General features: G+C 45.3%; 2 pseudogenes; one reads left to right on the top strand and one right to left on the bottom strand.

The window, feature by feature from the left end:
• The first annotated feature begins 23,372 nt into the window (after positions 1–23,372).
• On the top strand, positions 23,373–30,466 carry LOC125092715 (uncharacterized; annotated as a pseudogene).
• A 6,218-nt stretch (positions 30,467–36,684) lies between these two features.
• LOC125092714 (uncharacterized) lies at positions 36,685–38,520 on the bottom strand (annotated as a pseudogene).
• Positions 38,521–72,089: the final 33,569 nt, after the last annotated feature.

The raw sequence follows: 72,089 nt of genomic DNA, 5'->3' as shown, positions 1-72,089 counted from the left end.
GGAGGCCTCCCGGTCTCCGGCCCGGAGGAGCTGAGAGCCCGGGGCCCCACTCCTCAGTGCGCCCTCAGAGAACAGCGCCCAATGACTCCCGTCACCCTGGCCTCCGGCCACGCTCCGAGCTGACCCAGCCTGCGACCGGTTCAAGGCAACCCCGAGCTGAGAGTCACTCCTCGGCTCTGTCTCTGTAGCCAGCTTCCCCGTTCTAATACCAGTAAGCTCTGCGACACTCAGACACCCCCGATCCTTCTGCGACCCTGCGGGACCTGAGGCCGCCCTGACCCTGCCTGGGCTTCCAGTTAAGCCTCTGGAGCAATGTCCCTCAGCGTAACAGACTTTTAAAAGTCCTGATTTTCCTCCATTGCTCCGCCGCTCGCCGGGAGCCGGCCCCTCCCCCCGCAGTCTATCTTCCCATCGCTTTGGATTCACTTCTCCGCCAGTCCTACCTTTCAGATAGTGGTTGATTTTCTGTTTCTAGAATTGCTGTTCTTCTTCTCTTCAATCTCCCGTTGGATTTGTAGTTGTTTGCAATCTTTAGATAAGCTATTTAGCTGATCTCCCGCTACCCGAAGTAGTCTCAGCCTGCTACTTCTCCGCCATCTTGACTCCTCTCGCTTTTCCCTATTCTTAAAGAGAAATTTTTCAGCGGTGGGTGGAAAGCACATAACAAGACCTGTGAAGAACTTTCTGTATAGAAGTCTTAAATTTTAAAGTCAGTCTTCATCTTCTTGAGTCTGTTAAAAAGAAAGCCACAGAAATGCCTGGGTGTCTCCATTGGTCAAGTGTCTGCCTTATGCTCAGGTCATGATCTGAGTGTTCTGGGATCAAGTCCCACTTAAGGATCCCTGATCTTCTCCCTCTGCCTGCTGCTCCCCTTGTTTGTGTTTTTTTTTTTCTCTCTCTCTCTATCTCTCTCTGACAAAAATAAATAAATAAATAAAATCTTAAAGGAAAAACAAAAAACCTACAGACCCCAAATGGCAAGCTTTAACTTAAGTCCAGGTCACTAAACCAAAACTTATTACTTAAACCAAGTACAATTTCAACCCCCAGAAGAGACCTTTAAGCAGTGAACATCAGAGTTTACTGTTCAGTGCCAGGAAGATTTCTGATTGATCCCTCCCATTCCTTTTAGGAGGGAAATACTACCTAATAAAATGGATTTTTAAAAAAGATTTTACCCATTTATTTGATAGCAGAGTCCACGAGCAGGCAGAGAGACAGACGTCAGAGGGGAATAGTCTCACTGCTGAGCATTGAGCCCAATGTGGGGCTCCATTCCAGGACCCTGAGATCATGACCAGTGCCAACGGCAGAGGCTTAACCCACTGAGCCACGCAGACATCCCACAATGGACTTTTTGTTAATGATTTCTCTTTTTTTCTCCTTTTCCTTTGCCGTAATCCTTTGGAGCTCACCTATACTCGCAAGGTGGGATGATGCCTCACTCGTGAATTGATTGATTAATACAGCCTTTGTATCTTTAACATTTATTAGGTTGAATTTTTGTTATTTAATCAATTTGGTGGCAGCAACGGGATCAGAATTGGACTTCCACAGACATTCAGACACAAGGAGAAACATGTGTGGGAGCCCTGAGTCCTTTGTGTTCCCTGTCTTCCCTGCTATTTTCAAGGCCTATGGGTGAGTTCCTCTTGGTTCTGAGCTCCCCTATTCTTCTATTCAGGCTCCTGATCTAATTGGCTTTCAGGTCAACATGGGCTGGCCAAGGGTTATGCCCAGATCGCAGCTGAGCTGACGTGTTTGTCTAGAGCTCTATTGAGCTTGCATATTTTCCCAGAGTCCAATTGAACTGGCAGAAACGTCTGCCCTGTGCCAAGGTCCTAAGCTTTCAGATCCCAGTTGCCTGGGTATAATCCAAGCATGGTTCCAGGGAGAATTGTTGATGCACACAGAGTCTTCCTTGTCCAGAACTCAGTAGTATCTTTACTGACCATACACCAAGGTGTACGTTATTGTTTGTCCTGTTTTGTTTGTAGATAAACACTACTCCTAACAGGGATCTCAGAGGCAGAATAATCTGCAAAAATTGGATGGCATTGCTCAAGCTTTCAAAAGCTATTAGAGACCTTTCCACCCCAAGAACACCCCCTTGGTAATATAAGTTGGTCAGGGAGCGGGTAGGCAGGACAATTGTTCAGCCATTATCCTCAAGAAATCTCGTGTACTAGAGCTAACACTGTAACACACACACAATCCCCAATGCCAGGACACATTCCTGCAAGATGTTAGCTCTGCTCAGTGAAGTCTTAGCTCCTAGGATCCTTAAATTATGATGAGTCAAGCTCACCACCTTCTACTACACCTGCTTATTGTACAACTAACCACTATCGTCTCAAATATTACAGATATCTAGCAAAAATGGCAAGATCCTACGAAGCTTGTTTTGTGTCCCAAGGAACTGGCTTGGTAACTGTCAGGTTGGAGATCCAAAAATAAGGCCTGACAGAAGTGTGAACTACAACTTATTTGTTGATGTATAGCTGGGCAGAAAGGTATGTAAATTCCATTAGTGGCTAGTTTTCATTCTGCTGCCAGCCCTCAGGACACTTAGAACCTAAAAATACAATGTCCAAAATGGGGAAATTCCCAATTAGATAGCAGCACTTAAGAAATGCATTTAGAAGCAAGCATCCTCCAGTTAAGCAGACTAAGACACCTCTGTTAATTGGCAAGCGAAGTCTATAAAATGTTTCAAAATTCCAAAGTTATTCAAACATTCATTGTAAAAGTTTAAAGAAAAATTAAATGTTGGAGAAGTACCTAAAACAGAAAAACCTATTGAAGACTTATAGAACTCCTCATGCTCCCATTTTTGCTTCTTTGAGCATGCATTCTAGTCTGAATTGTTTTTCCACTGTGCTGACTACACAGCCATTAACAGATGTCTGCCACAGTCATGGCCTTCGACACACCCCAGTATCTAACTTCATGAGAGGGCCCCTAAATGAGCTCCTCCCAGAGCTGATGAAACTGGATGATTTCTGGAAAGCTACTATATAGGTATAGTACTATACCCTCAAACAGCCAAGTGGAAATTCTAGTCAAGTCCGAGGCCTGCAGAAGGGGTCCTGCAAAAACTGGCACTGTAGAGGGATGGTTACAAATCATTAGCCGAATTAGCTCCTTCCAAATCTCTCTGTCTGCAGTGCTTGATCCAGAGAGGATAATAAAATTTCACGTTTTCTCCTTCTTTTAAGTGCAGACCCATCCCTATGGATCCCTTCTCTCACAGAGATAGGCTATTGCCTTCTTGCTGGTGGCATCCTGCATAACTGTTCTTAGCTTCCTGCCTGCTGGGGACCTGCCGCTGGTTGGATCCTTCCTTTGGCTCTCACTGTGAGTGACTCTGGATCTTGGGAGAGAGTATCTTTGCACCCCCTTTGGGAACCCATCTTATACCCAAGTGGGGTCATTCCATACTGCCAAAAATCCTTATAATTCAAATTATGCACCCAGAGAGAAGGAAGCAGGTTGAAACTCTTATGCTGGATAGGTTGGATCAACATAGGATGTCATTTCATGTAAATACAAGTCTGTGAGTCATTGAGAGCAACTGTCCTCACAAATCTGAACAGAACTGTAAATGCAACTCTTTCAGCCATTCAAAGTTCCCCTATTCCTTTTCCCAATCTCCCTACTTCTCCTGCTTATCAAAGGGTGCTTATAAAAGATTGGCATTTTTCTCCTTAAAGTTATACAACTTATCGTATCTTTGAAATATAAAACCAACCTACAGATGCCCGAGACTGAGGGGAAAAAAAGGAAAGATGCCTTTTGAAAAAAGAAACTGCTAATAATACATAAATATAAAATACAAACTACTAAAGGGCTCCTGTGCCTAAATTCTAGCATAGTCTCCTTAATATTCCAGGGACACATATTGATCTTAACGTTTTCTCCACATATGTTAGTGACTCTAGGCTCCATGCAGTGGTCTTTGTGTCTACAAATATATGTTGTCAATGTGAGATATTTTTCTCACTGGATGGATATTGCCCAAATTAGTTTGTAGAGTGCCTTATCTCCTTGGATGGGGTACAAGTACTTGTAAGGATTTGGCATTCTAAAAGTGTAGAAAGATAAAAACTAACCTAAATAGGTTTCAAATTCATATGATCTGGGCAAATAGACTTGGCTTTAGTTATCAGCACTAAAAATAAAACTGCCACGTGCCTTGGTTTAATAAAATAAGTAGATGTGATCTCTATTCAAAATGTTAAAAAAATAGCTTGGAAGAATAACAAGCTTTTATGTTTCCTAATTGTTTTTAAGTTTTTATTTTAATTAAATTTTATTTTATATTTTAATTTTATTTTAATTCCAGCGACTGAACACGCCATGTTATATTAGTTCCATGTGCACAGTATAGTGATTCAACACTTCCATCCATCACCTGTGCACATCAGGACAAGCACAACCTGCAATCCTCATCTCCTACTTCACTGATCCCACCCCATGCCTCGCACAATTTTTATGGGTAATCTCATTGAAACTGTTAGGAACGAGTTACATTGAATAGATGTAAATAAAATTAGAAATTTCAGATAAAGTCTTAGTCTTCCAAATATTTTTGGTAAACTAAAACTTTAATGTTTTGGTGAGTTAGGTCAATGGTTAAATGAAATTACTTTCATTAAATATGTAGATCATTACTAGTAAGATAATACTAAGTTATTAGTAAATGAATATGAGTTTATCTCCTTTTGGTTGCCTTATTGAAACGAAACTGGGCTTGTTTTTAAATGCATTCTGTGCTTTCCTGAAAGATTGTTTAATGAAGAAGAACATATTTCAGCAAATTATGAAATGCATTCATAAATATCCCAACCTAAAGAATACTTGTTCACAGTTCACAACTGATTTCTTTAAAAATGAAAGTTTCCAAGAGTTAAGAATTTTAAGTAATGTAATGAAGGCTACTGAAAATAATATGAAAAAACAACTCAGAATGCAAAGAAGGTAAGATGTGTGTTCTTCATAAGTAAAGAAATGAGAGATGGAAATCTCCGTGCCCCTCCCCCCTGCAAGGGGAAAAAGCGAAAGGAATTTTGTTTTACAGCAAAGCTGGTTACCTAAAGAGGGTAATGTTAGGACAGGAATCTGAATGTAAAAGAAAAAGTTGTAAAGCCTTCTGAAAAAGGAATGTTTGGAAAGGAATGATATGAGTGGTCAGGACGTCTAAGATTGGAATGAAGAATTTTCCAATCAAAAGTAAGCTGGTAAAACATCAGAATTTGGGCGGCCTGGAGGCTCAGTGGGTTAAGCCTCTAACTTCGGCTTGGGTCGTGACTTCAGGGTCCTGGGATTGAGTCCCACATCGGGCTCCCTGCTGGATGGGGAGCCTGCTTCCTCCTCCATCTTTCTCTCTCCCTCCCTCTCTGCCTACTTGTGATCTCTCTCTGTCAAATAAATAAAATCTTTAAAAAATCAGTATTTGGTTTAGCTTCATGAAGAGAATGAAGAATTTTGTGTTTTGTTTTGTTTTGTTTTGTTTTTAATTTTCTTTGGAGTATTAGCCCTCTTAAGTCTCTTTCACCTGGAACCTCCCAAAGGATTTGCTAAATTAATTTAGCTTATTTAATATGTTAAATTACGTGGGAACCATTGTCAAATAAAACTTCCTACTTAGTTTTTTTTTTTTCTATCATAGTTGTAAGATTGTTGTACATGTAAATAAGTTCCATTCTAGTTCAACAAATCCTGTCTCCTCATTGCCAGAGGCAGGCCATCCTGATGTGCTTTTAACATGGCACCTGTTTCCTTCTGAATCAGAGAGAAGAAGGTGGGTAAATAATGGGAGTGTTTTAAAGAAAGAGTCAGGCTAAGGGAAAACCAAGACAACCACTTGGTTCTTCCCAGATCCCTGGCAAGCCCCATTTTTCTTCTTCTTCCTTTTGCTTCATTTCTTCACCCACCATTGGGCACTTAAGATGATTCAAATGATAAATGGACATCAGTGGGAAGCCTTCTAAAGGAGTGAAAAAAAAAAAAAAACCTATAAAAAAAAAAAAAAAAAAAAACCTGTTTACCAGTGGTGTCTAACTTGTCAGGTCCATAATCCTGAACAACTTTTTGTCTCCAGAGGTTTCAGGCCTCATTCCTGTGGACTGTTTGAACACCTGCAGCTGGGTTCATTCCACTGCCACTTATAGGGTTTTTCATATACCCTTGATGCTGTTTCTGTATTTTCTGCATCAGTTAAAGCCTTTCTCTGCCAAGAGGCTGATGATTGCACTATGGCAAAGACCCTGATAAAAATGGGTTTCTCGCTTGGGGCACACTTTCTGTGATCTCCAGCAACCAGGGCACATATTTCATTGGGCAAATCACAGGAGCCATTAGGAAATCCCTGCAGACTTTGTTGAATTGTTTCAGTGTACAAACTTTTACTGATCCAATTTGTGGCATGCTGGTCTATCCAACTACTGTAAGTCTGCAATGTCCAGTGTTCAAGCCTGTCATCAAGAGGTTATGGAAGACTTCCTAGATAACAGTTAAAAAGATCCTCTCCATCACAATTTACAGCCTGGTGATTAAGTATTTGAGACACATCATTAGAGGAAGACAGCCCTTGAAAGCCAGTAAAAGAGGGACTTTACTAAATCTCCTTCTCTAAAACTCAAAGCTATTGAGCCTCCGGTGCACATCCCACAGCTACAGCAGTCTCCACCTAACACCGGGTCCTACACGGACACTTGATATTTCTGAATCTACTTGGAAGAAAGTGAAATAGCTGACATCTAGGTAGACCATGCTCACCCAAGACAATGGATCAAGACTCCAAACTTTGACCAAACATGTGATCCTTTATCTCCTTTCTCTTTCCCTTTATTCTGGCAATGGCCTGGAAAGGTAACACCCTCATCTGTATTGTCCAATTTATTACAACAGCAGTATCCTCTGGAATTTAGAGCAACCTTTTATTTCAGGCTACCAGAAAATTCAACCCTGGTCTGAAAATTACTCAAGCTAAATAAGACATCTCATTGGTTAACTTCCCTACATTCATGTTCTGAGTTAGGAGGGAACTACCAGGAAAAATTGTGTTCCAAGATTCATGCCTTTGGCTGGCCTAACTTCCCAGGTTAAGGAGAAATGTAGAGGGAGTATGATCAAGACCTTTCGTTCATTCTTGAAATTTTTGCAGAACCAAAAGCAATGTATGCCCAACAAGAATCCTTACAGTCTGTCCAAAGGAGTTCTTGAAAAAAAAGATAGCCCTTATTTATCTCTTAGCTAAGCAAGGCTGGGTCTGTGCTGTAGACAACAGCATGTGCTAAACCCCAATGAACAGTTCTGGGGTAAGCTGAAGCCCAATAACATCAGGTTACTGAGGAAGCCACGTGGCTTAAAAGAGTGACTCCTTCAGCAGGGTCTTTCTTACTCATTTGTTTTTAATTGCTTTGAGTCTTGGAGTACATAGCCTCAAATTGCACTCCAAACATTGGAAATTATCTTGTTTATTGTAATCAACAAAATCTGTATGGTGCATTATGTTTTATCAAAAGCTCTATTTTTTTAATTTTTTTTATTTTTTTTCAGCATAACAGTATTCATTATTTTTGCACCACACCCAGTGCTCCATGCAATCCGTGCCCTCTACAATACCCACCACCTGGTGCTCCCAACCTCCCACCACCCACCCCTTCAAAATTCTCAGATCGTTTTTCAGAGTCCATAGTCTCTCATGGTTCACCTCCCCTTCCAATTTCCCTCAACTCCCTTCTCCTCTCCATCTCCCCTTGTCCTCCATGCTATTTGTTATGCTCCACAAATAAGTGAAACCATATGATAATTGACTCTCTCTGCTTGACTTATTTCACTCAGCATAATCTCTTCCAGTCCCGTCCATGTTGCTACAAAACTTGGGGATTCATCCTTTCTTTCTTTTTTTTTTTTTTACAGCTTTATAAACATATATTTTTATCCCCAGGGGTACAGGTCTGCGAATCGCCAGGTTTACACACTTCACAACACTCACCATAGCACATACCCTCCCCGATATCCATAACCCCACCCCCTCTCCCAACCCCCTCCCCCCATCAACCCTCAGTTTGTTTTGTGAGATTAAGAGTCAATTATGGTTTGTTTCCCTCCCAATCCCATCTTGTTTCATTTACTCTTCTCCTACCCCCTCGACCCCCCATGTTGCATCTCCTCTCCCTCATATCAGGGAGATCATATGATAGTTGTCTTTCTCCGATTGATTTATTTCGCTAAGCATGATACCCTCTAGTTCCATCCACGTCGTCGCAAATGGCAAGATTTCATTTCTTTTGATGGCTGCATAGTATTCCATTGTGTATATATACCACATCTTCTTTATCCATTCGTCTGTAGATGGACATCTGGGTTCTTTCCATAGTTTGGCTATTGTAGACATTGCTGCTATAAACATTCGGGTGCATGTGCCCCTTCGGATCACCATGTTTGTATCCTTAGAGTAAATACCCAGCAGTGCAATTGCTGGCTCGTAGGGTAGTTCTATTTTCAACATTTTGAGGAACCTCCATACTGTTTTCCAGAGTGGTTGCACCAGCTTGCATTCCCACCAACAGTGTAGGAGGGTTCCCCTTTCTCCGCATCCTCGCCAGCATCTGTCATTTCCTGACTTGTTCATTTGAGCCATTCTGACTGGTGTGAGGTGATATCTCATGGTGGTTTTGATTTGTATTTCCCTGATGCCGAGTGATATGGAGCACTTTTTCATGTGCCTGTTGGCCATCTGGATGTCTTCTTTGCAGAAATGTCTGTTCATGTCCTCTGCCCATTTCTTGATTGGATTATTTGTTCTTTGGGTGTTGAGTTTGCTAAGTTCTTTATAGCTTTTGGACACTAGCCCTTTATCTGATATGTCATTTGCAAATATCTTCTCCCATTCTGTCAGTTGTCTTTTGGTTTTGTTCACTGTTTTCTTTGCTGTGCAAAAGCTTTTGATCTTGATAAAATCCCAAAAGTTCATTTTTGCCCTTGCTTCCCTTGCCTTTGGTGATGTTCCTAGGAAGATGTTGCTGCGGCTGAGGTCGAAGAGGTTGCTGCCTGTGTTCTCCTCGAGGATTTTGATGGATTCCTTTCTCACATGGAGATCCTCCATCCATTTTGAGTCTATTTTCGTGTGTGGTGTAAGGAAATGATCCAATTTCATTTTTCTGCATGTGGCTGTCCAATTTTCCCAACACCATTTATTGAAGAGGCTGTCTTTGTTCCATTGGACATTCTTTCCTGCTTTGTCGAAGATGAGTTGACCATCGAGTTGAGGGTCCATTTCTGGGCTCTCTATTCTGTTCCATTGATCTATGTGTCTGTTTTTGTGCAGTACCATGCTGTCTTGAGGATGACAGCTTTGTAATAGAGCTGGAAATCCGGAATTGTGATGCGACCAACTTTGGCTTTCTTTTTCAATATTCCTTTAGCTATTCGAGGTCTTTTCTGGTTCCATATAAATTTTAGGATTATTTGTTCCATTTCTTTGAAAAAAATGGATGGTACTTTGATAGGAATTGCATTAAATGTGTAGATTGCTTTAGGTAGCATAGACATTTTCACCATATTTATTCTTCCAATCCAGGAGCATGGAACATTTTTCCATTTCTTTGTGTCTTCCTCAATTTCTTTCATGAGTACTTTATAGTTTTCTGAGTATAGATTCTTAGTCTCTTTGGTTAGGTTTATTCCTAGGTATCTTATAGTTTTGGGTGCAATTGTAAATGGGATGGACTCCTTAATTTCTCTTTCTTCTGTCTTCTTGTTGGTGTAGAGAAATGCAACTGATTTCTGTGCATTGATTTTATATCCTGACACTTTACTGAATTCCTGTACAAGTTCTAGCAGTTTTGGAGTGGAGTCTTTTGGGTTTTCCACATAGAGTATCATATCATCTGCAAAGAGTGATAGTTTGACTTCTTCTTTGCCGATTTGGATGCCTTTAATTTCCTTTTATTGTCTGATTGCTGAGGCTAGGACTTCTAGTACTATGTTGAATAGCAGTGGTGATAACGGACATCCCTGCCGTGTTCCTGACCTTAGCGGAAAAGCTTTCAGTTTTTCTCCATTGAGAATGATATTTGCGGTGGGTTTTTCATAGATGGCTTTGATAATATTGAGGTATGTGCCGTCTATCCCTACACTTTGAAGAGTTTTGATCAGGAAGGGATGCTGTACTTTGTCAAATGCTTTTTCAGCATCTATGGAGAGTATCATATGGTTCTTGTTCTTTCTTTTATTAATGTGTTGTATCACATTGATTGATTTGCGGATGTTGAACCAGCCTTGCAGCCCTGGAATAAATCCCACTTGGTCGTGGTGAATAATCCTTTTAATGTACTGTTGAATCCTATTGGCTAGTATTTTGGCGAGAATTTTTGCATCTGTGTTCATCAAGGATATTGGTCTGTAGTTCTCTTTTTTGTTGGGATCCTTGTCTGGTTTTGGGATCAAGGTGATGCTGGCCTCATAAAATGAGTTTGGAAGTTTTCCTTCTATTGCTATTTTTTGGAACAGTTTCAGGAGAATAGGAATTAGTTCTTCTTTAAATGTTTGGTAGAATTCACCCGGGAAGCCGTCTGGCCCTGGGCTTTTGTTTGTTTGGAGATTTTTGATGACTGTTTCAATCTCCTTACTGGTTATGGGTCTGTTCAGGCTTTCTATTTCTTCCTGGTTCAGTTGTGGTAGTTTATATGTCTCTAGGAATGCATCCATTTCTTCCAGATTGTCATATCAAAAGCTCTAAATACAAATACAGAGACACTAACATGCACACTAATGATCTTTCTAAGACTGGAACATCAGAAAAACAAACAAACAAAAAGAAGATCATGACCATCTCAAAAATTGTAAGACTGCAGTGGTGACCTGTGAACATCACAAAGATTAATCAGAAAGGTCAATAACTCTGAATACTACACTGAAGAACAACAAGTACTGTGAGCACTTCAGAGCAGTTGCTGAGAGTGGTGTTAAAGCCTTAAATTTAGAGCCCATGTCTCAGTTAAATTGAGAGTCTGAACAAAAGGTGGGGTTGTTCAAAAGGAAAACCACAGGCACAAAATGCCCTCAAATGGCTTAAGGCCCAAGTTGGTTAGCCAAGACTTAATAAGCACCCAATTGCGGTTGCAACATCCAGAACTGTATAACCTTTAGCCAGCCCAGCTGGGAATTTCCTGGTCAGAGCTAGGAAGTCTACTGATTGGGCCCCTATGTTTCCCTTAGGAGGGTGATTTTGCTTAAAACATTGGATTCTAGGCTGATTATGTTTTGTTTTCTCCCTTGATGTCTTATTTTTAAGATTTATTTATTTGTGGGGTGGGGGTCAGAGGGAGAGCGAGAGCAAAACACAAACAGTCTCTGTGCTCAGCACAGATCCCTGTGAAGAGATGGATCCCAAGGCTCTGAGATCAAAACCTGAGCCAAAGCCAAGTGTGTGACACTTAACTCACTGCACCACCCATGTACTCCATCTCACAGGCTATCTTGGAAGTCTTTTCTTTCTTGTGGCCCTTTGGAGCGCCCCTCTATCGCCTGGATAGGATACTATCCAAGTCATTACTAGATCAATTAATACTGCCTATTAGCTCTTAAAACATACTGGGCTGCATTTGTCTCATTTCACAGATTCTTATTTTGTGCATTTACCTTTGCTTACATTTTATATACCATAAACATTTACCTTTACTTTCACCTGGACTGTGATGAAGATCCCATGAAATTATGTCAGTGAAAATGCTTGCTGTGGAAAACATAATGAGGATGAATTTATTCATATACTTAAATTAATGTACATCTTATCCTAAAAGTAACACATGTATGATCACAGAGTCAGCCCCAGGATTTCAGTTCTACCACTAACAGAGAGCAAAGCATAAATTTAATACAACCACTGGGCTATGTGTGCTGTTAAGTTTTGATTTTTCTGGTGATCAGAGAAAAATAAATGGAGTGTTAAGTTCCCCAGTGAGGATTATGGTAAGGAGAAGTTCTTGTTTATAATGTATTTCACTTGAAACTTATTTCACTAATGAGTATCTCCCAAGGTCTTCTCATACAACAAAGCTTATGAAGGCATTTCTGTTCGTGCAATTTTACATTGGAAATCCAGTGCTCGTTCTTGGGAGCCTTTTTTTTTTTCTTTTAGTTTTTGAGAAAAGCTTGTTCATATGTATGTACACTATACATGAAAGCCCAGAGCAGTGAGTGATTCTGAGGAGAAATAAAACACATCTTTTCCATGATTTTGACCAGCCTTTGTTGAGAAAGAGCACCTAGACACATATACACATTTTATTATGCAAACTGTTCCCTTACTGTCTGCATATCAATCGATGCATGATGTTAAAAGATTTTTATCTTTTTTTTTTTACAGTTTTAATTTTCATTCCAGTTAGTTAATTTAAGATTATATTATTTTCAGGTGCACAATATGATGAATAACGTCACTGTATGGAAAAGAAGGAGACATTAAATCACTTTAAATTAAGCTCTTTAGGCTATTTTAACACTTACCATAATTATGCTAACATTTTCCTTCTTGGGATTTATACCCATGCCTATACCCCCAACCCACTTCCAGAAGACACATGCCGCCAGTCCCTATGCAGAAATTCTCTTAGGGCAGGTCTCTCACTGATGATTTCCAGGGCACACCAGTGACCTCGGAATAGGCAGGGAGCCCCTGGGCAGCAATAGGTTGGTATGGAGGGCCTGCATGGGTGACGCAACAGTGGTGGGGTGGGAATCCGCAGTGGGCAGGGGAGGCAGATACCAGAGTTGCACAGTGAGGCATCAGGGGCAATGGGGGGAGCAGCGGGGAAGCAATGTCACTGGGTCATAGTCACAGCGGCATTGGGGTGGTGCAGTGGGGTGGCAGTGGTGTTGGCAGAGCACAGTGGGTCAGCAGCAGAGTGGGGGGGTGAAGCAAGACAGTACTGGAGTGGGGGTTAATGGTGGGGGGTGGGCAGGACCAGCAGGGCGGCGGTCTCATGGTAGTGGGGCAAGGCAGCAGCAGCAGGGCAACCAAGGAAGGGCCAGTGGCCTTGTAATCACTGGCAGCAGCACTAGGCCAGTGGTTGGTGGGGTGGGGGGGGGCGGGGTCAGGGTGGCAAGAAGGGGCGATATGGAGAGTAGCTGGGGAGACCTGCAGTGGCAATGGGGGGATGTGCAGCAGGACAGCAAGACCCTAGTGTGCAGTAGCTGAGGGTGGCGGGGTGTGGCAGCAGGAATTAAGGGCAACTCAGTGAGGCAATGGGGCCATCATGGCATGTGGTAGTAGGTGGGCCCGTGGGGCTACCCAAGCAGTAGGAGGTGGCAGCCAGGTGATGACCCAATTGTAGGGGGGCGGGACCCATGGGGGAGGAGCAGGGGTCACCAGAGGCAGCTGAGGGTACAGCCAGGTGGTAGTGGCACAGGGAGCAGGGGAGGGCCCTTGGTGGGGGAGCTGTGTGACAACCAAGTGGGGCAGCCCTGCAGCGACTGTGAGGGGTGGGTGGAATCTAGGCAGCAGCAACCGGGAGTGGGGGTGGGACCAGCCTGGAGGCAGCGGCTCTGCAGCAGTAGCAGCCGGGCGACGTGGTGGTCGGGCCCAGAGTGCACGTGACTGGGGCAGGGCAGCAGCAGTTAGGAGGGTGTAGTGGGCGGGCCCACAGCGCACATCAAAGGGGTGGGACAGCACTGGTTAATAGGTCGTGGTGGGCGGGCACAATTTGCATGTCATGGGGGCGGGCAGCAACAGTTAGGCGAGCGTGGTGGCAGGCCCATTGTGCACGTCAAGGAGGCCGGGTGCTAAAGCAGGGCAGAGGCCAGGGGCATAGGGCAGCAGCAGAGTGCAGCAGCTGAGGTAGGGCGGGCTGTGTGAGGGGCACAGCAGGGTGGCAGGGGTGCATGTGGCGGTAGCAATGTGAGCTCTGTGGGGAGGGGGCAGATATTCAGGGTGGAAGTAGTGTGGTAATGCACCTGGCAGCCGGGAGGCAATGGAGCAGGGGGAGGGGGAAGCCGTTAGGCATTCGTGGCATGTGGGGGGAGGTGGGATCAGCCGGGCGTCATCGTCATGGCACGGTGGGCAGGGCTGCATGGGCCTGAGGAGTTGGCAGCCAGGAGATAACACTGAGGAAGGAGGATGGGATCACAGGGGAGGGAGGAGGGGTCATCAAAGGCAGGGATTTGGGGCAGGCAGTAGTGGCACTGGGAGGAGTGTGAGCTGTGTGGCACCTGTGGAGGATGGGTGGAATCTCCGCGGCAGCAGAGGTGGTGAGAGGGTCAGAGCAGCCCCAGGCAGCAGTGCAGCAATAGTTAGGATTGTGTAGTGGGTGGGCCCATCTTGCACAACAAGGGGGCAGGGCGGCAACAGTTAGGAGTGCATGGTGGGCGGGCCCGTCATGCACATCAAGGGGGCGGGGAATCAAAGTTAGAAGGAGGTGGTGGGCGGGCCCATCGTGCAGGTCATGGGGACAGGGCAGCAACAGTTAGGAGCCCGTGGTGGGCGCGCCCATCATGCATGTCAATTGGTCAGGGTAGCAGTAGTTCGGAGGGTGGGGTGTGTGGGTCCATCATACATATCAAGGGAACGCGCAGCATCAGTGGGGCAGGTGTGGAGGGCGGACAACTAGTGCATGTCATGGGGGCAGGGTAGCATCAGTGGTGTGTGCATGGAGGGCGGGCCCTTTGTGCACGTCAAGGGGGCAGGCACCAAAGCACAGTAGAGGCTGGGACACAGGGCTACAATGGAGCGGCGGCAGCAGTGGTAAAGGAGGTTGTGTGGGGGGGTATAGCAGGGTGGTAAGGGTTCATGTGGGGGGCAGCAAGATGGTGGCAGCGTGAGGGGTACAGGGGGGCGGGCGTGCAAAGCAGTAATCTGCGTGGCCACGGTGAGGCAATGAAGCAGGGGGAGGTTGAAGCAGCTACTCAGTCATGGCGGGTGGATGGGAAGGACCAGCCTGGCATGAGTGGGGCGTCAGTGTCATGGTGTGGCTGGCAATGCTGCCAAGCTCCATGGGGGCGAGGAGGTGGCAGAGAGGTTAGAACACTCAGGGGGCGGGGCCAGCGCACGAAAGAGTGGGGGTGTCACCAGGCAGCACTGGTACAGGTATGGGAGCTTCCTGTGGTAAGGGGAAGTTACGTGACACCTGAGTGGGGCAGCCGTGTGGCATCTGTGGGGGGGTGGAATATAGGCGGCAGGGCAGCGTAGTGAGTGTGGGACCAGCCCTGAGGCAGCAGCACAGAACCAGCTTGGCTGGCTTACTGGACCTGCTCATAGTGCATGCCAACAAGGTTGGGCAGCAATGACAGCAGAGGCCGTGGGCACAGGACAGAGGTGGCACAGCAGTAAGGGGGTCTGGGGGGGCACAGCAGTAAGGGGGCAGTGTGGCAGGGTTGCATTTTCTGGGGGCAGTAAGCTGGGAGCAGCACAGAGTGTGGTGGACGTGCTGGGCAGTCACATGCTTGGCAGACAGGAGGCATCAGAGTGGGGGGAGGGGAGTAAATAGGCGGTAGTGGTAGTGTCGCTTGGGCCTGGGCAGGACTAGCTGGGTATAAGCGGGATGTCAATGTCATGGCATGGTGGGTCAGGCAGCGAAGCAAGGGCCTGGCTTTGCTGGGCTTGGTGCATGTCTACAGGGCGGGACCACTGATAGCAGAAGCAGCAGGGACCCAGGGTAGCAGCGGAGAGGCAATTGTGCTTGTAAGTGGGGGTGCTGTGGACGGGGGTGCAGCGTGGTGGGAGCGGCTCATGTTGTGGGGGCAGCCTGGTGGTACCAGTGCGGGGAATGTGGAGTAGGACTCATGGGGTGGCAGCAGCACGGCAACAGGGGTAGGGAATCAGGAAGGCTCCAGAGTGGGGACAGGGGTAGCACTAGGTGGTAACTGCGGGTGGGGCCTGGAAAAGCACGGGGGCAGCATGGAAGGTGGGGCAGGCATGCAAGTCAACAGGGCAGAGCTGCATAGGGCTGGGCTATGAAGACCAGTAGCAATGGGACACAGGGCAGCAGCATGACATAGGGCAAGAGTGGGACACAGGGCAGCAGCAGATCAGAAGCAGCGTATCAGTAAGGGGGCAATGACAATGAGGGCAGGGGATTGGTAGTGGTGGTGTGGGGCATGTGGCAGGCTAGAGGTGCAGGGAGAGCACAGAGGGATGGTAGCAGTAATGCGGTGGGGCAGCAGGACAGTAATGAGCATGGTGGTGGGCGGGGTGGTACAGCATGGCTGCACAGGTGCATGTGGGGTGGCAGGCGGGTGATGGAGTAGGGAGAAGGGGGGACAGAACCAATTGGGAGGCAGCGGCACAGCACTTGCACAGGAAGGGCATGAAGGGCGGGGTAGGGCCTTAATGCATGTCAGTGGGGCCTGGACAGTGAAGGTCGGCTGTGGCCTGGGGCACAGGGCTGAAGCTTAGCTACAGCAGTGGTGGTAAGGTGGACAGTATGAGGGGTGTGCTGTGGACGGCAGGGTCACGAGGCAGGGGCACCCAGGAAGTAGCAGCATTGGGAGAAGGCTGGGATGAGTGGGGCAGCAGCAGCAGGTCAACAGGTAGGGAATCTGGAGGCACTGGAGCAGGGATGGGGGAAGACAGGTGGTAGCATTTCGGGGGTGTTTGGTGGGACCAGCAGGGCAAGAGCATCAGGTTAATAGCTGTGTGGGCAGGGCAGGGACTCTGCACAGCTGTGGTAGCAAGGGGACAGTATGCCGTGAAGAAATGGCAGTGGAGGGCAGTGAGACATTAGTGACTTGAGGAAGGCAGTGACTTAAGGAAGTGCAGTTAGATGGCAGCAGACGTGGAGGCAAAGCGGGGAGAGATTGGCCTGGATGTGGTTGGGAGGGACCAGCGGGGCAGCAGCTGTCTGGCAATGGCATGGCATGGCTTGGGGGCAGGGCGGGGCGGTGGAGATGGGCAGGAGCAGCAGGATGACCATGGTAGCAGTGGTGGTGCTCTTTCAAAACACAGGCACCAGGCCAGTTGAAGCACTGGAGAGTGGCGAAACAGGGTGGCAGAGTTCTGGGGGTGCACAAGGGAGTGTTAGGGGCACTGAGGGTGAAAGAGCAGGGCATCAGTTGCTACATGCAGGGCAGCAGGACAGCTATGGGGAGGGTTAGCTGTTGTGGGACAAAGGGGCACTGCTGTGGAGTAGCAGGGTGGAGGGTGTCAGCGCTGGTGGCAGTGGCCTGTCAGCAATGGGGGGGTGGAAGGGGCAGTGGCGGGTGTGTGGGACGCAGCAGGGTAGCAGTGGTGGGATGGCACAGGGGGTGGCCATGGTATGGGGTGTGGGGTCCAGCAGGCAGCAAAAGCACATGTGGGGGGGGCAGTGATTTGGTAGCAGCGCTATCAAATGCTTTTTCTGCATATGTTGAGTTGGTTCTATGAGGCTGATCCTTCGTTTTGTGAATGCAGCACATTAGTTTGATTTGTGTGACGATTTTTATGTCTATGTTCATCACAGATACTAGTCTGTCATTTTATTGGGTCACATTGGGAGGTTTCAATAAGGGCCATGCTGGCCTCACAAAATGAGGTGGGGAGCATTCCTTCCTCTTGTTTTTTCTGGCAGTTTGAGAAGGATTGGTATTCATTTTTTTTTCTGTGGATGATTCATAGAATTCCCCAGTGAAACCATGGGGTCCTGGACTTTTGCTTGTTGGAAGTTTTTGATTTCTTATTTAATCTCCCTACTGGTCATTGTTCTGTTCAGAATTTCTGTTTCTTCAGGATTCAGTCTTGGCAGGTTGTATGTTTCTGGGAATGTATCCTTTTCTTTTGGATTATCCAGCTTCTTGGGGTGTAATTGTTCATAGTACTTTCTTATGAGGCTTTGGATATCTATGGTATCGGGGAACATCTCTTTCATTTCTGATGATGAGTTCTCTTACTTTTTTGTTAGCTTGAGTCTGGCTGAGACTCTGTCAGCTTTATTCTTTTCAAAGAAACAGCACTTTGTTGATCTGTTGTTGTTCTTGTTTTTTTATGTTTTTTTTTTTAACTTTCTGTTGTCTTTTTAGTCTGTATTTCACTTATTTAAGTTCTGATGTGTTTCTTCCTTTGTTCTACTAACTTTGGACTTCATTTGTTTTTTTTTGTTTGTTTGTTTGTTTGTTTTGTTTTGTTTTTGTTTTTTATGTCTCCTTGAGGTATCAAGTTGGGTTGTTTATTTGAGATGTTTCTTGTTTCTTGAGTTAGGCCTGTATCACTATAAACATCTTTCTTAAAAACACTTTTTTTTTTTTTAAGTTAGCTCTAAGGGGTGACTGTGTGACTCATTCTGTTAGGCATTGGACTTTGGCTCATGTCATGAATTTAGGGTCCTGGAATTGAGTGCTGCGTCAGCTCTCTGGTTAGCACAGGGAACCACTTTTTCCCTCTTCTACTGCCTGCTGCTCCTTCCACTTTGCTCAGTCTCTTTCTTTCTCTCCCTCTGTGTCAAATAAATAAATGACATCTTCAAAAAATTAACGTGATTTCTATGCCCAGCGTGGGGTTGAAACTCAAAACCGCAAGATCAAGAGTCACAACGCTCCACTGACTAATCAGGTGCCCCATTTTAGAACCCATTTTACTGCATTCCATAACTTTTGTTTGATTGTATTATTTTTTCATTTGCCTCAATGTATTTCTGTATTCCTATTTCTGTTTGCCCATGAACCCAATTGGTTGTTCAGTAGCATGTTGTTTAGTCTCTGTGTCTATGAATTTCCAGTTTTCTTCTTGTAATTGATTTCTAGTTCTATACCAATATGGTTGAAAAGATGGTCGATTTGATTTCACTCATCATTTGGGGAAATTCTAGGCTTTTGGAGTTTTTGACTTGTCTTGTGGCCTCACATATGACCTATGGTGGAGAATATTCTAGGTGCACTTGAGAGGAATGTATTCCTTGTGCTGCTTTTGGATGGAGGGTTCTGTGTGTATCTGTCAAGTCCATCTAAGTAAGGTCTTCTCTGATGCTGATGTTTCCTTTGTGATCTTCTGTCTGGATGGTGTGTCATTGAGAGAAGTGTGAGGTAATAATGTTCCCTATGGTATTGGTGCTGATTGTTTCTCTTAGGTTTGTGCATATATGCTCTACATATTTAGTTCCTCCACTGTTGTGTGGGTAAATATTTATAAATGTTGCATTGTCTTACTTCATTGATTCCATTATCAGTCTTTAGTGCCCTTCATTGGCTTTTGTTATGTATTTTTTGGACTGGATTTGGAATTTTTCTTTTTTTCCTCCATTGGTCTGAAAATCAGAATATCGTCTGTTAGCTCTGGTTTTCTTCTTTTTCCCCTCTATAAATAAACACAATAAGTTCTTCTCCCAGGACCATATCCTGACTGCAATAAGAGAATGTGTATAAAAGTGCTTTGTAACCTAGGAGATACTGCCCAATTATGAAAATGGTTATGCAACCACCAAATGTCCAGGATAAGATTTTTAAGACATATTTATTAATTGTAGAGACTGAAAGTGAGTGCATGCACAAGCATATGCTAGAGAGGGGAGGGTCAGAAGGAGGGAGGGAATCCTCCAGCAGTGTCTCCACTGAGTGTGGAGTCTGGTGTGGGGCTCTCTCCCAGGAACTTGAGATCTTGATTTGAGCCAAAGTCAAGAGCCAGGTGCTTAACTGACTGTGCCACCCAGGAACCCCAGAATAAGATTTTTTAAAAACATTTTTTGAGAGCTTACACTCATAGGTATTATTCTAAGTGACCTCTCTTTCATTCAATTCTAAAAACTACTCTTAAATTAAATATAGAAGCTATTCTAAAAGCAAATGCTCATAATATCCTCAGAGGTGGGGAGAAAGGCAGAAAAGAGGTTAAATAGGGGTACCAGGGTGGTTCCGTCATTGAAGCATCTGCCTTTGGCTCAGGACATAATCCCAGGTTCCTGGGATCGAACCCCAGGCCAGGCTCCTTGCTTAGTGGGGAGTCTTCTTCTCTCTCTCTCTATGTCCTTCCCGCTGCTTATGTACCCCCTTTCTCTGTCTCTCAAATAAATAATTAAATTAAAAAGGTAAGTTACTTGCTCAGTGTCATAATATATATTAGAACTAGATACAGTCTTGTGTGTGTGACCCTGAAGAATGTGTTCTTTCATTTTTACATTTACCAAAAAACACATGGACCTCAAAATACCATAGATTAAATTAGTTTCGCCTTTCTCCATACATTGTGTATAGGAAGATGCTACAATTCCAGGACCCTGGCTGCCTTGGTCAGTGGAGTGTGTGACCCTTGATCTCCGGGTTATGAGTTTGAGCCGTGTTGGGGGTACAGATTACTTAATTGGGGAAAAAAAAAAAGATGTTATAGTTATGCTTGTTTTCTTTTTTCCTTTTGACCCCTTCACCCATTTCTCCCACCTCCAACCCCAAACTTCTGCCACCCACCATCTGTTCTGTCTGTGAGCTCATTTTTTTTTTCATTTTCTTTGTTTTAAGGTACTACATGTAAGTGATTTCTAGTATTTTTCTTTCTGTCTGACCTGTTTTACTTAGCATAATGCCTTCAAGGGCCACCATGGTGTAAGTCGAAAGATTTCATCCTTTATTATGACTGGGTAGGATTCCACTGTGTTTATGGACCACAATTTTTTAATTCATTCATCCACTGATGGCATTTAGGTTTTTTTGTTTTGTTTTGTTTTGTTTTGTTTTGTTTTGTTTTTAATTTTCAATGCTGTAAATAGTCCTGCAGTTTACACAGGTGAATATATCTTTGTGAGTTAGTGTTTTCATTCCCTTCAGCTAAATACTCACAAAGGGAATTGCTGGCTCTTTTGGTTGCTCTATTTCTCCTTTTTTTGAGGATCTTCTGCACTGTTTTTCATAGTGGCTGCACGCATTTACACTCCCAGTAATGGTGCACTAGAGTTTTCCTCTACTCCACATCTTCACAAAAATTTGCTATTACTTGTGTTTTTGATAATGACCCTTCTGAAAGTTGTGAATTGGTGCCTCATGCTGGTTTGATTTGGATTTCCCTGATGATTAGTGATGTTGAGCATCTTTTCATGTTCGTGTAGACCATCTGTATATCTTCTTTAGGAAAATGTCTATTTGGATCTGCTCCTGTTACATTAGATTACTTGTGGAGTTTTTGTTGGTTTTGGTGCTTTTATGAGTTTTGTTTTGCTTTGGTTTGGTTTGCTGTTGAGTTGCATGAGTTCTTTGTATTTTGAATATTAACCCCTTACTGGATATATAATTTACAAATATTTTACTTTAGGTTACCATTTTATTTTGTTGCTGGTTTCCCTTGTTGTTTGGACATTTTATAGTTTGATGCAGGTTCACACTTTGCTTCTTTGTTTTTACTTTGTTATCAGCTTAAAAGCACCACTACCAAGACCTATGTCAAAGACCTTTCCAAACCCTGTGTTTTCTGCTACAAGTTTTATAGTTCCAGGACTTATATTCAATTTTTTGACCCATTTTGAGTTAATTTTTGTGTATGGTGTAAGAGAATGGTGCAGTTTTGTTCTTTAGCATGTGGCTCTCCAGTGTTCCCAGCACCACTGATGAAAAAGACTGTTTTTCCCCCTTCTATATTCTTGGCTTCTTTGTCATAAGGTCCCGGACCATAGATATGTGTGTTTACTTCTGGACTCTCTCCTGTTTTCTGGTGATGTGTGTGTCTGTTGTTATGACAATGCTAGATTGTTTTGATTACTCTAGCTTTGTCATTAGTCTGAAATGAGCAAGCACGATGCCTTTAGTGTGGTTCTTCTTTCTCTAGATTGCTCTGGTATTCAGAGTCTTTTGTGACATCATACAAATTTTTAGATCCTTTGTTCTCTTTCTGTGAAAAATGTCCTTAGAATTTTTGTAGGAATTGCAATGAAATGGTACATGGGGGCGCCTGGGTGGCTCAGTGGGTTAACCGCTGCCTTCGGCTCAGGTCATGATCCCAGGTCCTGGGTTTGAGCCCCACATCGGGCTTTCTGCTCAGCAGGGAGCCTGCTTCCTCCTCTCTCTCTGCCTGCCTCTCTGCCTACTTGTGATTTCTCTCTGTCAAATAAATAAATAAAATCTTAAAAAAAAAAGAAACTGTACATGGGTTAGGGAAGTATGGACATTTTACCACTATTAATTCTTCTCACCCAAGAATATACAGTGTCTTTCAGTTTCTGTGTGTTGCCTCAAGTTTATTTCCTTTCCATCTTGTAGTTTTCATTATACAAGATTTTACCTCTTGGTGAAGTTTATTCCTGGGTATTTTATTCTTTTTGATGCAACTTCAGGTGGGATGATCTTCCTAATTTTATCCTGATGATTCATTATTAGCGTATAGAAATGCACAGGTTTTGGGGTAGTGATATTGTATCCTGTCCCTTTTCTGAATTTAGTCACACTTTGAGCAATTTTTCACTGGCTTTTATGAGGTTTTCCTTATATTCGATATCATCTGCAAATAGTGACCGTTTTACTTCTTTCTTTCCAGTTTTGATGCCTTCTGATTATCTTCTTGCGTAATTGTTCTTCCTTAGATTTTCAATATTGTGTTCAGCAAAAGTGGCAAGGAAAGATCGGCAATGTTCCTAACCTATGCGATCTTAGGGGAAATAGTAACAGCTAAAACTTCACTATGGGATGTGAAGTAATCTGTGTGGTTGTCATATCCTTTTTTTCTTAAGACGTTTTAAATGTATTTTACAGAGAGAGAGATCACAAGTAGGCAGAGAGAGGGGGAAGCAGGCTCCCTTCTGAGCAGAGAGCCTGATGCGAGGCTCGATCCCAGGACCCTGGAATAATGAACTGAGCTTAAGGCAGAGGCTTTAACCCACTGAGCCACCCAGGTGCCCCATATATGGCCTTCTTGGTGTTGATGTATGTTCCTGGTCTATGCACTCTGTTGAGAATTTTGATTGCAAACTGATATTAAAGTTTGTCAAATGCTTCCATGCATCTCAAGATGATCACATCATTTGTATTCTTTATTTTGATAATGTGCTGTATCACTTTGATCGATATGTGCCTGTAAGCCATCATTGCATTCCTGCAAGATCCCACTTGATCATAGTATATGATCCTCTCAGCATATTGGAGAACTTGGGTTGCTAGTATTTTGTTAAACTTTTTTGCATCTATGGTCATCAGGAATGTTGGACTATAAGATTCTTTCTTGGGGTGTCCTCCTTTATTCTTGTATTAGTGTAATTTTGGCCTCAGCAAATTAGTTTAGAAGCTTTCTCTTCTGTTTTTTGGAAACTGGGCAAATGACTATTATGAATCCTTCTCTGAATGGTAGAAAGTACCACAAAAGGCATCTTGTTCTGGAACTTGGTTTTTTGGGAGGTTTTAATTGCTGATATGATGAGTACTGGTGTTTTATGTAAGTATTGAATCACTAAAGATGAAACTGTTTCCATGTCTTGGTGGTGGGATGGATGAAGGGGAATTAGAGTTATGGGGGCCCAGCACTCAGAGGCTCCATCTGCCACTGGGGCTGTGCCATTCCTCTCAGATGCTGGCAGAGGATGAAGGACGTGGTGGAAACAGGGCAGAGTGGTGGTGGTGGGGTGGCGGGAATGTAGGGTCCGAGTGGGATGATGAGACTGATGCGTGGGCCTCCTGTCCCACCCACAGGGTATCAGATCGCCTACTGCCTGGCCAACAGCAACTCCAGCACGTTCACCACAGTGGAGATGGGTGCCATGGTGAGGCAATTCACGGCCACTGAGCTGGCCCCAGAGTCAGCATACATCTTCAGGCTGATGAGCAAGAGGAGGCAGGGCTGGAGGAGCCCCTAGAGGCCACTGTCATCACCACTGAGAAGTGAGGTAAGGGCAGAGACCCAGGGACACTGTCCTGGTGACACGGGGAGGACAGCTGGGCCCAACTGGGAGCCACAAACTTGCTGGTTCACAGCTTCCTGGGGCAGGGCTTGCAAGATAGTGTGTCTACACAGCCCTATATTTACCAGACAGGCAGGAATGTCCCTTGAGAGGAGGTTGTGTAACTGGATCAGGGTGTCTCTGAGTCACCACATTGGAGGGAGGCTCCCTGAAGACAGGTGCTTTTTTTCTATTATTCAAAACCACATGACCAGCTGAGCCAAAACACGTTTCCTACCAAGCAGTCCTAGGGAGATGTGTCTTCACGGATGCCGCTTCTGTTCCAAGCACTGGTGAGGTGCTTATTGTTCATTGTCTTGGTTTCTCCTCACCAAATCCTTGGGGACAAAGTGCTGTGAGGCCCCGTTCTACAGAAGACATGGGGCACGGACAGATTCACTCATTTTCCAGGGAAACAGCTGTTGAGGCAGTGATGTGTTCACCCTCCACAGACACTGGGCTCCCTGTTTCCACAGCAATCTGCCTGGGTTCCCATCTCAATGAGCCCCATATGCCCTCCAGCCTCCTCCTCGGATCTGCCTCAGTGGGCTGCCTTCCCAGGGCCACCCCAACTCCTCTAGGCCATTTTTATGCCACCCGACCTTGGAGGGACCACAGGGGTTCCAGCTTAGGTCTGAGTCAGGACAGAACAGGGGCGATCTGAAAAGCAGAACAGCCACTGAACCCCCACTCTGAGGCTTCCAGGAACCTGGGTGGCTTTCAGTGCTGCATGGTGTTTGCCAGTTTCTGTGCTAGAACCAGCCCACATGCATAGTTCCCTTAGAGTTCTGGCTTCAGAATATGTGGCTCAGGCACTGCATCCCTGTTCTATCCACATCCATGGAGCAGGCTGTGCTTTGGCCCTGCTGAGGTCACAGGGTAGCACATGGGTAGTAGCTTGACGTGGCCTATCCCAGAAGTGGTGTTGAGGGGAACATATGGCTCATTTACCTCCTGTGTTCTTGAACAGAGCCCCATCCATGCCCCAGAGGTATTTCCCTGGACTTTGGCACAAAATCAAAACAACAAAATAAAAGGATCCAGCATACATTGGGCCCATTTACCTGCAGAGTTACTCTTGGTCTGTGGCTTGCTTATCAATGTCAGAACAGGGATCTTTCTGGAGAACAGGTAGGCTGACAACCAGACCTGCTGCCAGGTATCTGGAAATGATGCCACCTTGGGAGAAACACATTTAATCACTACTTAAGTGTTATTTGTGTTGTTGTGCTGATTCCTCCTCTGACCCACCTGTGTACCATGAGAGGCTGAGGGAAATGCAATGCCTGGAGTGTAGATTGTGTTGGCCTCTCTATACATCTATCCCTAGGGGTTCTTCAGCCAGTGGGGAGGGGTTTGGGGGACAGGCATTTGGGGCTGACGTGCCTTGCTTCAGAGGTGCCCCTTGAGGTTGAGCAGGAAGGCGGGGGCTACAGTCCTATCTGGCACCTGGGCCCACATTGGTCACCGTGGTGTTTGGGTTGAGGGGAGTACAGGGCCAGCCAGCTGGAGTCTGTGGCTCCCCAACTACCTGTTGATGGCCTGCACCCAGGGCCCAGGGCTCCGGAGCAGATCTAGAGTCACAAGGCCCAGTCAGATGCTCATAGGAAAGTATTGGAGAAGGAAGGGAGGTAGGCAGGCCCAGGCAACTGAATCAGCCAGCCAGGTCGCCAGGGGGCTGATGCCTGGTTCTGTGCTCTGTGTCGCATTGGAGGGTTGGCATGTCTGAGGGCAAAAAGCACACAGCGTGAAGTCTGCCATCACCACAACCCTGAAGTAGATGGTGGTGTGGTGTGGAGCACACTCTGGAACCTGGGTGTGGTGGGCGTGTCTCCTCATCCAGTCTCCTTTCAAATGCCTAGGTCAGCACCTGGGTGTTGGACAGAGGGCAGCTATTTAGGGTGCGGGAGTTCTTTCTGAGGAGGCTGGCAGTTGGAATGCTGCCCCGTGGCTAGGGTGGACAGTGCGGGTAGAGACCAAAATAGCCTGCTAAGCACTAAGTTTCAGGCTCTGTGCAGGGGGTTTCTTGGAAGCGCCACAGAAGAAGGATCCCATCTGCATGTCCCTGCAGCTGTGCTCCCCCTGCACAAACCTTGGATGGATGCAAGGAGGGAGATAGGGTGGGAAGGAGTATATTTGCTCCTTCCACCCTTTTGCGGGTTACCTTCTTCCAAAGAAATCCATCTAGAACATGGCACACAGAGGCCGAGCGGCCTGTTGGACACCAGGAGAGGGTGTGCTGTGCAACCGAGGGAGAAAGGGCTAGACCTGCATGACCATGGTGGATGCAAAGGGGGCACTGAACAGGTTTGTGGGCCTTGGGCAAGGTGGTGAGCTGTGGGGCTTCGCCATCATCCAGGAAGCCTCTATAAACACTGTTGCAAGTCCTTTACAAGACCTCTGCTTTTCTCCTTGGGAGAAAATTCTAGAAGCAGAAACCTTAGCTCAGAATACATGAGCGTCTTTGGCTTGGAGATACGGAAACTCATGGACCCGCCATGCCCTAGGGACCAGGATGCAGGTCTTGTGGACTCTCTGCTTCCATGTTGACATTTTGCCTTCTATATTTGGTGAAAATATATCTCATTAAGCATGTGTCTACAGGCCTTTCATCCCTACTCTGCCATTAAATACCTGTGACTGTACATGGTGATATGTCTCATGGGGTCTTAGTGTCCAATCATGAAAATCCTCAAACTCAACTGGGTATGGATTTGCAGAACTCATGGAAAAGTTGCATTGATACCAAACAAGAATTAATAAGTGGGGACTGAGTTGAGGAACATGAGTCTACCTTTGTGACTCTTGTTTGAATCATTGCTGGTTCTTTAATGTTTCTTCTTCCAGATTGAGGGAAACTCTATCTGAAAATATCCATGATCTACAGAAATGTGATGAAATATTTCTGTGTGAACAAATGGGAGCATTTAACTTCTCTCCCTCCCTGAACCCCCCATCACTCAGAAACTCTCAGGGAGAATTCGTTCTTCCAAGGTACTTAGGATTATTCGTGTAAGTTCAGCACAAGTGCCTTTTTCTTGTAACAGGGCACAGTTGGGAACCCAGGGGTTGAGTGAAATGCCGAATTTGAGAGTAACGTGTATAGACTCAGATAATGACCAGACAATTTTCAGGAATTAAGGGCGATATTGTGGAGCCCCTTGGCCATAGCGTCTTGACACCTTGATGACACAGTGCCCTGGAGCCTTGCCAGATGAGTAGGGAATGTTATTTGTTGGCAGGTATATGAAACTCAGGTTCTTTGGGGGAACTCGAGAAGAGGAATCCACCCAAATTGACAGGTATTGCTGTCAAGTCTGATCTAGTACTGCGCTTGGCTTTGGCCTGGGCACACTACTGAAAGTTCACTCTAGAGATTCCTCATGAAAGGTTCCAGCACAGCAGGGTTTCAAAATCTGTATGGAATGGTCTGTCACAATGCCTGCCAGGCTTAGTTAGAATAGATGCTAAGAAACCAAGTGAGATTGCGGCTGCCTTCTTGTATGTAAGAAACCATCCCAAATCCGTTGAACTGAAATCCATCACCCATGTGGACTGGCACCTGCTGCCACCACCACCAAGCGTTTCTGTACCTCACAATGGGTCCCGTGAAGTTCTGAATCTATTTAGTTCGCAATCAGGTTTGGGGACCTCACTTTGGAGGCTGGCAGTGTTTCCTGATTGGGAAAATCCTATAAGAACTATACCCCAAATCATCCCAGAATCCTCTAGAAGCTCGTTTTTGGAGCGCTTACCCTTTGGGTCAGTAGCATAGTCTCCAGTTAGGAATGAAACAACTTCAGTCTCCAAGGTATAGGTTATATTCGTATTGGTGGTGATTAGTTGTTGGTTTTTTTATTTCTTTTTTTGAGTTCCAGGATCCATGAGAGGCATGTCTTAGAAAGGAAAGACCGGATGCTCATTTCAGCCAAATAGAGCTGTGAAAAAAGAAAGGAAACAAGACTAACAGAGTCAATCACGTAGAGTAGAAAAGACATTGAGGAGGTAGAGTATATGCACATCTCCTATGGGAGTTCCGTGTCATTGAAGTTATGGGGTAGATGAATGAGAACCATGTCAAAGGTGAAAGATGATTCAAGGAGAATTAAGCATTCCTAGGATGGTCATGCAAAATGCAGTTAAAATAGGGTTTCTGCAGATTTTCTGTTTTGATTCTAGGATGAGCAGGAACTTTATTTAGACTCTCGTCACTAGTTGCAAATGGCGATTGACCTAAGGGCCACCTCGTGGCCCACATCCTCCTGGTTAGGTATGGCATAGATGACATGGAACTCCTGGTAGCCAATTGACCATGTATGTATTATTTGAAGGTCTGCCAGCAGCAATGATAAGTCTTTCACAAATTTTGGGATCCAGTGGTTTTTGCTTCTTTGAGCTCATGCTCTCTCCTGGAAGGGAGGAGCATGCTTTCAGTTTCGTGTGACATTGTGTCTTCCCAAGTTTGGGTCCTGAGACCTCAACGAAATGCTCTCCCTGTTTTTACAGGTGGTGCTTCGAGGCTCAGGTGACTTGGCCTCATTGGCAGCAACCAACAAGTCTGGCCTCTGTCTCGTCAGTGCAGATTCAAGCTCAAGACCTACAAGAGTATGACCCCTGTCATCTCCCTGCTGCTTGTGCATCACAGTAATAAGTAGTCTTGGTTCTGAACCTTCTGCCTGGGTTGAGGTTCAGGCCTTGACTTGGGTGTCTTATGTGCTGGCTTCGGTCTTCCTTCCAGAGGAAAAGATACCCTCTTCTTGTTGATCAAATTCGAGATGAACCCTTAACCTGAAAATCTAGAGTTTGTTGCTTGGGGAAAATTACTTAGTGGCATATATGGAGACGGTTCTGCAAGTCCCTGCCCCACACAAAACTTCTGAATTACAGGTTGCCTCTGGTAGCAGAATCCTGAGTATTTCAGGTTTACCTTATAAATAGACCTTCTCTCTATGATCGACTTTCTGTCCACACTTGCTTTATTAGTCCATTCATCTAGAGCAAAGAATATTGGGCATCTTTACAAATGGATGACTGAGTGGACTTCCATGCACGTTTTTTTTTCTCTCTCTCTCTCCTTTCTTTTGGGGGGGGCAAGTTGGAGTTGCAGAGGGTAAGAGAGACCCTTAAGCAGGCTCCACATGCCTTGCATAGCATGACACGTGGCTCAGTCCCATAACCCTGACATCATAACCTGAACCAAAACAAGAATTGGTCCCTTAACTGAAAGAACCATGCAGACATTCCTGGACATGCTTTGTCTTCAGACAAGGGAGAGTAAATACCCCATACTGTTCTAATATCTTCCATATCGGGGAGTATTTCCGTGTCTGCAGTGGTCTTACACCATCTCAGTCCCAGAGCTACATAGCTGTTCTTGGTGGTGGAGAAAACCACTTGGTTCCCAAATTCTCATAGATGGGGAGAAAGCCCTCACTGCCTGATGATGAACTGTAGAAGTTTTCCCGCCCTGGTACTGACATTTCTTCCAGAAGAGTACCTTTGTAAAAGATGAAATTAATTTGCCAGCCCCCGGGTGGCGCAGTTGGGTAAGCATCTGCCCTTGGCTGAGGCCAGGATCCCTGGATCCTTGGGGATCAAGCCCTGCATTGGATACCCTTCTCAATGTGAAGCCTGCTTCCTCTCCCTCTTCCCTGATGCCCAACCGACTGTTCTTGCTCCCTCTCTAGCTCTCTTGCTCTCAAAAAAGTAAAGAAAATAGATATATTTCTAAGCATCTAATTAATTTGTAAATCCTTTCCAAATTATGAGGACAATATTAGTAAAATGAAGGACGCATGAGAGGTAGATCACAAACCATGTGTTTGTTGAGTCTTGTTGCCATTCATCCTTGCAATCTACATTCATCAATAGATTAATGTTTTCGTGAACATATGTCAATCACATTGTGTTCTAAGATTCTGAGTTAACCCTCCAATTGATATTCTCATGGATCTCAGGCAGTGTATTTATATGTCAAACTTCCTACCAAGAGACAGTACCTGTGTCAATTGTGAGAGCTAATAAAGGGAAGTCCCCTGTTCTTAACTTGGCACAGTGTGCACGGTTGTGAGACACCGCCTGTTCCGTGATACTGGCCTTTATGCAAGTACTGATGGATGGGAGCATATTTGCTTTATTTCTAGCTATTGGTTACTGAAATACTGAATTCAGCATCCCTCAGAAAATGATGCAATTTTATGTGCTTGCAGTGAAAAATTGTCAGTGTCTGAGTTTGTATCTCAATTTCACCTTAAGAAATTCCTTGGGAAGTATTTGTCCAGTGATCCTCTGTTGTAAGTATCAGGGGAAGAAGTTCACCCCACTGTGGTGAGGATCAGTGTTTCCTCACTGTGAGGGTGTCGTTGCTAGCTATAGAAGAAGAGATAACTGAGCACATTCATTTCCTCATCACACTGGGAGGATTTTCTTCTGTGGGAATCCTCCCAGGTTCTTCACATGTTGGCTCCATGAGTAATGGGATTCCCACATGGATTTCATTGGCATTCAGCAGCAGTGATGATGCAGGGGGTCCCAGGAGGTCCCTGCACCTTCGCTCTGAGGTGAGGGATGATGCACACTCTGAGGTGGTAGTGGGAGGTCAGCCCAGAGCCCCAGCTGAAGCTTCTCCCACCAATATACAGCACTAGTGGTTCTCCCCGTGTGAGTTCTCTGGTGTTGAGAAAGGGACCACTTCCGGCAGAAGGCTCTGCCTCAGTGATTGGAGACACAGGGTTTGTGATCACTGTGCGATTTCTGTGGTGGTGAGAAAGGTGGGCGCTGTGAGTAAAGGCGGGGCCCCAGTGATGACAGACACTGGTTTCTCTGCTCTGAGTTGTCTGGTATCTCCAAATATGAGAGCTGTTTCTAACGGCTCTTCCACATTGACTGCATTTGTTGGAGTTCCTTCCGGTGGGGATCCTCGGATGTTGGCTAATGGTGTGACTCTAGTAAATGCTTTCCCTTGAAGATGGCATCCGACCACTTTCTGTCTGTGGGAACGTGCCCATGGCTTCAAGAAGATGCATGTTGCTGCGAGCTTTTGCACAGCAATCCCACCACATGGCCTCTACCCGGTGTGAGGTCCTGGGAGTGAATAAGAGCAGAACCCTCTGGATGAAGGGTCTTCGACCTTTCTTCCATCCCTACGGTGCCACTCCAGTGGTTTTCTGTCTACAGAGGAGAGCAATGCCCTAGAATCGTTTCCCCCATGCTTATCATGTCTACTTTCCTCAGAAGGGTGAGTTCTGTCATGTCTCCTGAGGTTAGAGCCCTGACCAAAGGGTCTCCCACACTGGGCAGATGTGTGTGGTGCAATCCAGGATGAATGAGCTCTGATGTCACTTGCAGCAGGGACACATGGCTGAAGGTTCTTCCACATTGTCTGTAAATACAAAGTTCCTCTTTCCAGGACATAACACACATGGAGTGAGGTGAGGTATATGAGAAATCTTCCTCCTGTGCCTCAGCATTGGCCGGGTTGCTGTGCAGTGTGAACTCTCTGATAATGGCCGGAACAGGAGTGGCTGTGGAAGGATTGCTCACTCATGTTCCTCCCTTCTTGACGCAACCTACGAATTCCAGCCCCTACCTTCAGGAATCATTTCTGTGTCAACCTCTTCATGCCACTTGTAGTTGGGTGCAGTGTTACTTTCTGGAATTCAGATGATCTTTTTACATGGTAGCCTGACAGCCACATCACCTGCTGATTAAATTTTAGATGTTTAATTTTCAAAGACTATACTGGTGAGTCGTGTTGAAGCCAGTGACTTTTACAGACACTCAAGCCATGGCTTGACTTGAGGCAGCTTTCAGCTGATAAATGAAACTATTCAGATTTCTGTGGGAACAGCCCGTATGCTCAATGTCTTGGAAGACAGGAGTTTGTGGTGAATGCTTAGCGTATTCCATGTCCAGCTGTAGTGTGGAAGGCCAGGGTCCATTACCATGAAGCTTCCCCTTGACTTGCAGAATAACAGACCTTTGAGATGCACCCGTATGGGTATCACTTCATCCTTTATAATAGGAAATGTATTGCCTTGAGCTCTTGGGGGTTCTACACAGAGAATGAGACATGAAACAGTATATGAAAAAGTACTGAAGTATTGTATGGGGACTAACATAACATAACCAAAGAAAGAAAGAGGGGGAGGGATGAAGGAATACAAAGAACAAAAAGGTAATGAAGGGAAGGAAGGAAGGAAGCAAGGGAGGGAGGGTTTGAAAAAAGGGAGAAGAGAAACTGGTAGAGCAGCATTAGGGGAAAGAAAATTTTTGAAAGATGTGAGACAAACATCTGAGAGTTAAGATTTGAGCTTGATGGGACGCCTGGGTGGCTCAGTTGGTTAAGCGGCTGCCTTCGGCTCAGGTCATGATCCCAGCGTCCTGGGATCGAGTCCCACATCGGGCTCCTTGCTGGGCAGGGAACCTGCTTCTCCCTCTGCCTCTGCCTGCCTCTCTGTCTACCTGTGCTCGCTCGCTCTCTCTCCCTCTGTCCCTGACAAATAAATAAATAAAATCTTAAAAAAAAAAGATTTGAGCTTGATGACAAAGGAAAGAAATGGAGTCATCTACTAAGGAGCAGAAACCTGTTATAGATATTGGTGATTCGAACCTATTGACCAGATAAACAGGTGAGGAAAAGAAAGTGAGGATGGACTGCTGGGCAAACTCAACAAAGTTGAGGAGAGAAAGAGGTATCACGTGATAGTTTCAGTCCAAGAATCACAGAAGTGTCCTGTCCTCTGAGGACACAGAATGTGCAGTGGGTTAGGTGGATGGAGACAGAAGAGCTGACAGAAATGGGACCATGTTGCAGGTTTATTTCCAAAGGAGCCTTACAAGAGACAGGACTAATGTAGGAAAGACGTTAGAGTTCAAGGTGGATGGATGGTCAAGAAAGAAGTCTTGAGATAGCTTTGTTGTCAAAAGGTGATTTTTATTAAAGCACAAGGATACGATCCTTGGGTAGAAAGGGTTCTTATGCTGGGGTCGTGACAGGAGGCTGACTCTCTAGGATGGCATTGGGGGAGGTCAGGCAAAAGGGAGGTTTTGCAAGAATGTTGCAGTAGGACAGAGGACACACAGGATATAGGAGGCTTTGCTCTTGTCAAGTGAAGGCGGTTTTTCTAGGATGGCATTAATAGAAAGATGGTTGGAAGCTTCCTGGAAGAATGTTACCTTCCTCTTCTCACAAGTCCTTCTCAAGGGACTGAGGGTTTGAATAGAAGTTCCCTTTTATTGACATTTCCTTCGGCCTCAGCCTCCCTGAGTGTTATGAAGGGGAGGGGTGATGTAAGGGTTTCAGGAAACAGAGTTACAGGTCTCTGGAAGTTAGCTAGCCTCTTGTTAAGCAAGCCTCTTCCTGGAGAATCACAAGGACTTTTATAAACTGAGGGAGACTCCGGTCTTGCAGGGATTTTATCTCTATTTGTGGAGAATCTGTTTTTTCCTTCCCTTGGTTTTAGGGCACTCAGAGTGCCTGAGGAATGTCACCCATATCACATGTTGGGGGGCGATGTGGTGTCACGGCTCCTGCTTTGTGCTGGGCTAGTCTTCTCCTCCCTCCTGATGTGTCCCTGAGCATTTTATACCCTTCTGTTGTTAAGGTTGTTGAAGGAGCATGGTCTCATCTTCTGTAACTTCTTCCTGCTAAATAGAGGTATAAAGCTATCCCTACCTGTGGGTCATTCCTGGTCAGTTGGGGGGCCTCTCTATGTCAGAGTTGTGAAATGAAGAGGCTGCTGAGTGCAGGGGAGAACGTGTGAATGGATCTTCCTGAGTGGAAAGGACCATCTGTCCTCTGAAAGTTAGTGCAGTGAAGGGTTCCTGGCACCACCTACAGAGATGGGGTGGGGGTGGGGGGAAACAACACAACAGGGTTAGAAGAAGAAAGAGAAGGAGAATCCCCATGAAGAGTCCTTTGATAGTAGGTGAGAACCCTCCCCCAGGCCAAGAGTTGAGCCAGTCCTTAAAGAGAGGGATCCTTGGAAGTGTGGATTTGAGCAGTGGTGTCTGTTAGGAAACCAGAAATCTCTTTGTGATAGTGGGGAACGTACCCACAGCATTCTGTCCTTAGATTGGCACAAGCTCCACCTTATGCAGCAGTTACAACATCTAAAGCATTTGTGTTTTGTAGAACTGCTTTATGCATTGGGATCATTCCCATATTTCATTGAGAAATCCTGTTCAGGGTGACATGTAGGACCTTAACTGTGTACTCAGTAAGGATTTTCCCATGCCACAAGACATCCTCCATTCCCAAAGAGGGACAAAGATGGATGCTATGTAGCCATGTCAATGAAACAGAGCACATGTGCATCATTGCTTGAAATGGGGAAGGTCGGCTGGGCCGGTGATAGTTTTAATAATGCACCCATGCATCTAGGCCCACCCTAAGTGTCCAGTGGCCTCTGGATCTTGGTGAATTCATGGACACAGGTTAGAGCTTCATGGCCATGGTGTCCCAGCTAGGGACCCTTATCTCATCCTGAGTCTCTTTGAACTGCAGTCAGGCTTTCAAGGGCTATTCGGGTTTGGAGGGCCATTCTTGGAATGTGCAATCATTTCAGGCCCATGTTGAGTTGGTGGGTTATGGTTTGGGAAGAAGAACCTTTTCTCCAAATTGTTTCATGGATATAGAGGACAAGGAAGGCCTGTTGGAGTCAGGATAAATACTTGTAAGATTTTTGCCAATTACAGCCAACAGGTGGGCACTAATATCTTTGCTTTGGGGGCAGACATGTTTGCTGTCAGGCTTTGTCCTCAGCAGTCTGAGTTTGACTAATGACAACATACCTGGTTTTTCTTACCCCTTTTCCTTGAAACTGTTGCCATTGCTAAACCATCTGTCCTCTGCATTCTTGTAGTGGCATCTTAAGTCTGGTTGACTTAAGAACTTTTCAAGAGTTATGAGCCATGGGCGTAAAATGGTCAGGTCCAGGCCTAAGGGTTGCTGCGTTTAAAGTTGGGCTGGTTTCAGGTGTTAGTTCAGGCGTATCTTGAAGCATAAGCTGGTACTTGATAAATTGGACTCCCAGCATCATTTGGTGGCCTTTGTTCTCTGTGACGCTCTGGAGCTGATGCCAAGTCCTTAGAGTCAGGTGCCATCCCCGTATGAATTGGGAGGTTCCTTTTCCCAGGAGGGCAGTTGGATGCTTAGCTAAAGCCTTTGTTTGCCATTGTACCTGAATGGTGTGGCTTCATGGACTGTGAGGGAAGAAACCATTCCAAGGAACCCTTTTTATTAGAGATATCACCTGAATATCCTCATTAGTAGGAGTCGCTGGTAAGTCGCTTGTCCAGGAAATAAGAGCCTTCCTAAGTGCACCCTCTGCCCGAGTTACAGAGAGAGTGGGGTACTTCATTGTCTCCATAGGTCCCCAGAGAACACTGTGGATAGTGTATGTTCTCTGGCTTTGAGGGAATGAGTTCCTCATCCCAGCCCCATCCAATTGGTCAAGGAGCTAGTTGAGTTCTTCAGTCATGGAGGAATCAATCACATGTTCCAGTTGTTGAATTAACCCTGAACCCATGCTGTCCTGCTCTTATCCCCACAGAATAAGAAGCAAGTGGATCACCTATCCGTGAGCTAACGTGGAAATGATTCTGAAGATAACCTCAAGTTGTCTAGCTTAGGTAAACAACACATACGGAAAGGTCACCAGTGTTAGAGTTGAACGTCTACATGAACCCTAATTTTCCTCTTCAAAAGAACGCTCCTTTCCAGAGACAGCCAATCTGGGGCTCATGTCCTTGTAAAGCAAGTCCCACTTTAACCCACGTGACCCAATTATTGACTTAAGCTAAGGAAGCCTAGTGATCAATCATGGTGATCGCTTAGAATCTGCATCACTGGGACTTTTCTGAGTAATGTCTAATCATTGTCTCTCTAGGCCAGAGGCCAAGGGAAGTGCTTGCCATCAGACCTGCTTGTGATACCTGTGGATTTGGGCAAATTCCTCTTCCTAAGCTACCTGATATATTCTGAGGTTCCTACACCTGCCAGGAAGTGACATTCTTTATGCTCCTGGTGAGGCGGAGGGGAAGTTTGGAAGCAAGGGGCCAGGCCAACATTCCCAAGGGGCTTGATGGCTGCAGGTTTCCCAAAAGTCCACCTTAGTTCCTTAAAGCCCTTTGGTCCAATCTGAGTCTCTGCCTAGCTCTCTGCATAGGATAATCCCATCCATGCCTTGGTCAAATCAACCATGTTACCAATATTTCCAATCTCCAATAAGAGATTCTTATTGAATATAAGAGATGATGAGGGTTGACATGGGAGAAGAAATGCTTCCTGAGACCTTTAGTCTTGGAGGGCTCTAACTTGCTTCCAATGGAATGTTGGCCATTGCCGCTATGAACATTGGGGTACAAATGGCCCTTCTTTTCACTACCTCTGTATCTTTGGGGTAAATACCCAGTAGTGCAATTGCAGGGTAATAGGGAAGCTCTATTTTTAATTTCTTAAGGAATCTCCACACTGTCCTCCAAATTGGCTGCACCAACTTTCATTCCCACCAAAGCAATGTTGGATCCCATTTCTGTATGCCCTAGGTGTCTAGCATTGCTGTCTTCAAGGCTAAAGCTTTCCCTGAGGCGCAGCGTGGTGTTTGGGGTCCCAGTTCCTCTGCCATGGTGTCTTGGTGCTCCAGAGGTCGAGCTCAGATTAGGGGCAGGCTCTCCTCCCTACACCTGTTGCTGCTGAGAAAACACACAGGCTGAGGGGGGCCTGTTTTTTGGGGCCACTGCCAGTGTTGAGCCCAGCATTGCCACGGTCCTATGCATGGAAGTGACAGGGGCGTTTCACAGGTGACACCCTAGGGGAATACAGCTAGGGTGGCTGCTGCCCCTCAAGTCAATTCCAGGGTGGTTAATGGCCCCTGGAAGTCCCGCTTCTTCCTGCATCTATCATGTTCTTCATGGTTACTGGGGACTGGAGGGACAGCGGGAGGAGGACCAGCCCCTGCAGCAGATAGGGGAAAAGACAGGAAGGATACTGAGCCCCCCCATTCCCAGGTGGACCCAGTCTCACCAGACTGTGGAATGTTGTAGGTCTAGATTGTTTCCTCCTGCTCCAAGTGTCAGTCATCAGCGGGGCCTGTGCAGCAAACTCTGGGTGTGGTGGCCGACTCAGGGGGTCCTCTTGTCTCATCCTTGGTGTTCCAGTGCCGTCTTCTGGTAGGCTGCACAGAAGTCTTGTCTTTGTTTGGCCTGCAGAGGTCAGGTGCAAGAGAGCCATTCCTGCAGGTGTGTTTCCTTGTGTTTTCACACTGATTCTTCCTCTGGGACCAAATCAAAGCTGCAAGTGGGGCCCCAGGGCCATCCTGACTCCCTTTGTCTGAGCCCTTCTAGAGACTCTGATGCCTCGGGGTCATAGGCAGACTGTCCTGTGGTGCAGCTGTGGAGACAGCAGTTGGAGTGCTATGAGATAGCAAGTGGCGTGTGGCTTGGGACAGGTCTTACCAGAGGGATGTGGGGTTTTGTGGGATGTGTCTTCTGATGTGTTGAGGTAGAGGTTTCCCTGCAGGACCGATGTGTGACATGAAGAAAGGGAAGTTTCCCATGGGCCCCCTGGGGCTGAATGAAGGCTACACTCCCAGGGTAACTCAGGCCCCTGCCCTGACTGTCCTCCTCCATGACTGCTGGGTCCTCCTCCTGCTGGGCTGTCCCTTTCCCAGCCTCTCTGAGAGCCCTCGACATGCCCTTCTCTGTGGGTGGAGCCTTTGCCCACACGAGTGTTGCAGGTAGCACAGCAGAGAAGGTGTGCTCCTGACTCGCATGGGAAGGGAGGGTGCACAGTCCCCATGCTGTGGGCAGGTGGTGGGTGGGGTGGGAGCAGACAGGGTGGCCTTTGCCTGATGGGTCTACCCTGTGGATTGAGGGATTGAGGAGAGTCTCTAGAGTATCAAGCTCACATAGCAAAATTGTGCCATGAGGGGACCCGCTACCTGCCACGTGGTGTCTTGGAGGCTCGGGGGACTGGAGGTGTTGGTCAGGTCCTACAGGAGTGGCCAGCATACATGACTCAGCTGGAGACCAGGCCTACACCATGCGCACAGGGATGCAGTGCTGGGAGGGTTGAGCTGTTCTGCTTCTATGAGCCCGGGGACCTGTCTTGTGTGCTCATTTCTCAGGTGCCTGATGTGGGAGATGAGGCAACCCCACCACAGTCTCTTCCCAACTAGTGTTCGGGAGCAAGCCATCTGCTGACTTTTGCAGGGTGGTAGGGCAAGGCTTGGGTTGTGAAGAGTGAGGGGCTCAATGGGGCGTGGAGCCCTTTTCCAGAAGAGCACAGTGCATGGCCTTCCTGGAGTGCAGTCCCTCCAGGCAGCCAGCGCCCTCCCTCCAAGATCAGCAGCTCCTGGATGACACTGCCAAACCACAACAGGGAATTGCACAGATCAGGTGGAAGTTCCCCGTGGGATGTTTTCAGGCTTCCTACTGCCTGCAGGGACTGTGACCTTCCTCTCATCCCCTTTTTTGTGGACAGAGGCTAGGACAGCACTCCGGGTTTTGGTTGGTTTCCCGAGATGCCCACAACAAAGTCAGGGAAACGAGGGAGAGCATGTGTCCTTGTTTGCCTGCCCCTTTTCCTGCCCAATTCACCTGGTTTCCAAGTCCTTTTCTTCTGCTTCCCTTGTTGTTTCTGTCAAGTCCATAGAAGGGAAGCTTCTTGAGAGCTGAAAGCAAGAGCAGAATGGGGCATGAGGACAGACTCCCGGGCAGTGGAGAATCAAGTGGGGACACCCAGGCTTAGTCACCCTTCCTGAGGCCCCTCCAGCAGGGTTAGCTGTTCTCTGCTGCCTCCCAGCCCTACTCCCTGCTCTGCGGTCTAGGGCTGCTTCCCAGACTCAGTGGTGAGGGGTCAGGGTGATGCTAGGAAAAGGCTGAGGGGGGCTGCATATGGATTTCATGCAGCAGTTCAGATGCAAAGCCTGAGTGACTGCCTGAGACTAGGGCCTCCAGGGTGGGTGTCATCAAAGAAGGGAAAGGGGAAGAGCACGGAGGAGGGGCTAAAAGACAGATGAGAGGAAGCCCAAGGGATGGGGTTGGAAATGAATTACAGGCGCAGTGTCTCTCCTTCTGTTGGAATCGTCATCTTCCATGGAATCATCCTCCAGGTTAGGGAGCAGTGATGATGCTGGGGTGGCCATGAGAGAGGACAAGGGGGAGTTAGTGGAGCTGATGAACTCTGGCCTGTTGCTCTGGGGATGATGGGCTCCGCCCTCAGTTGGGTGGGGCCCAGGGAAATGTGTGGTGATTGTCCTGTCACACCTGTTGAGGTTTGAGGTTCTCTTTCGCCACCTTGCAATGCACAGAGCACCCTTCGTTCCTGCATTGAGGAGGCCCAGGTCCCTCGTGATGCTCAGTTCCTGAAGACGACCTCATTCCCCCCTTCATAGGACAACTTTTGGGCCCACCTCCAAGAGCCCCAGCTAGGACCAGTGGTGGGTGTGTGATTTCCCATGGGAGAAGGCCAATTTAATTCTTAAACACAGTATCTGAAGCGAAATGGTAGATTTCCTGGGAGAAACACAGAGTGAATTGGCCCCATCTATTTCCAGCCACTGCTCCTTTGTCAGGGTCCTCCCCAAATGGGCTGTTACATGAGGCTGCCCCACAAGCCGCCTGCTGAAGGAAGGAGTCTGTCCCAGCACTCAGTGCTTCCGATGAGGTTGGGAAGATGCATCGTGGGGCCTCTGATGCAGAGACATGTTTGTGAGTGAAGTGGCAAGAGGGAGGTAGTGTGACCATTCATGCCCGAGACGTACCATGACATGAGAGACCCATGGACACTGAATCATTAACAGGAATTAGAAAAGACACACTTGTGTCTTTGGCGCACAGTTTCCCCCTCCCTAGTTAGAGACGGGATTTGTTTTCTAGAGGAATTGATGTGTATTTTCAAGGAAAGAACACCTATTATAATTGTAGGTGTTGAAGAGTTTTCACATGAATGGACGTTCATGACGTGATGGTGATGGGAATCTTCCCTGAGAAAGTGGACACTATTAATCACCATGTGGAAGGGAACAGACATGTACGAGAACATACCATTCAGCTAACAGACACACACACACCAACCCTGAGAATCACAGCACATGCGTTCCCATGTAAACACACCTCCTGCCCAGCACCCAACTCTACAGCACCTATGACCAGCACGGTAGCTTCCAGGGGCAGGGTCTTGGGGCCTCGGGTCTCATTCCAGAACATGACCCTAAGTCTCCTTGTAGCAGGATATGCATTCTGGGTGGCACTCAAGATGGAGCCTGCAGGGAAGCCCCACCTTGCCCATTGTCCAGGTTGCTCCAAACCAATGAGTGACTCTAGTGTACAGAATACTACCACTCACCCTTTCCAGCAGGGTCACCTGTGATTTCAGAAAAGAAAACGTGATGAACATCAAGTCATTCCTCGTCCTGCATGCACACCTCTTTTGTTCTCTTGGTGATGGGCAGGGTCATGGGCAGTGATATGGAATCTACCTGGAGGTTGCATGCCCTGCATCCATTGGACAAAACAGGTGGCAAGGCTGTGTCGGTAGTACCCATGAAAAAGCTCACTACCCTGTGGACTGTAACTGAACCTGCTGTTTCCTGAAGGGTCTTTGGAATCGGGTATCCATAGGTAACAGACTCTCCCTCAATGATCTCCCCACCAAGTATATTGTACATGTTGAGGTGTTGGGATCTGATTTCGAGTATAAGAGAAACAAAGGATGCTTTACCTTACATGAAGAAAGGCTAACTTACCACTTTGGTGAAAAATGGGGCCTCTCCCTCTATGCTGCCCATGTCAAGGCCATTGCACCGGCCAGCCAGGGGATCTAGGTAGATACACACAGAGAGTGTCGGGACCCCGATGGGGCTCTTCAAGAATCGCCCAGGGAGCTTTGCTTGGCGTGCACGTGTGGACAAGTGTGTGGAAGTAGGGAGCTAATCAGTATGGACTGAGCTGCAGTTGGCCCTTCCTGGATGGAGGAAGAAAGGTCCTGCAGGGGAATGAATAGAAACTGTGCCTCCTATTGGAGCTACAGGGTATGGAGTAGCTGTAAAAGAGTCCACCTCAAAGGCACACCTACTCCCTGCACCCAAAACTACACCACCTAAGGGCAGCGGAGTAGTTTCCCGGACAGGGCCATGAGGCCACGGGTCTTTGCCTAAAAAATACCTTTCTGTTACTCTGACATTTATTCTCAATCCTGCGAGGAAGCCCCACCTTTCCCTTTTCCAGGTTGTTGCAAATAAGTGAGTGACTCTAGTGTACAGAATACTTACCACCGTCCCCTTCTAGCAGGGACACCTGTGATTTCAGAAAAGAAAACAGTATGAAAATCAAATCAGGCTTTGTCCTGTTTGCATGGCTCTTTTGTTCCCTGGCAGGTGGGAGAAAACCATATGGAGAAGTGTGCTAGGGGCCCATGAGCCCCAAAGTATGAAGAGAGCAATATGAGTCCTGCAGAAATGGGCCCAGTCTTCATACAGGTTCCATGTTCCAGGTTCCACTGGACAAAATAGGTGGCAAGGAGGAATAGCTGCTACCTGTACCAAAGCTCACTGCCCTACAGATGGTAAATGATCCACAACCAGACAGACAAGATCCCAAGATCTTACCTCCAGAGGCTTTCCCAGAAATTCTGATGCTGGCTCAGTTATCGTCATTTGATCCCAGATGAGCCCCCAGTGATAGGGTCCGTAATCAAAGGAGCGAGACGGATACAAAACGAAGGTCACGAAAGCTTTATTTCGCGCCAAGCATCGAGAATCAGACTGAATGGTCAGGGCTGTCTCGTGCAAAGAGGCGACCCCTCCCAGTCTCACAGACTTACTTTTATAGAGGTAGTTTAGGGGGCTATATACAGGTGGCCAATAACTTTGCAATACACAGAGAAAAGTGCACAGTCATGCTAGGTCTGCCACACACACAAAAATCTGCTAGGTTACACAAGGTCAGCCAGTTAAATTTCAATTTATCCTAGTAGATATATGTGCGCCCCGCTGATTGGATGTCTTCACCTGACCTATCCCGCCCTTGTATCTATGCTTTGCAAGTAAATTCCTCTGGGAGGGGCAGGGTCAATCTAAGTTTACTGCACAGGGTCAATCTAACTTTACTGTATGAACAGCAAAATGGAGCCCTCTGATTATGTAGGCCATTAACGTTCACTAAGGCTTTTGTCTCTGGATTTTGTGTCAAGAATGGCTGTAGAATTTAAGGGCAGTCTCGTGGGCCATGGATGATTCTCTATCTCTGGGGATTTGGCTCGGCTCCCAAGAGCTTGAGGTCATTCTGGGGGAAGGGAGGAGTCCTGTTTTCTGGCTCAGGTGTGCCTCCAATAGAGGGATTCCAGAGCAGAGCCCTGGGTATGGGCTACTGAGAAACTCGAACTTTGATTAGGATTGGGGCCTAGGGGCATTGCAAGCCCGATATGTGGGCTCTTCGTCCAGCCACTGAGAGGACTTATTTTTAAAAAGGGGATCAAACTGAGGGTCACAATGCGTGTTTGTGCCCAAAGCTCCCCTCAAACATGGGCGTGGCCTCATGCACCATGCATGTTTCTCCTACTTTGAAGGTTTAACATCCCAACAGCAAAGTTTCTTTCCATGGGGAAGGAGGAGTTCTTCTTTGTCCATCAGGTTCCCCCCAGTACAGAGATTTGAGAAAGGGTCTAGGTTCAGAGGACTAAAACCTCAGGTTGGGAAGAGATGACAGCCTAAGGATAGGGTGGGTCCAATGTGATGGATATGGGGCCAGGTGCCTGGGTGTCTGACTTGAGGTCTGGGCTCGGGCTGTGTCACACAGGGCATTAGTGCACAAGGCAACCTATGAAATTGGGGTGCTCTTAAGGGCCGTGCAGGTTGGTCCTGATTTGGGGTTTCTGGGCAGTCCCATAGGGCACTTTTTTCTTTCAGGTGGGCAGGCAGAGTGTTGCATTATGGCTCCAGGATTCCCAATCTGGAGGGCTCGTGGGCCAGGAGTGTGAGGGCAAAAGTCTGAAAACACATGCTGGGGTGAGGTTTCAGGCCGAGGGCATGATAGGCACACTCTGCAGAGGATGATTTGAGATCTCCTTCATCTGAAGTATGGCAAGTGTCAGACGTTGGCTCAGGCTGGAGTTTGTGTGCAAATGGCCCCTTCCTGAAAGGGGGCCTCATGAAGTCATGGAGATTTTCCCACTCTGGGGGTTAGGAGCTGCTCCAAACAGCACAGTTTCCTTCTTTGGGACAAGCAAGTCCTGTTGGATGGCCCAGGGATGTCTCACAAGGAAAGATTGGAGAACAGGGCTGTAAGTATGGATGCCTGGAAACTCAACCTCACATTCCCATTGGCTCACAGGCACAAGGCAGGTTCGATCTTTTGGCTGCGGGGCGAGCTACCCAGGGGGCTGAGTTGAAAAGGACTCTCATGAGGATGGGTCATAATGTGGGTTTGTGTCCATGGAGACCTTGGAATGTGGCAGTGGCTAAGGATCCCTGCAAAATTCTCCTACCCCGAGGGTTTGGCACAGCTCCAAATAGCAAACATCCCATGTGGATTCGAGAGGTGTTCTGTTTTGTGCCTCAGGAAACCCCCATATGCTGGTCCTCGAAATCAGGCCTCTGAGGAGTGATGCCTAGAAACCAAAGTTGGCTTCGGATTAGGGGCTCAGGGCATGGCCGGTTCAATCTTCTCTCTCTGGGGACATTTGTCTGCGTGTCTTGAGTGGAGGTAGTTGCTCAGGTGGTGTCAGAATGTGCCATTTTATCCAGGGCGGTGTACACTATTGGGATGGCCTCGGGGGCCATGTAGGTTTCTCCTCATCTATAAGTTTGTGGCCAATGGAATGGGCAGTTTCCTGAAGAGCGTAGGCACAGTCCTGCAGTGTGGCTCCAGAGGCCGCAGACCAGAGTGTGTGTGGGCTAGGTCTGTGGAGACAGAAGTCTGAAAACACAAACTCTCCGTAGGTTTGAGGCTGAGGGTATGGCAAGCCAGATCCAAAGACTGGGAGGGGAGCTCCTTTGGATATTAAATAAGGGCGAGTGTGAGGTGGTCACTAAGGCTTTTTCTATGGATTTTGTGTCAAGGATGGCTGTGAAATGTTGGGGTGGCCTGATGGGCCATGGACAATTCTCTTTCTCTGGGGATTTGGTCCAGCTCCTAAGAGCTTGGGGTCATATTCTGGGAAGGGAGCAGTCCAGTTTTCTGGCTCAGGTGTGCCTGAATAAGAGGGATTCAGGAGCAGAGCCCTGGGTATGGGCGACTGGAAAACTCGAACTTTGTTTAGGATAGGGGCCCAGGGGCTTGGCAAGCCAGATATGCGGGCTCTTTGTCCAGCCCCCAAGAGGCCTTGTTTGCAAACGGGGCTCACACTGAGGGTCACAATGCCTGTTTGTGCCCAAGGCTGCCCTCAAGCATGGGCGTGGCCTTATGGGTCATGTGAGTTTCTCCTACTCTGAAGTTTTGACACCATCCCAAAAGCAAGCTTTCTTGCCATGGGCAAGGAGGAGTTCTGCTTTGTACATCAGGTTCCCCAGTGCAGGGATTTGAGAAAAGGTCTAGGTTCAGAGGCCTGAAACCCCAGGTTGGGAAGAGATGACGGCCTAAGAATAGGGCAGGTCTGATGTGCTGGATATGTGAACAGCTGTCTGGGTGTCTGATGGGAGGTCTGGGCTCAGGCTTTGTCAGACAGAGCATTAGTGCACAGGGCAGCTTATGAAATTGGGGTGTGGTTGAGGACCATGCAGGTTGATTCTCATGGTCTCCACATGCAGGTTGATATTTCTGTCTCCACATCCTGGCCCACATGCCCTCTAGGATGGGACCTCTGCAGCCACACCCCAGACTGTGCGTGACATCCTGAAGTAAAATCTGCCAATCACAGTTGCCTAAACCCTCCAGATTAGGAGAAACCTGCATGGCTCATGAGGCAACTCACATGCTTGGAAGCTGCCTTGGGCACAAACATGCATTGGAGCCCTCAGCATTAGCCCCATTTTCCAAAAAGACCTCTCAGAGGCTGGACCAAGAGCTCACATATCCCCCTAGGGCCATTGCCCTAGGGGCCAATCTTTATCCAAATTATCCAATTATCCAAATTCAGATTTTCCAAGAACTTGTACCCAGGGTTCTACTCTGTAATCCCTCTTTTTAGATGGACACCTGAGACAGAAAACAAGACTCCTCTCTTCCCACAGAATGACCCCAAATGATTGGGAGCCAGGCCAAATTCCCAGAATGGGAGAATCATCCATGCTTCATGAAGACATCCCTGCATTCTACAGTCATCCTTGACAGAAAATCCAGAGACAAAAGCCTGAGCTACTGCCTCACAATCGCCCTTATTTCCTATCCAGAGGAGGTGCCCTCATGCTCTGTAGATCCGGCCTGCCATACCCTTGGTGCAAACCTAACCCAAGTTTGTGTTATCAGACTTCTGTCCTTATAGCCCTGGCCCACACACATTCCAGGAGGGGGCCTCTGGAGCCACAGCGCAGACTGTGCCTGTCCTCTAGAAGGAAACTGTGCCCAATCCATTGGCCACAACCCTTCAGCATATTAGAAACCTACAAGATCCCAGAAGCCATCTCAATACTGTAGTTCGCCCTGGACCAAGAGGTGCATTTGGACACAACCTGAACAACTACCTCCACTCACACATGCAGACAGATGTCCCCAGACACAGAAGATTGAACCGGATATGCCCTTGTGCCCTCATCTGAACCCTAGATTAGGTTTCCAGTCATCGCTCCGCAGAGGTCTGGTTTCGAAAACCAGACTTTGGGTGTTTCCTGAGGACCAAACAAGACACTGCTCGTCTCCACATGGGAAGCATGCTTTTGGACCTGTGTCAAACACTCTGGGAAGGAGAATACTTCAGGGCCCTTGAGCCAACTCCACATTCCAAGGTCTCCATGGACACAATCCCACATTATGACCCATCCTCATGAGAGTCCATTTCAACTCAGCCTCCTGAGGTACCTCACCCAAGAGCCAGAAGTTCGAACCTGCCTCATCCGGAGGAACCAATGGGAATGCATGATGGGGTTTCCAGGCATCCACCCATAGAGCCCTGCTTTTGAATCTCTCTCTATGGGGCATCCTTGAGCCATCCAACAGGACTTGCCCTTCCACAGAAGGAAACCTTGCTCTTTGGAGCAGCTCACAACCCCCAGAGTGTTAAAACCTCCATGGCCTCATGGGGCTCTCCGTTCATGAAGTGGCCATCATGGAGCCAACATCTGATACTCGCCCTGACTTCAGATGCTGGAGATCTCATTACAGCCTCTGAAGAGTGGGCCTGCTTTTCTCTCAGCCTGAAACCACACCGCAGCATGTGTTTTCAGACTTCCGTCCTCACAGTCCTGGCCAACAAGCCCTCCAGACTGGGAATTCTGGAGCCACAATGTAGCACTCTACCTGCGCACCAGAAGAGAAAAGTGCCCTTTGGGGCTGCCCAGAAATGCCAAATGAGGACCAAACAGCATGGCCCTTGACCACACCCCAATTTCCTAGCCTGCCCTGTGTACTATTGCTCTATTTGACACAGCCTGAGCCCAGACCTCCTGTCAGGCCCCCAGAAAGCTGGTCTCATATCCAGCAGATCGGAACCGCTATGGCCCTAGGTTGTCATCTCTTCCCAACCTGGGTTTTCAGACATCTGTCCCTAGACCTTCTCTCAAATCCCTGCACATGGGGGAACCTGATGCACTCAGAACAGAACTCCTCCTTCCCCATGGCAAGAAACCTTGCTGTCGGGATCCTAATAAATGTGAAAGACAAACGTTCACAGTAGGAGAATCTTGCAAGGCCCATGAGGCTATGTCCATGCTTGAGGGCTGCGTTGGGCACAAACATGCATTGGGACCCCCAGTGTGAGCCCCATTTTCCAATAAGGCCTCTCAGAGGCTGGACAAAGTGCTCGCATATCGTGGCCTTGCCATGCCCCTAGGGCCCAATCTTTACCCAAGGTCAGATTTTCCATTCGCCCCTACCCATGGCTCTGCGCTGGAATCCCTCATTTTGGAGGGACACTAGAAACAGAAAACTAGACTCCTCCCTTCCCACAGAATGACCCCAAAAGACTGGAAGCTGGGCCACATCCCCAGAAAGGGAGAATCATCCATGGTCCATGAGGCTACCTCTACATTCCACAGCTATCCTTGACAGAAAATCCAGAGAAAAAAGCCTGAGCTACTGCATCACACTGGACCTTATTTCCTATCTAGAGGAGCTCCCCTCACGCTCTGTAGATCCGGTTTGCCATCTCCTCTGCCCGAAACCTAAGCCAAGTTTGTGTTTTCAGATTTCTGTCCCCACAGCCCTGGCCCACAAACCCTCCAGGCTGGGGTGTGTGTGTGTGTGGGGTGTGTGTGTGTGAGTGGGGTGTGTGTGTGTGTGTGTGTGTGTGTGTCTACACATGTGTTCATCAGTTCTCAAATTCTGGAGTCCCAGATGATGGCAGTCTCACCTACAGAGGGGTGTATAATAGCTTCCCAAGATCGTATGCTTTCTAATTTTAAAAGGAAGAAGGAATTGGAGCCTTGGTCTCTGATGGTCAGAATTCACCCTTACCTCTAGAGACTGCATATCCTTTACTGAGAGCCATTACCTCCTTTCCAATACGTGTGATATGGACAGGGTTCCACTTAGTGTGTTGCCATGACCTGGGCTGCCCCTCAGACAGGAACTTGCTGGAATGCCTCCTATCTAGGTTATCAGTGTTCACACTCACCCTTATACCATCTCCATGTCTGTAGCCACTTCTTTTAACACAACTTTTTTCCAGAGACTTCCAGTGAATGGCTACGTGCATCCAGGGTCCCTACTTTGAGGACACTCAAAAAGCTGGGTTTATGCCTGGTTCAGCCTTCTTACCATTCTGTGCAAGGCCCTAACCCTGCGGAGGTCTTCTCCTTCTCCTCTCAGTTGTTTCCTGAAATCCCCTATCCTATTTACACATCTTTGTGTAACTCTATCCACTGGAGTGTGGTCTGGACTTAATGATTCCTACCATTACACAGAACATGGCTACATGACACACAAGCCCCTTCTGAGATTCAGGTATAAAAGCTCATTGCCCAGTCCCATGCTGACTCTGACCTGTATTCTCTCCCAGATCTTCACTCAGGAGTACAAGCCCCTATGTTGAACCATGACCCAGACATGTGCATGTTACCTACCAATGAGGGCCAACAACAGACAGGACTCTCACCTTTGAGGTGGACTGAATCCTGCCAACACCCCTAATTGAGCTCAGGTTCTCAGTGAAGCAGGTCCTGCCTTGGTGTTGTCAACAGCCCGAAAGTACAGAGAGGCTCTGGCAGAAAACTCTAGCTGAGCACCGATGGATTCCTGATCCTCTGAGACTAGGAGACAGTGTCTGTTTGTTAAGCCACTGAGTGTGTGGTAATGTGGTCACACAGAACTAGGAGTGGAGTACTGATACTGTCCACCTGCCTCAGGCCTTGGGCCTCCTCTCCTTCCTCCTTGCTCTTCTATTCAGTTTCCTCCACCACCCTGACTTCGTTTCTAACCTCCACTGCAGGAATATCATACTCTGTTTCCAATCCTATGCACCATGGTGCCCTCAGTCAGGCTAAATATACTCTGATTTGTGCAAGGCTGTCTCATTCTTTTCCTGCCATAGGAATCCTCAATTTCATTTCAGCACAGCTTTCTCACATCCGTCACCTGGTGGAGCTCACAGTCCAGTTATAGTCCCTTGCTCTTTTCTTATAGGGCAAATGCCCTTTTCATTCACCTTTTTGGTTCATGTTTGTCCATCTTCCCTTCTAGACCCTGAGCTCCTAGAGGGAGAAATTGGTTGCCTGAAAAACACCGGCACCATCTGAGTTCTCAGGGCCCAGTGGCTGAATGAACAGGCTAGAGGATCCAGCCCACCATTGACCAGCTCTATTGCTGAAGCCTATTTGATTTTCGTCATGTGTAAGTCCTTTCTTTCCCACCTATGGAAACTCTATGTTCCATGTTGGGCTCAAACTCATGACCCTGAGATCAAGTACGACACCCCTACTGGCTGAGGAATCCGGGTGCTTCTTGGTCATTTTCTCATAGGTTCTAGGCTGATAATGATTGAAATTTATTTGTTGATTTCAACATGTTGTAGGTATATTATGTTATGTTGAATTACCAAATAACTACACAAACTTTGGTAGCATATCACCATAAATTTCCCCACATGAGAGGGCTGAGTGCATCATCAGAATGGAGATGGAGCTCCTTCATATGGTCTTTTTGGAATCTAGAGTCCCTCTAACATGGACCTTCTCAATCCCTGGGTTGTCATGCACCTCTGACACCATCAACACTAGGGAAAGATGACAAGTACGCAAAGGAAGTTGTTTCCATTCAGGTTTCGAGCCTAAATATACACCTTTATGCTCAATATTTTATTTAAAATTTTTAGGATTTATTTATTTATTTGAGAAAATAACTCAACAAGGGGGAGGTGGTTGGAGAGGGAGGAGAACCAGAGAGATGCTGAGGTGAGGAGGACCAGGGGTGGTTTATAGGGACTGGAAGAGCTAGGGTCAAACATAACAAGTCTCCACTAACTGCAGTAGGCTGGGAGTAATGAGTAAACTTAGATTTCTGAGCCCATGACCTGCCATCTGGAGAAAACTCCCAGGGATTGCTTCATGGGCTCAGACAACATCGAGTGATGGGAAAAGATTCCTTTATTTAGAAGGACATGATAAGTCAATCATGGTGTGGATACTTCCTCTTCATGAAACAACAGCACCAGCAACTGCCCCAGAACAAGATCCTGAACTACTTCAACAGCTACCTCCAGCCCACTGTGTTGCATGCTGCAGCTTTGGAGTTTGAGTGACATGGGTGGGAATAAGTTGTGTGAGTGATACAGCTGTGGATATAGCAGAGGGGAGGAAACTGGACTAAGGAGGCTACTGCAAAGTTCTTTCAGCAAAGAAGTACACAATTGAAACTTTTAAGAATTTACTACTGTAGGGGATATCCCCAGATTAAAGGTGTTCATGTGGTGAAGCAGGGTGGAATCATTAAGCAGGTGTGGCAACATGAGGATCCTGTGGGTCACAAGAAGAACAGTTGGGGTCTGAATGTTTCAGAGTCCTCAGGTATCAATTGGGGAAAGCTGGCTGAGAACCATGAGGCTAGGTCCTGGCTGCTTTTTGCTCTAGGTAGTCCTAAATTTCAAATCACAGCACAGTTGGGTGACCACATTCCTGGGAGGAGTCCAACAAAATAAAACAAACAAGCAAACAAACAAACAAGCAAACAAACAAAAAATCAGAAGCATGGAAAGGCCTCTAGCCCCCAGGAGGTACAGCATGACTCTGTGCCACATAAATCCATAGAAATTGGATTTGGAACTCATTCACGTGCCTGAGATAAAAATGCTTTGGCACTGGCCGGGTGATCACAGAATTCTGACAGAAACAAAGGAGATAAGACTGATGGAATGCTTTTCTGTGAGAGTTCACTGAAGAGTTGGAGTGCAAATTTTCAGCTCCTGGGTAGAGAGCAGGGTGAAGCTATATTCATCCCACCCATTTGTGCTGTAAGCCTTCAAGGAGTAATACAGGGCCACATACTGGAATCCAGGGTTGATTACATGGAGGTCTGTCTCTTCTTAAAAGAGGTGCATTTGCACCAGATGAAGTACACCTGAGAATCAGTGCAAAAGACCCCTCCCCAAGAAGACCATCACACACGCCTCACTCCTGTCAAGTTTACTGATCATCGAGGCTGCAAAGCTTCAACTTTTAGGGAAAACACTAGGTAGCATTCTTTGTATTTTATTTTTATTTAAATATTTTTGGGAAGGTATGCTTTTTTAAATTTCTTTTCAGCATAACAGAATTCATTGTTTTTGCACCATACCCAGTGCTCCATGTAATATATGCCCTCCTTAATACCCACCACCTGGCTCCCCCAACCTCCCACCCTCCGCCCCTCCAAAATGCTCAGGTTGTTTTTCAGAGTCCATAGTTTCTCATGATCCACCTCCCCTTCCAATTTCCCTCAACTCCCTCAGCCATTTATTTATTCATTCATTCATTCATTCATTTTTATTTATTTTTTAGTTTTTTTTTAATTTTTCATCTCTTTTTTAATAATTTGTATTCCTTTTTGAATTCATATTATTTAGTTTTATCCCTTTCATTGTATTTTCTTTTTTCCTTTTTTTTAAAGATTTATTTACTTATTTGATGCAGAGAGATCACAAGTAGGGAGAGAGGCAGACAGAGAGAGGTGGGGAAGCAGGCTTCCTGTCGAGCAGAAAGCCCGATGTGGGGACGCCTGGGTGGCTCAGTTGGTTAAGCAACTGCCTTCGGCTCAGGTCATGATCCCAGCATCCTGGGATCGAGTCCCACATCGGGCTCCTTGCTCATCAGGGAGCCTGCTTCTCCCTCTGCCTCTGCCTGCCATTCTGTCTGCCTGTGCTCTCTCTCTCTCCCTCTCTCTCTCTGACAAATAAATAAATAAAATCTTAAAAAAAAAAGCCCGATGTGGGGCTCGATCCCCAGACCTTGAGATCATGACCTGAGCCAAAGGCAGAGGCTTAACCCACTGAGCCACCCAGGCACCCCTTCCTTTTCTTTTCTTAACACAATTATGAGATGGAGAAATTCACCTGAAAAGAAAGACCTGGAGGTAGTATTCATTACCAGAGATTGAATCACTATGGATATAATTCAAATATCTGAACTAGTATTTAAAACAATAATTCAAAAGATACTAGACAGGCTAATAAAAGCATAGAAGACACTAGAGAATCCCTCATTGTAGAAATAAAAGAACAAAAACTAGACAGATACAAATTAAAAATGTTATTACAGAGATTCAGTCCAAATGAAGATTATGAGAACAGTGAATGAGGCAGAAGCCCTTTTTATATTAAAATCACAGAAGGATTTGGCCCAGGGTTGCAAAGACCCCTCCTCAGGGATGATAAAAGGGCCCCTGTACTTATTTTGGTGATCGCTCCCATCTTGAATCCAGAGCTTACTGTCAGACAATGACTGGGCAGTCTCCTCTACACTCCATGGTCTTCACAAGCTGAGCACATTGTACACTTCTTCTCTGTACATTCTACATTGGTACATTGTAATTTACAAAATCTGTATATTACATGTTGTTTGAAGATCCAACTGCTTAAATTGGATCCAACTGCTTAAGTTGAAGATCCAACTTAAACTAAGCCTCTGTTGCCTCTTCTTTTCCATGGGAGTTAATAAAAATGTTGCCCCAGGCACACTGCATTAAATGGGAAATACACATGACATAGTCACCAGAGTGCTTGGTACAGAGAAAAGGCTCAGTCTGTGTAAGAATCCATACATCCTCAGAAAGCAGGTGGTCAGCTGTCTACCTTTATATTCCTCCTCCCCAGTGAAGACTTTTGGGACCCATGCCTGTTGCCTAGGTCCCACATGGCTCCCTTTTCTAGCTGGGCCCTCACCACCATACCAGAGTACACAATACAAAATTTCCATTTCCCTGTGAAAACGTTTTTCATGTTGAGATTCAGGTTTTGGGTTTTGTTGTTGTTGTTATTTGTTTGTTTGTTTTGTTTTGTTTTTGTAAGTCTTGTTGCGTAAGCCACCACTGTTTATATCAGGGGTTGACTATTCTTGCTGCTGTCAGCACTATTAACGATACTGAGAAGAGAAGCAGCCCAAGTCTCCAGCCCCTAACCCACCTGGTCTCAGTGAGGGGATGGTCCTGGAAGCTCAGCATGGGGCCTTGCCTGTCACAGAAGCTCACTGCCTAATTGGCTTCCAGAGCAGAACTCAGAGACTTCACTGTTGTTTCTCACAGCCCAGAGAAGGGTATAAAGATTTGTATCTTCTTTCCTTGCCCATCTTATAACTTAATGCAGCTATTCCAGGACTTGGAGTAAAGATACCTTCAAATACAAAACCTCTTAAGATGCAACTTCCTTGGAGCCTGATCTCCATTTCCTTGGAAATTAATCTTCAGTGTATTGATGAGAGAAGGAGACTCTCACACCAGATGTGTCTGGAAATTACCCAGAGACACCCTGTTAGGTAAGGACACACATCACCCACAACTGAGGGTCGAGAGGAGCATTTAAAAGCCTCCACAAAAAATTGCACTGCATGCACAGTTGTTCCTTCTCATTAAGGGGCATGTACATATCCTCGGTCTCAAAATCTTTGGAAGTTATGACAACATTAATTAACTTACCTCTACAGGTTACAGAATGATGGCATAACATTTATTATATGTTAAATCTGTGCATACTTTTTTTTATATATGATTACATTTTAAGCATATGTACATTTCTACTTTTAATATTTTAAACTTCAACTATTTTCTTTAAAAATTCTATGCCTCTGGGCGCCTGGGTGGCTCAGTGGGTTAAGCCGCTGCCTTCGGCTCAGGTCATGATCTCAGGGTCCTGGGATCGAGTCCCGCATCGGGCTCTTTGCTCAGCAGGGAGCCTGCTTCCCTCTCTCCCTCTCCACCTGCCTCTTTGTCTACTTGTGATCTCTCTCTGTCAAATAAATAAATAAAATCTTTAAAAAAAATTCTATGCCTCTGTTTTTTATCGGCTTGGCCTTACACATTATCCCCTTGCGAGGCAACAGTAAGAAGCATTTTATTTATAGTCTCTTTTGATTGCATATTTATTTCTTAATCATGTTCCTTATTTTCAATGTTTTCAAAAGGTTATGAGAGAGAGCAACACAACAGTAACAGAAAAGAAATCAGCAATGCCACAGCCCAGAAGCTGAAGCAAAAGACACTGAACTGGGACCTGAATAATTTTGGTGAGGGGAATGGAAGCATGGCTGGCTGGCTGGCAGCCCCAGCATTCAAGTCCCTACTTCAGGGCTTTCCAAAGTCATAAGTCGTGTTATCCCCCAATTAACTTTGTGGTCATCACTGGCTTCCCAGGTTAGGATCTGAGAACAACCTGGAATAGATTAAGAATAAAATGGAAATCCCAGTATATTTAAACCACATTTTATCATCCTCTCATGATGATATACTATAAAGTGAAAAAATATATCCTAGTGAGGTGCTCATTTACTAAGAAAACAAGTTTTAGTCCTGGATTAGTACAATGTTTCATTTGCTCAGGTCTAGAGGAGTGTGATTTAAGTATATTCAAATCAGCCATTACAACCCAAGTTAAAAGGAAATCCTTGCTTGGCTTACTGCTCACTCTCAGGCTCCAGACCCCAAGTCTCTGGAGGAGGCAGGGGCATGTCCATGGAGGTCGGGTGGGGGCAAGGGGTCTGCAGGGTGTTCTGTAGTCATTCCACCTGTAGGTGGTCCCCACCCTGAAGGCCTGTTTTTAATCCCTGACCAGGGAAATCACAGCCTGACTTTAACATGTGAAAGGAAGGAAGAGAGAAAATGCTACTGGCAGGGGCCAGAATTTACCCCTGGCAATTTGTTTTTAATACTTCAATTAACAAGTAGTGAGGGCTTACCTGAGAAAACACACTTGGCAGGGAGTTCAATTTTATTGCCTCCCCAGGCAATTTCATAAAGTCCTTTGATGATAGTCTAATACAAAGGACAAAGAGGCCAGCAGATGCTAACAGCCAGCCCTCTTGCCTATAGGGGTGCCCCCATGGCTGTGCTGCTGCAGGAATGTCAGCACCTGTGTGCTGTACAGGTTCTGCATAGGCCCTGCCCACTTCACCAGTCCATATTTTGAGCAGAACCAGTGGCAGAGGTGGGCCTGAGGAGGAGCAGGCTGCCCATTGGGTTGGGGCATGGGATCAGTCATGGGGAGAAGGATTGCTTGACCTTGCATAGGGGAAGGGGGGTGGGCGGGGTCCCCAGAGTAGGGTGGGAAGCAGACAGCTAGTGTGGGGAAGACAGGCGGGCAGGGCATGGATGAGTGATGGCATGCCACCTTTGCAAGTGTATCTTTGCAGCCTTGCACTGTCTCCTCCTTAGCAGATACTGGGAGCTAAGGTAAGTGGATTGGCATCCTGTGCACATAGTCCATGCACCCAGGCATTGCTCCTTTGTGCCTATCAATGCATAGAGATCTAGCTGTGCCAGGAGACAGAGAAATGAGAACCTGGGTTGACTGATTACTTAGAAAAGTCACATTCATTGTGATTCATAAGGCTTAGTATTTTTATATTATATTATAATTATTTTGTGTTTATTATATGATAGCATATATTATATTTACAATGATTATATGTTGGTCATTAATATTATCATTATTTGGGACGCCTGGGTAGCTCAGTTGGTTAAGCCGCTGCCTTCAGCTCAGGTCATGATCCCAGCGTCCTGGGATCGAGTCCCACATCAGGCCCCTTGTTCTGTGGGGAGCCTGCTTCTCCCTCTGCTTCTGCCTGCCACTCTGTTTGCCTGTGCTTGCTCTCTCTCTCTCTCTCTCTCTCTCTCTCTCTCTCTGACAAATAAATAAATAAAATCTTAAAAAAAAATATTGGGAGGGAGACAAACCATAAGTGACTCTTAATCTCACAAAACAAACTGAGGGTTGATGGGGGGAGGGCGTTGGGAGAGGGGGTGGGGTTATGGATATTGGGGAGGGTATGTGCTATGGTGAGTGCTGTGAAGTGTGTAAACCTGGCGATTCGCAGACCTGTACCCCTGGGGATAAAAATATATGTTTATAAAGCTGTAAAAAAAAAAAAGAAAAAAGAAAGGATGAATACCCAAGTTTTGTAGCAACATGGACGGGACTGGAAGAGATTATGCTGAGTGAAATAAGTCAAGCAGAGAGTGTCAATTATCATATGGTTTCACTTATTTGTGGAGCATAACAAATAGCATGGAGGACAAGGGGAGATGGAAAGGAGAAGGGAGTTGAGGGAAATTGGAAGGGGAGGTGAACCATGAGAGACTATGGACTCTGAAAAACGATCTGAGAATTTTGAAGGGGTAGGGGTGGGAGGTTGGGGGCACCAGGTGGTGGGTATTGTAGAGGGCACGGATTGCATGGAGCACTGTTATGCTGAAAAAAAAAATATTGTCATTATTTTTAAAATGATTCCTAAATTCACTATGCCCAAATGGCTGGGTTTAAAAGTGTTTTTTTCAAACAGTGCCCTTTAGTGTCCTTTCAGTGAGCACACTGTGGGGAGTAGACAAGCTGCTAAGCAGAGTTAAGCCTGGCAGGGAGGTTAAAGACTAAATCTCCAGTGATTTCCCTACACCACGCCACACCCTCTCCTCAGCTCTAAAATTAGGACAGCACTGGAACAGCACAGGAACAGGCATGGATGGCCATGCAGTGCCCTTTAGAGCCAACACAGCAGTGCTCCCAGAGAGGGAGGGTGGCTTGTAAGCACAAGTCAGGCTGCCACACATATTAAATGCCAGGAGGGTGTGGAGAACACACAGGGTGAACACTCATTTGTGAGACATCTGAGCAATTTATGCAAATACACAAGCTATGTTCAAACGTGATAATTTTATCTGCAACTAATAATTAGAAACAAATTCATGCTTAACTTCAGATATAATCAGGATCATAGAGAACCCACAACCTTCTATGAATCTGTAAGTGTTAAGCATGAGTCTTTAGAGAATAAGAATATGTCTTCAGCATGTGTCTAGCATATTCAATTTTCACTTAGAGTTTAAACACCTGAATCTCTTCCCCTTCTCCCTATGACTCAATGTAGCACTTTGCTTTTCTCAGCAGTTTCACTGAACCCCTCTCAGTAATTTAATAATTATGGGAATTCCAACAATGGTTCCAGAAGTCTAGGTGATTCCCTTCTGTAGAAAACACATATAAATAAGTGTAGGAAACATCTTTATTATGTAGCCTTTAGGGTAAAATGATTAAGGAAATGAAAAATGCAACCATTTAAAGGCATTGGATACTGACTACAAGCATATAACAAATTAAGAAGTGTTTACTTAAAAAATGACAAGAGCTCCAGTGAGAATGGTGGAAGACAATGATTTTCTTGCCTAGAACTTCTTCCTTTTCTATTTCCCCTTAACACACACCCAGATCAATCTGGAAGAACTGTAATTTTACCTCAAAAAGAATATACACTTCTTCTGGGAGAGTCAGCCACAGTTCTGGATGGAGAGTGAAAACCTGCAGCTTGCTCACCTTAACTGGAATACTTGGTTTAGAATCACAGAGAAAATCTGCAAATATGTTAACCCAAGTTTACATTCTGCTTTGTGGCAATCAGCAGGCTAAAAGTTTATGAGGGAGAACTTACACATTAAAAAAAAAAAAAAGAACAAAAAACAGAAAAGGAGTGAAATTCTTGACCTTTGTCATCAGAAACAGACTCTAGAAATCTGGCAAAATGCAAAAGGCAAGGGACTTTTCAAAGCATAGTTTTTTCAAAGACTACAACTTTGAATGTGTCTCTCAACCCACATACTGCTCCATTGGAAGGGATTGGAAGCCTTCTAAATTTGAGGTGTTTGAGCACTCCTTTTGTGTATCAAAACAAAGTGCTAAGGCAAAGGCAAAGGCAAAGGAAATATGACTTAAGTTAAAAGTGTAAAACAACCCATCACACATGGGCACATGTTATCATGATTCCCCTTCAGATACAAGGAAGGTCAAGAAGGCAATAGGATGATATGTTCAAAGAGCTAAAAGAAAATATTTGTCTATTGAGATTCTATTTCAGCAAAATAATCCCTCAAAAATGGCAAAATACACTGTCGGATAAGCAAAAACAGATGTTTTACTAGCATTCACTACCAAGAAAACAAACAAAAAACAAAACCTTAGGGTAAAAAGAAAATTGTATATTGCAATCATAGCAAAAAGTTGATACATTCTGAATATATAATATGAAGCAGATTGGATCAATGAAGCTGATATGATTTGAAGTTAAGTGATTTTACCAGAATTAAATCACTATTAACCAGAGGTAGATTGTGATGTTAAAGGTGGATATTATAATTAAAGCAACCACTATGAAAAGCTTGATAATATTGGTAAAAAACAGTAGAATAATTAAAGTGTTATAAAAATACTTGTTTGCAAAAGAAAGAGGAGTTAAAGAATGATCATAGGGAAATAAAATGATGAGACATAAAAATTAAATACTAAAATCACAGATGAAAACTGAAATTTATCACTAATTACATTAAGTCTGAGTGAACTAAACACTATAATCACAAGTCAAAGATTGTCAGGGTGCCTGGGTGGTTTAGCCGGTTGAGGGTCTGACTCTTGATTTTGGCACCGCTCATGACTGAGAGTTGTGGGACTGAGTCCCACATCATTCTCTGACCTCAGCTTGGAGTCTGCTTGTCCCTCTCCCTCTGCCCCCCCACTCACAAATGCTCTATATCTATTTCTAAAATACATACATACATAAATACCTACATAAAATCTAAAGAAAAATAGATTGTTATATTGGACTAGAAAACAAAACAAAAAAATACAAAATACAAGATCTCACTACATGCTTTTTTTAATTACTAATTTTTCTACCTTATCAAAGCCATTCTTTATTTTTTTTAAGTAGGCTTTACACACAATGTGGGGTTTGAACTCACAACCCCAAGAAAAATGTCTCATGTTGTACGAACTGAGCCAGCCAGGTGCCCCTATATGCTTTCTTTTTTTTACTTTTTTTTTTTAATTTATTTTTTTCAGCATAACAGTATTCATTATTTTTGCACCACACCCAGTGCTCCATGCAATCCGTGCCCTCTACAATACCCTCCACCTGGTGCCCCCAACCTCCCACCCCCCACCCCTTCAAAATTCTCAGATCGTCTTCAGAGTCCATAGTCTCTCATGGTTCACCTCCCCTTCCAATTTCCCTCAACTCCCTTCTCCTCTCCATCTCCCCTTGTCCTCCATGCTATTTGTTATGCTCCACAAATAAGTGAAACCATATGAAAATTGACTCTCTCTGCTTGACTTATTTCACTCAGCATAATCTCTTCCAGTCCCGTCCATGTTGCTACAAAACTTGGGTATTCATCCTTTCTTTCTTTCTTTTTTTTTTTTTTTTTACAGCTTTATAAACATATATTTTTATCCCCAGGGGTACAGGTCTGCGAATCGCCAGGTTTACACACTTCACAACACTCACCATAGCACATACACTCCCCGATATCGATAACCCCACCCCCTTTCCCAACCCCCTCCCCCCATCAACCCTCAGTTTGTTTTGTGAGATTAAGAGTCACTTATGGTTTGTCTCCCTCCCAATCCCATCTTGTTTCATTTACTCTTCTCCTACCCCCTCAACCCCCCATGTTGCATCTCCTCTCCCTCATATCAGGGAGATCATATGATAGTTGTCTTTCTCCGATTGACTTATTTCGCTAAGCATGATACCCTCTAGTTCCATCCACGTCGTCGCAAATGGCAAGATTTCATTTCTTTTGATGGCTGCATAGTATTCCATTGTGTATATATACCACATCTTCTTTATCCATTCGTCTGTAGATGGACATCTAGTTTCTTTCCATAGTTTGGCTATTGTAGACATTGCTGCTATAAACATTCGGGTGCACGTGCCCCTTCGGATCACTATGTTTGTATCTTTAGGGTAAATACCCAGCAGTGCAATTGCTGGGTCATAGGGTAGTTCTATTTTCAACATTTTCAGGAACCTCCATGCTGTTTTCCAGAGTGGTTGCACCAGCTTGCATTCCCACCAACAGTGTAGGAGGGTTCCCCTTTCTCCGCATCCTCGCCAGCATCTGTCATTTCCTGACTTGTTAATTTTAGCCATTCTGACTGGTGTGAGGTGATATCTCATGGTGGTTTTGATTTGTATTTCCCTGATGCCGAGTGATATGGAGCACTTTTTCATGTGTCTGTTGGCCATCAGGATGTCTTCTTTGCAGAAATGTCTGTTCATGTCCTCTGCCCATTTCTTGATTGGATTATTTGTTCTTTGGGTGTTGAGTTTGCTAAGTTCTTTATAGCTTTTGGACACTAGCCCTTTATCTGATATGTCATTTGCAAATATCTTCTCCCATCCTGTCAGTTGTCTTTTGGTTTTGTTCACTGTTTCCTTTGCTGTGCAAAAGCTTTTGATCTTGATAAATTCCCAAAAGTTCATTTTTGCCCTTGCTTCCCTTGCCTTTGGTGATGTTCCTAGGAAGATGTTGCTGCGGCTGACGTCGAAGAGGTTGCTGCCTGTGTTCTCCTCGAGGATTTTGATGGATTCCTTTCTCACATTGAGATCCTTCATCCATTTTGAGTCTGTTTTCGTGTGTGGTGTAAGGAAATGATCCAATTTCATTTTTCTGCATGTGGCTGTCCAATTTTCCCAACACCATTTATTGAAGAGGCTGTCTTTGTTCCATTGGACATTCTTTCCTGCTTTGTCGAAGATGAGTTGACCATAGAGTTGAGGGTCCATTTCTGGGCTCTCTATTCTGTTCCATTGATCTATGTGTCTGTTTTTGTGCCAGTACCATGCTGGCTTGATGATGACAGCTTTGTAATAGAGCTTGAAGTCCGGAATTGTGATGACACCAACTTTGGCTTTCTTTTTCAATATTTCTTTAGCTATTCGAGGTCTTTTCTGGTTCCATATAAATTTTAGGATTATTTGTTCCATTTCTTTGAAAAAAAATGGATGGTACTTTGATAGGAATTGCATTAAATGTGTAGATTGCTTTAGGTAGCATAGACATTTTCACAATATTTATTCTTCCAATCCAGGAGCATGGAACATTTTTCCATTTCTTTGTGTCTTCCTCAATTTCTTTCATGAGTACTTTATAGTTTTCTGAGTATAGATTCTTAGTCTCTTTGGTTAGGATTATTCCTAGGTATCTTATAGTTTTGGGTGCAATTGTAAATGGGATGGACTCCTTAATTTCTCTTTCTTCTGTCTTGTTGTTGGTGTAGAGAAATGCAACTGATTTCTGTGCATTGATTTTAAATCCTGACACTTAACTGAATTCCTGTACGAGTTCTAGCAGTTTTGGAGTGGAGTCTTTTGGGTTTTCCACATAGAGTATCATATCATCTGCGAAGAGTGATAGTTTGACTTTTTCTTTGCCGATTTGGATGCCTTTAATTTCCTTTTGTTGTCTGATTGCTGAGGCTAGGACTTCTAGTACTATGTTGAATAGCAGTGGTGATAAAGGACATCCCTGTCGTGTTCCTGACCTTAGCGGAAAAGCTTTCAGTTTTTCTCCATTGAGAATGATATTTGCAGTGGGTTTTTCATAGATGGCTTTGATAATATTGAGGTATGTGCCGTCTATCCCTACACTTTGAAGAGTTTTGATCAGGAAGGGATGCTGTACTTTGTCAAATGCTTTTTCAGCATCTATGGAGAGTATCATATGGTTCTTGTTCTTTCTTTTATTAATGTGTTGTATCACATTGATTGATTTGCGGATGTTGAACCCGCCTTGCAGCCCTGGAATAAATCCCACTTGGTCGTGGTGAATAATCGTTTTAACGTACTGTTGAATCCTATTGGCTAGTATTTTGGCGAGAATTTTTGCATCTGTGTTCATCAAGGATATTGGTCTGTAGTTCTCTTTTTTGTTGGGATCCTTGTCTGGTTTTTGGATCAAGGTGATGCTGGCCTCATAAAATGAGTTTGGAAGTTTTCCTTCTATTGCTATTTTTTGGAACAGTTTCAGGAGAATAGGAATTAGTTCTTCTTTAAATGTTTGGTAGAATTCCCCCGGGAAGCCGTCTGGCCCTGGGCTTTTGTTTGTTTGGAGATTTTTGATGACTGTTTCGATCTCCTTACTGGTTATGGGTCTGTTCAGGCTTTCTATTTCTTCCTGGTTCAGTTGTGGTAGTTTATATGTCTCTAGGAATGCATCCATTTCTTCCAGATTGTCAAATTTGTTGGCGTAGAGTTGCTCATAGTATGTTCTTATAATTGTCTGTATTTCTTTGGTGTTCGTTGTGATCTCTCCTCTTTCATTCATGATTTTATTTATTTGGGTCCTCTCTCTTTTCTTTTTGATAAGTCTGGCCAGGGGTTTATCAATCTTATTAATTCTTTCAAAGAACCAGCTCCTCGTTTCATTGATTTGTTCTATTGTTTTTTTAGTTTCTATTTTATTGATTTCTGCTCTGATCTTTATGATTTCTCTTCTCCTGCTGGGTTTAGGGTTTCTTTCTTGTTCTTTCTCCAGCTCCTTTAGGTGTAGGGTTAGGTTGTGTACCTGAGACCTTTCTTGTTTCTTGAGAAAGGCTTGTACCGCTATATATTTTCCTCTCAGGACTGCCTTTGTTGTGTCCCACAGATTCTGAACTGTTGTGTTTTCATTATCATTTCTTTCCATAAATTTTTTCAATTCTTCTTTGATTTCCTGGTTGACCCATTCATTCTTTAGAAGGATGCTGTTTAGTCTCCATGTATTTGGGTTCTTTCCAAATTTCCTCTTGTTATTGAGTTCTAGATTTAGAGCATTGTGGTCTGAAAATATGCAGGGAATGATCCCAATCTTTTGATACCGGTTGAGACTTGATTTAGGACCAAGAATGTGATCTATTCTGGAGAATGTTCCATGTGCACTAGAGAAGAATGTGTATTCTGTTGCTTTGGGATGAAATGTCTGAATATATCTGTGATGTCCATCTGGTCCAGTGTGTCATTTAAGGCCTTGATTTCCTTGTTGATCTTTTGCTTGGATGATCTGTCCATTTCAGTGAGGGGAGTGTTAAAATCCCCTACTATGATTGTATTCTTGTCGATGTGTTTCTTTGATTTTTTTATTAATTGTTTTATATAGTTGGCTGCTCCCATGTTAGGGGCATAGATATTTAAAATTGTTAGATCTTCTTGTTGGACAGTTCCTTTGAGTATGATATAGTGTCCTTCCTCATCTCTTATTATAATCTTTGGCTTAAAATCTAATTGGTCTGATATAAGGATTGCCACTCCTGCTTTCTTCTGATGTCCATTAGCATGGTAAATTCTTTTCCACCCCCTCACTTTAAACCTGGGGGTGTCTTCGGGTGTAAGATGAGTTTCTTGTAGGCAACATATAGATGGTTTTTGTTTTTTTATCCATTGTGATACCCTGTGTCTTTTGATTGGGGCATTTAGCCCATTAACATTCAGGGTAAGTATTGAGAGATATGAATTTAGTGCCATTGTATTGCCTGTAAGGTGACTGTTATTGTATATTGTCTCTGTTTCTTTCTGATCTACTACTTTGAGGGTCTCTCTTTGCTTAGAGGACCCCTTTCAATATTTCCTGTAGAGCTGGTTTGGTATTTGCAAATTCTTTCAGTTTTTGTTTGTCCTGGAAGCTTTTAATCTCTCCTCCTATTTTCAATGATAGCCTAGCTGGATATAGTATTCTTGGCTGCATGTTTTTCTCATTTAGTACTCTGAATATATCATGCCAGCTCTTTCTGGCCTGCCAGGTCTCTGTGGATAAGTCTGCTGCCAATCTAATATTTTTACCATTGTACATTACAGACTTCTTTTCCCCGGCTGCTTTCAGGATCTTTTCTTTGTCACTAAGACTTGTCAATTTTACTATTAGATGACGGGGTGTAGACCTATTCTTATTGATTTTGAGGGGGGTTCTCTGAACCTCCTGAATTTTCATGCTTGTTCCCTTTGCCATATTGGGGAAATTCTCTCCAATAATTCTCTCCAATATACCTTCTGCTCCCCTCTCTGTTTCCTCTTCTTCTGGAATCCCAATTATTCTAATGTTGTTTCATCTTATGGTGTCACTTATCTCTCGAATTCTCCCCTCGTGGTCCAGTAGCTGTTTGTCCCTCTTTTGCTCAGCTTCTTTATTCTCTGTCATTTGGTCTTCTATATCGCTAATTCTTTCTTCTGCCTCATTTATCCTAGCAGTGAGAGCCTCCATTTTTGATTGCACCTCATTAATAGCTTTTTTGATTTCAAGTTGGTTCGATTTTAGTTCTTTTATTTCGCCAGAAAGGGCTTTTATATCTCCTGAGAGGGTTGCTTTAATATTTTCCATGCCTTTTTCAAGCCCGGCTAGAACCTTGAGAATCGTCATTCTGAACTCTATATCTGACATATTACCAATGTCTGTATTGATTAGGTCCCTAGCCTTTGGTATTGCCTCTTGTTCTTTTTTTTGTTGTGAATTTTTCTGCCTTGTCATTTTGTCCAGATAAGAGTTTATGAAGGAGCAAGTAAAATACTAAAAGGTTGGCAACAACCCCAGGAAAATATGCTTTAGCCAAATCAGAAGAGATCCTGAATTGTCAGGGCGGAGAAAGGGGATAAAAAGGGGTTCAGAAAGAAAGAAAAAAAAACTATTAAAAAAAAGAAAGCCGATAAAGAAAAAATATAAAAAGAGGAAAAAATATATATATATTAGATAAACTATTTAAAAAACGTTAAAAAGAAGAAAACGGTAAAAGTTAAAAAAAATTTAGCAGAAGAAGAGAAAAAGAAAAAAAAATTGAAAAAGAAAAAAAAATTAACTGCAAGGCTAAAAAATCATGGGGAGAAAGCCATGAGTTCCGTGCTTTGCTTTCTTCTCCTCTGGAATTCCGCCGTTCTCCTTGGTAGGTGAATTGGTCCTGGCTGGGTTTCCCGTAGATCTTCTGGGGGAGGGGCCCGTTGTAGTGATTCTCAAGCATCTTTGCCCCAGGCGGAGTTGCACCACCCTTACCCGGGGCCGCGCTGAGTCATCCGCTCGGGTTCGCTTTCGGGAGCTTTTGTTCCCTGAGCGCTTTCCGTAGAGTCTGGAGGACGGGAATAAAGATGGCGGCCTCCCGGTCTCCGGCCCGGAGGAGCCGAGAGCCCGGGGCCCCAGTCCTTAGTGCGCCCTCAGAGAACAGCGCCAAATGACTCCCGTCACCCTGGCCTCCGGCCGCGCTCCGAGCTGACCGAGCCTGCGACCGGTTCAAGGCAACCCTGAGCTGAGAGTCACTCCCCGGCTCCGTCTCTGCAGCTGGCCTCCCCGCTCCAACACCGGTAAGCTCTGCGACACTGAGACACCCCCGATCCTTCTGCGACCCTGCGGGACCTGAGGCCGCGCTTACCCCGCCTGGGCTTCACCCCACTTAAGCCTCTGGACGATGTCCCTCAGCGGAACAGACTTTTAAAAGTCCTGATTTTGCTCCGTTGCTCTGCCGCTCGCCGGGAGCCGGCCCCTCCCCCCACGGTCTATCTTCCCGTCGCTTTGGATTCACTTCTCCGCCAGTCCTACCTTGCAGAAAGTGGTTGATTTTCTGTTTCTGGAATTGCTGTTCTTCTTCTCTTCAATCTCCCGTTGGATTTGTAGGTGTTTGCAATCTTTAGATAAGCTATTTAGCTGATCTCCCGCTACCCGAAGTAGTCTCAGCCTGCTACTTCTCCGCCATCTTGACTCCTCCCCCTATTTATTCTTTTTTATTATTAATATATCATGTATTATTTGTTTCAGGGGTACAGATATGTGATTCATCAGTCTTACACAACACACAGTGCTCACCACTATATATATCCTCCCCAACATCCATCACACAACCAGTCCTTCCCGCCCTTTCACTCCAGCAACCCTCAGTTTGTTTCTAGAGATTAGGAGTCTTTTATGGTTTGTCTTCCTCTCTGGTATCATCTTGTGTCATTTTTTTCTCTCTTCCTGTATGACCTTCAGCCTTTTTTCTAAAATTCCCCTTGGCAGTGAGATTCTGTGATAATTGTCTTTCAATGAAGGACTCATTCTGCTTAGCATAATACCCTCCAGTTCCATCCATGTCTTTGGAAAGCCTGCCTCTCTGCCTACTTGTGATCTCTGAATGTCAAATAAATAAATAAAATCTTAAAAAAAAAAGACATGTCACCAAATGCAAAGGAAACCAAAGCAAAAATGAACTTCTGGGACTTCATCAAGATCAAAATTTACTGCACACCAAACAGTCAACAAAACAAAGAGGCAACCCACAGAATGGGAGAAGATATTCATAAAGGACACTAAAGAGAAAGGCCTGATATCCAAGATCTGTAAAGAACTGCTCAAACTCAGCATTAAAAAAAAAAAGATAATCTGGTCAAAAAATAATCATATAATAATAAACAATTATATAAACAATAACTCATAACAATTATTAATTACTAATTAATAATAATAATATGTGATGAACAATCATCATATGGTCTCACTTGTGGAGAATAAGGAATAACACGGAGGACATTGGGAGTTGGAGAGGAGAAGGGTGTTGGGGGAAATGGGAGGGGGAGACGAATCATGAGAGACTGGACTCTGGGAAACAAACTGAGGGTTTTGGAGGGAAGGGGGTAGGGGCTTGGGAGAGCCTCATGGTGGGCAGGTATTTCATGGGACACTGGGTGTCATGCATAAGCAATGAATCTTGGAACGCTGAAAAAATAAAACTAAATTTAAAAAAAAAAAAAAAGATACCTAGGAATAAACCTAACCAAAGAGGCAAAGGATCTGTATTCAGAAAACTATAGAATACTCATGAAAGAAATTGAGGAAGACACAAAGAAATGGAAACATGTTCCATGCTCATGTATTGGAGGAAAATATATTGTGAAAATGTCTATGCCACCTAGAGCAATATACACAATCAATGCAGTCCCTATCAATATACCATCAACTGTTATCACAAAACTGGAATAAATGATCCTAAAATTTGTATGGAACCAGAAAAGGCTCCAGATAGGGAAAAGAATGTTGGAAAAGAAAACCAAAGCTGGTGGCATCACGATTCTGGACTTCAAGCTCTATTACAAGGCTGTAATCTTCAAGACAGTATGGTAGTGGCACAAAAGCCAATGGAACAGAATAAAGAGCTCAAAATGGACCCTCAGTTCTATGGTAAACTAATCTTTGACAAATCAGGAAAGAGTATTCACTGGAAAAAAAGTTTCTTCAACAAATGGTGTTGGGAAAATTGGACAGCCACATGAAATGGGACCATTTCCTTACACCATTAACAAAAGTAGATTCAAAATGGATGAAATACCTCAATGCGGGAAACGAATCCATCAAAATCCTTCAGGAGAACATAGGCAGCAACCTCTTTGACTTTGGCCCTAGCAACTTTTTGCTAGACACATTTCCAAAGGCAAGGGCAGAAATGAGCTATTGGGACATCATCAGTATAAAAGGCTTTCAGACAGCAAAGGAAACATTCAAGAAAACCAAAAGACAACTGACAGAATCGGAGAAGATATTTGCAAGTGACATATCAGATACAGGCCTAGTGTCCAAAATCTATAAAGAGCTTATAAAATTCAACACCTAAAAGAACAGATAATACAAGCAAGAAATGAGCAGAAGACATGAGCAGACATATCTGCAAAGCAGACATACAAATGTCTAACAGACACATGGAAAAGTGCTCATCATCATTCAGCATCAGGGAAATCCAAATCAAATCCACAGTGAGATACCACAGCACACCAGTCAGATTGGCTAAAATTAACCAGTCAGGGAAAAACAGGCATTTGCGAGGATGTGGAGAAAGGCGAACCCTCCTACACTATTGGTGGGAATGCAAGCTGGTGAAGCCACTCTGGGAAACAGTATGAAGTTCCTCAAAAAGTTGAAAATAGAGCTACTCTACGACACAGGAATTCTACTACTGATAAGATACACACATAGTGATTTGAAGGGGCACATGCACCTGAATGCATATAGAAGCAATGTCCACAATAGACAATGGAAGGAGCTTAGATGTCGATCAACAGAGGAATGGATATTGACAAATCTATGTAGAAGGTATTGGTCACTTTGCTGGAGGTACTTCAATAGTCTACTCTATGGGATTTCATTATCCTGTAGTAGAAAAGCATGAAAAATTAAAAAAATGAATAAATTAATTTCAAAAACTAATTAAGCAAACCAGCCAGTTTTGTGATAGAAAATGATGGGGATACAGTAGTGTGCCATTCAGCAGGATGATCACAGGGGGCCTAAAGAGATATATTTTATGAAGAACTGAATGAAGAGGAGGCAGATGAATGATAACCAGAAGAACTGCCTTCCTCTTAGGTGTGGGCCACAAATTCAAAGCTTCAAAATGGAAAGAGCTAGGATCTGATTTTTTAATTTGCTGTTGAATACCCAGTACCTGGAAAATACAGAGTACGTATGAAGTGTGAAGTTAACAAAATATGATATATATATATATTTTTTTTTACATCTGGAAAGATTAAATAAGGGTGTTTTTGTAATTTGTGGAGAACCCGTCCACATTTAGGAAGCTGGAGGTCATAGATGAATCTTCTGCTTCCTTGAGTTTTGTTATAGTTGTTATTTCCATAATATACTGTTTTTTTGCAAGATAATAAATTTATTACCTATGATCAGCAGATAGTTGTTGATGATATATTAGTCTCTCAAAGTTGTGGAAAATTTCAATATAAAATACAATTTTATACACCATAAAATCACAGGATCCTTGAGAATCTCCACACATTTTTAGTGCTGGTTGAGTATCAGCTGGGAGACCTGGTACCAGCCTTGAAGCTACAAGAGGTTAAGTTTGCTACTCAAGGTGGCTGGACTTTTCTCAGCCACAAGGATGAGATTCTATTTCCAAAATGAGTGGCCTTCTCTAAAGGGACTGATAAACCCCCTGAAAGCAGAGAGGAGAAGGTACAGGAGAGAGGGGTCCTGGGACTGAAAGAGGGGGTTTCTGGGGGGGGGGAAGGACTGCCCTATAACACCAGTAGGGAACTCTGAAGACAGACTTTTTTTCTAGTAGTTTCTAGAACTGGAAGAGGGGTCCTGGCAGTACCCTCAAAGGGATCCTGGAGTACCCAAAGTGCCAGGGAGGTATATGTCCTGGTTAATGAAAAGTCCTGGCAATGGTACCCAGTCCTGGAAGTCCCTGGTCAGGTTGCTGTTCCAGAACAGCCCTTGACTAAGACAGCTGGGCCCACAGGAGAAAGGGAAAAAGATATATTTTGAAAAATACGCTTTTTATCTATATAATAACAATTCAAAACACTGATGGAAAGTATCACTAAACAAAGGAAATTGAGAGAGACTCCATATTCATGGATAAAAAGATTCAATATGGTCAAGATGTCAATTCCTCAAAATTGGTCTATAGATTAAATCCCTATCAAAATCTCATCAAATTAATTTATGGATATCAGCAAAATGATTCTAAATTTACTTGAAAGGGCTGAAGTTCAAGAACAGCCAACATAATAATGAAGAAGAAGAACAAAGTTAGACCACAGGTCAAACTCTTTTTCAAGACTTACTATAAAACTATGTAATCAAGATAGTGTCATTATGTGTAAAAGAATAGACAGAGTAATAGAATGGGTAGAGAGCCCATAGATAGACCCACAGAAGTACGTCAACTGAATTTGACAAAGGAGAAAGTCAGTACACTAGATCAATGAAGGTCTTTTCAACCAATAATGCTGCAACTAGATATTCACATGGAAAAAAAAGACAGAGACCATATACCCTTCATGAAAATTAACTCAAAATGGATCTCAGACCTAAATGATTATACATTTATCAAGATCCACATGATGTATAGATTAGGGGAAATATGCACCGCCCCAATGCCACCCACATGCATATGTCACCCTGGATACTACTTTGCAGTGTGACACACCTGATTCCTGTCCTCCAAGCAGCCACAAAGACATCTGACCCCAGAGCCAGGAGATCGGACCTGCCATGCCCCTAGGCCCTTATGCTAAACCTAGGGAGGGTTAGCAGGTATCCATACCCAGAGCCCTCCTTTCAAATCCCACTACATGGGGGAACGCTGAGAAACAAAACAACTTCTGCTGCCCCACAGAAGGTATTCTTGCTTTCTGCAGCTCTGCATAACCCTCAGAGTTGGAAGAAAGCTGCATTGCTGCTGAGGCCACACCCAATTTTACAGGCCACCCAGGACACAAACACCCATTGTGACCCTTAGCTTGAGCCCCATTTTCAATACAGCTGCATGGGTAGCTAGGCCCAGAGCCAGGATCTAAGGCTTGCCATACCACTAGGACCTAACCCTAAACATAGGTTGGGTCTTCAGGTATCCATACTCAGAACCCTGCTCTCCAATCCCTCCATATGGGGGACCCATTAGCCATAAAACAGAACATCACCTATCCCCCAGAACAGACCAAACTATTTGGAACTGTGCAAAAACCCCAGAACGGGAGTAAAATCCATCGCCCTGTGAGGCCACTCCCACATTCGGCAGATCACATGGATACAAACTCCAGCCTGAGCGAACTCCTGCCCCTCGCCTTAACCTCAATTCTCGGGAAGCTTGCCTCAATGTCTGTACATTGGGCCTGCCATGCCCTAGGCCCTATTCCTAGCCTTAGCTTGGGATTTCATACTTCTGTCCTCAAAGTCTTTTTCCACAAGCAGGAGTTGGCAGATTGGACCTGGTATGTCCCTAGGCCCGATCTCTAACAGTATGTTGTGTTTTTAGGCATGCATCCCCAGAGCCCTACTCATGAATCCCTTCAAATGGGGTACCTTAGAGCCATACAAGAAGACTCCACGCATCCTACAGAAGGAAACCTTGCTTTTCGGCATTGCACAAAACCCCCAACGTGGGAGAAACCGCCATGTCCACAAGAGGACACCTCAAATTCCGGTAGCCCTAGTGGTCACAAATTTTAGTCTGAGCGAATGCCTGACATTTGCCCTAAACTCAGATAATGAGGAGCTCAACATAGCATCTGCAGATCTGGCCTGCCATGCCCTAGGACCTTTCCCAAACCCTCTTTTGGGTTTACAAACTTCTTTCCCCAGAGTACTGGCTCAAAAGCCATCCAGACTGGGGACTCAGGAGCCATACCACAGGACTCTCCCTGCCCTCAAGAAGGAAACCATGCCCTATGGTGCTGTACAAAACCCTCCAGATTAGGAGAAACATGCATGGCCTCTGAGGTCACCCCCATTTAAGAAGCCATCCCTGGACTCTAATACACATTCTGTCACTTATCCTGAGACAGGGTCTCCACTCTGCTACCCATGTAACTAGCCCAAGAGCCAGCAGATCAGACCTACCCTGCCCCTAGTCCTCCATTCTAATCCTAGCTGTGTTTTCAGATATCTGTCCCCAGTGGTCTATTTTCAAATCCTTCCATATGGGAGATCCCTGAACCAGAAAACAGGACTTTTCCTGCCTTCCTAAAGGAATTCTTGCAGTTTGGAGCTGTGTGAAATTCTCAGAGTAAGAGAAATCTGCATGGCCTAGGCCACCACGAATTTTGGAGGACTCAGTGGACACAAGCCGATTTGTGAACCTCAGGCTGAGCTGCGTTTACAACTCAGTCCCCAGGGTAGCCTGCCCCGGAGACAGCTGATAGGGCATGCCATGCCCCTAGGCCCTAATCCTAACCCGATATTTGGTTTTCAGGAACCCATACCCAGAGACTTGGCTCGAATCCCTGCATATGAATGACCCCTGAGCCATAATACAACCATAATGACAAACCAACCTAGGGTTAGGATTAGGGCCTAGGGGCATGGCAGGTTCCATCTACTGGCTCTGGGACCAGCTTTCCCAGTGGCTGATTGGAAAACAGGATCCAGGTTGTGTCAGACTGCGAATTAGTGTCCACAGTGGTGTACCAACCTGGGGTGGCATCAGGGGCCATGCATGTATCTGTAATCTTGGGATTTTTTGCAACTCCATAGGGCAGAGTTTCCTACTGGAGGGCAGGCTGAATCATATGGTGTGGTTCTTGAGTTCTCTATCTGGAGGACTTGAGGAACGCCTGAATTTACATCCCAGGGAGCTTGCCTCAGCATCTGCAAATTGGGCCTACCATGCCCTATGCCTTAACCCTAGCCTTAGCTTGGTATTTCACAAGTCTGTCCTCAGAGTCCTGGTCCACAAGCCCTCCAGATAGGAAACACTGGAGTCACACCACAGGACTCTGCCGCTCTCCAGAAGGAAAACATGCCCTATGGGGCTGCATCAAACCCCCAGATTATAAGACAGCTGCAAGAGACCCAAGCCACCCCCATTTACAAAAGCTAGTGCTGGACACTAATACAAATCTGTCCCTCAACCTGAGTCCTACATCCAGAGAGACACCCACATAGCTGGCGCCAGAGACAGCAGATTGGATGTGCCTTGCCCCTAGGACCTAACCCTAACCATAACCCTAGGTTTGGTTTACAGGCATCCATGCCTAGAGGCCTGCTCTTGAATTCCTCCATATGAGATACTCTAGAGCCAAACAGCAGCACTCCAACTTTCCTCCAGAATGAATCCTTGCTATTTGTAACTGCACAAAACCCCCAGAGTGGCAGAGACCTCCATGTCCTCAGGAGGCCACCTCAACATATGGTGACCCTAGTGGTCACAAATTGTAGTCTGAGCGAATGCCTGACACTCGCCCTAACTTCACATCCTGGGGTGCTCGCCCCAGCATCTTCAGATTG

Source organism: Lutra lutra, unplaced genomic scaffold (genome assembly GCF_902655055.1).
Source record: "Lutra lutra unplaced genomic scaffold, mLutLut1.2, whole genome shotgun sequence".
Taxonomy (NCBI): domain Eukaryota; kingdom Metazoa; phylum Chordata; class Mammalia; order Carnivora; family Mustelidae; genus Lutra; species Lutra lutra.
This window is presented reverse-complemented; position numbering and strand designations above follow the sequence as displayed.